This window comes from Mixophyes fleayi, chromosome 6 (assembly GCF_038048845.1).
Source record: "Mixophyes fleayi isolate aMixFle1 chromosome 6, aMixFle1.hap1, whole genome shotgun sequence".
Classification (NCBI taxonomy): Eukaryota; Metazoa; Chordata; class Amphibia; order Anura; family Limnodynastidae; genus Mixophyes; species Mixophyes fleayi.
Genome location: NC_134407.1, coordinates 122192713 through 122264801, shown reverse-complemented (window position 1 = coordinate 122264801; position 72089 = coordinate 122192713). Strand labels below are relative to the sequence as shown.

The window sequence follows — 72089 nt, the reverse complement described above, 5'->3', positions numbered from 1 at the left end:
ATAACAACTTCTTACAAAACTTTATTTCAGACTAATTACCCCCCTTTGCTGTCTACAATAAAACAAGACTTATTGACTTGGAGTTCTCTTTGCATCTCGTGGTTCGGGAGAATCAATACCATTAAAATGAATGTCTTACCCAGACTATTATATTTATTCCAGACCCTTCCGGTCAGAGTCCCTGATTCTTTTGTTAAGTTCTATTCAATCTATTTGTGACAAGTTTGTGTGCCATGGCAAAAGACCCAGGCTTAGTAAACTTTGTTTAGCTAAATCTAAATATAATGGTGGCCTGGGCCTACCCTTATTTGATAAATATTACCACGGACTCATCTCATTTCTTGGCTCTCACCATTAGGACTCAAGAAATGGGTGGATATTGAAGAATTGTTGTCCCCAGATATAGGAGTGTGCTTCTTACCTTGGATCCCTAGGAGTGTCAGACCAACCTCAGCCATTGTTATGCCTTCTATACATTTTACATTGGAGGTATCTGAAAAGTTGAACAAAAAATATGCACTGGCTCCCTACCCTTCACCTCTCACCCAGCTGTGGAGATACCCTCGTTTCCCACAGGGCTGCATTAAGGCTTTTGCTTACCCTTGGAGGAAAGCAGGGTTAGATCGCTTTCTTCACATGATGGGTGAACATGCACCACGTTCCTTCACAGACCTGAGTGAGAGATATGCTCTTCCAAGCAATTTGTATTTTCATTATATGCAAATTAAAAGCTTTATACAAGCCCAGACACAATCACCTAAGTTGAGGCTACCAACACCTTTTGAGAGGCAACCTGGGTCGCCGAGGCTATATTTAGATTCTGTATAGCTCTCTAGTGTCCTCCTCATCTCCTTCTATGGAACCGTTTGAGCAGGCATGGGAACGAGATCTTGGGATAACTCTGGACGAGGAGGGATGGTCGACTATTCGTGAGAGAGTTTCGAGGTCGTCCATTAACACAGCCATTCGCGAAAATTCATATAAGATCTATACCAGATGGTACATGGTCCCTGAGAAACTTCATTATATTTTTCCCCATACTTCAGATCTTTGTTGGCGCAACTGTGGGGCGGTGGGCTCTTTCTTTCATATTTGGTGGGAGTGCCCTCTGGTGTCAAGATTTTGGGATGATGTAATATCACTGGTTCGACAGGTCACCTCAATTAAGGTGCCTAAGAATCCACTTTCGGTGCTTCTATATAAACCTATCAAAGACATCACAAAGGCTTCGGATAAGCTTATCCGGCATATTTACAATGCAGCTAAGTTACTAATAGCTAGTGAGTGGAAGAAGGCCTCACAACCTTCTAGAGAGGGAGTTATGAAAAGAACTTGGCACACTGCATCCATGGAATATGTGACTAGTCTCCTCCATGACACAGTTCCCACGTTCCACAAAGTGTGGGACCCTTGGTATAGCTTTAACAACAGCTCTATGCCAGGCCTCTTGTAAGCCTTAGTTGCTCTTCCCTCCTAATCCCTGTGTGTATATCTCTTCTATTCTTTAAATGTTCCCTATGTCCGCTTCTTCCCCCCCTCTTATTTTTTTTACTATCATACAGATATGTTGGGCTCTCAACTGAGGATGTACACCCAACATGGATTGCTCCTCTCCCCTCCCCCCTATACCCCCAACAAAAAATAAAAAAACTCGGCAGTTTATGTTATTTACTTGTTATGTACAATGGTGCAGGATTTATCTCAGGACTTGGAAAACTTTCCATTTCAATACTTATCCTGCAGACCTTTTAACCTCATCTTAGAATGTACCTTGTCATAAAAAATCGCTCTGTTTTCTGTTGTTTTTCTGCATTTTATATACCCTATTTGCTGGCGTATAAGACTACTTTTTTGCCCTGAAAAACATGCCTCCAAGTGGGGGGGTCGTCTTATACACCGGGTCCAGTATCGCGCGGTATCCAGTGCGGCCGCGGCGGGTCATCAGCAGCGATACAGGGGTGCCAGCCTTTTCGGCGTGACCGGCCCGTTCTGCTGACAGGGAGGGCAGACAGGGAGCAGGGACCAATCCAATCAGGCTTTGTATACAGCCAACAGCCAACCACAGTACTGCACCATTGTACAGTACAATACAGCATAGAAAATGTCCAGCAGTCAAACCCCTATCATGGCACCAGCAAAAAGAAAGAAATATGATGCAAGTTTTAAACTTAAAGTTGTAAACTTTGCCATGGAACATAATAATTGTGCTGCTGCAAGACAATATGGAGTAACAGAAAAGATGGTTCAGGACTGGAAATCAAATGAAAAAGCATTAAAGATTATGCCAAGGGGTAAGTGTGCACTTGCTCTCTCCCTCTATTTGTTATCTTCCTTCTACCATTGACTAGTGAATTACGTTTAATAAACTTGCACTGTTTTATGTTTACTGTACATGTTTGATAACATACAGCCTTGTGACAGTTTTCCTGCATGTCATAGAATATAAATGAACATGTTGAAATCAAATCTGATGTTCTTTTACGTTTTATTTGGTGTGTGGAAGGTGTGCGGAAGAGGGGGTAGTCTTATACGGCGAGCATATAACAAACTCTATATTTTCCGTGGAAATGTTGGGGGTCGTCTTATACGCCCAGTCGTCTTATACGCCGGCAAATACGGTATATATTTTTTTTTATATATATACATGTGTTATTATACTTTGTATTCCTGGTACTTGGATATTGCTTTAAACATGTACTGTTGTACTTTATATACACCTGCTGTTATAAATAAAAAGTTAAAAACAAAATAAAAATAATCAGACTTAGCTTGAACACGACAATAAAGATAACCGAAGAAAGCAGCATAATGACAGCAAGGCATTCTGATTCAAAAACTCACCAGTAGTGCAGCCTGACATCATTGATACTTGTGGGAATAAAAATTTAAAGCGGCAATGTGAGGTTAAGTGTTTAAACACTTAACCTTAGGGGTCCCCCCATTGCCACTTTAAATTTTTATTCCCACACGTCGCGATGATGTCAGGCTGCACTGCCGGTGAATCGGAATGCCTTGCTGTCATTATGCTGCTTTCTTCGGTCATCTTCATTTTTGTGTTCAAATCAAGTCTGATTATTTTCAATTCACTTTTGAATGATTTTGGGGTCTTTTTGTAGCCATTCCCGATGTCGCAGTTATCACTGTAGTTAAAACGTACCCAACCCAAGCAAAGTACTCGTGCTTCCTTCAATGTGCTTTAGGTTGGTTAATAAGTTTAAAAATGAATGGCTATATTGGATTTATTACCACTCTTAATTCCAAGGATTACAAAAATATAAATATTTATTGTATAACCTGAAAATAAATATTAATAGACATAATTATAATATTGCACCACTTAAATATATATCACAATAACAGATCTAAAAGGTCACCAGTAATAACACAATACAGTGATACAAAAAGGACAGTCCTTTATAATGTAGAACAACCTAAAGTTCAATTAAAATCATATAATATCACAACAAATTGAGCTACCGTAAATCATTTATAATTATATATTGTAAATTACAATGGAATACCCACAGCAACATTGATTAATTGGGGGCCCCAATGTACCTTATTAGCAAAGAATTACATAGAATTCAATTAAATAACAATTGGTTCTGTCATTGTGTTAAATTTAGATTTTTGGAAATGTTCATTTTTTTTTCGTTGACTCATGGGTTTGCTAAAACAGAAAATATCCAAATGTTAAGGAATGTAAACTTGAGCACCCCCCAGGGAACCATTCTCCCAAATATCAACAGAATTATGTTATTTACAAACAGCAGACACTTGGCAAAAGACATCAAGATAGTGCATACTTTCATTACCTCACCATTTGTCACCATGGCCCTGTCGACGGCCCTACTATGTAATGCCAATATTCACAACATCACACAGCAGAGGAAGGGGCATGGTCTGATGGCAATAAGCCCCATCTCTGCCATGATCCGAGAGGGTGCCTGCTCTTCCGTGGGCTGGGAACAAAGTAAGGCAGTGCTTAGACTTGACTTTACACTTATATGCACAGAGAGAGCTTGCAGAGGCATTACAATCCTACTTCAGACAGCCAAAATTCTTGAACAAATGAATACTCTTACAGTGAAAATAAACCTTGCCATTGCTAAATAATATAGCATTATTAGACACACTATACGTCACTTTATATGTTTTCATTTGCAGGTGTCAGTGGCAGTAATGAGCAAGAAAGCACAATTATCGAAATGATAAACGATGGTGTGGAAGATTTGAGGCAGAAATACTACATATTCCTCTTCTTGCAAAATGTATGTATAGTAATTTATAATAAATACCTCAGGTCTTTCTATGATCAGCATGCCAGATTATAGACACTTGCCTTATTAGAAATGTTGAAGAGATGGGGAGCAAGAGGGTGTAATATTTTGTGAGCATGAATAAATTGATAACCTTTGCATTATTTTCTATAGCATGTTTAATGGCTAATAAAACCACAATACATCTATACATTTTTCTCATAATGTATAGATGTACTCAGTGCTAAAAACAAATAAATCATCCTCATTTATTTATATAGCGCCACCAATACGTTATTTGAAATGGAGGAAGGTGCTGCATGTGCAGGTCATGTTTACTGCAACCTCTGCACGTCTGAGCAGGAATCCATCACTATGCACTAGCTCCAAGTCCCAGCACTCCCTAATTCTCTCCTGGATGCTGCTATTTTTAGTCCTGGTTCAATAGGCCGTTCCTGTACCTAGTTACCCATTCAGGCCTACTCAAGTTCCAAGCCTGGCAGACAGAGAATCTCTCCATCCAGACCTTCCAGCGGTAATACTAGCTGCATTCATCTACTCAAAGGTCACCAAGGAAAATGGGAATTCCTTTCGGTCTGCAGTGTGAGGAAGCCATCCTTCATCTCTGAAGATCAGTTGGGGTGATTACAGTAGCAGAGGCCTTCTACAGGCTGCTCTTTATCTTGCGGGTGGTGTCCCTCAGAGACGCCCTCAACACCAGTGATGACCAGCTGTTGGAGTGAGGAATGGCAGCCTGCATGTGAACTGCAGAGTGTCTTCCATCTTGGACTTGGACTAATCAAGACCTCAGCTGCGGCCTATACCACCACATCATCTGAAGTCAGACTTTATCAGCAGGGGCCTGTAATCTTCTCCGGGCCATAGTGCCTCCTTTTTCATCTGCCTACCTGCCCCTGCAGTACAGGTAGGCCTCCTCCTGATAGGTGCCGCTACTATATAATCTCATGCCTCTACTGACCAGTCCTCCATCTGGCCCCAGGACAGGCCATGGCCACCTCGTAGCAGTGGGCAGTGAATCCAGCACTCGGGTGTGTCCTGAAGGGGAGAACCCATGTCCTTCTGAAGGACCTCTTCATCATCATCATTTATTTATATAGTGCCACTAATTCCGCATATCTTCGCATAGGCACCTTCTAGGCCTCTGCACCACCTTGGCCACTGAATCATGTAGGCCTCATATACTTTTAGGTCTCGCCATCATCTAGTCCTCAACACCATCCTGCATTTTGTATTACTCAACCTACACAATCTGCACCTTCTAGGCCCCTCACCATCATGACCTCAGCCCCAACCAGACTTCTTCATCACCTGTACCTTCCAGGATTCTATACAAACTAGGCCTCTGCACCATCTTGGCCCCATTTGGAGCCCTGCACTATGCTGTCCTCAGCATTTTCCAGACCATCGCACCATAGTGGATCCCAGTTAGCCTTTTGTCCCATTTTCTCTTATTGTCTCTCATTTACACCTATCCCGCCTTTAATCCTCTACCCTATGTATCATGTCTGCCCACTTTCCGTCTCCATCCTTATCACTCTCATGTCTCTTATACTTAATTTTCTTTGTACGCCATGCAAATTGTTCTGTTAATGACATCTATGCATTTATTATTCTGCTTATCTGAACCCATGTACCGGTTAGTGTTGCTGTCATGTATTATGATGAAATGATTCTGTAGGCCATGCAAATTGTTCTGTTAATTGCATCCATGCATTATTATTATTCTTAGCTGTACCTATCTACACATTGCTTACTGTTCTCATGTATGTCTTATCTATATGACTATGTCAGGCGGTACAGAATCCATATAAATAAAATTGAGGATAGTCATTATCTAAACACAAGTTGAAAACCATAAAATTACAAGTAAATTTATAGACAAAGAAAATATCATTAACATCATAATCCTCAACATTAATTTATATAGTGCCAGCAAATTCCACAGCGCTTAACAATTGGGAACAAACACAATAATATACAATACTGGGTAATACAGAAAAAGAGGTAAAAAGGCCCTGCTCGCAAGCTTACAATCTAAGGGAATATATAAAGGATGTAACGGTCATAGCCAAACATAAACAGCATTAAAGGTGCAATTTTGATTCCAGGAAAGATTCACAGTGTGTGCTGTTAGATAGTTATTATACAGAGAAAATCCACAGTTGCAGACATATTTCTTATATTTTTTTGCTTTGCCCAATATACCATAAATGTTACTTGCAATACCACCATTTGGTGCTCAGAATCTCTTGGTGATGGTGAAAATCCTTGAAAGTAAAGGCTTTATTATTAAAGAAAGCATTTATTTCAATGTGTAATGGTTTTAATTTTATTTTTATTAAAATATATATTTTTTACGTTTTTTGTATTAGTTTTTTTAATTAGATTTGGGCTTTCATTTCCCTGTACATGCACGAGCTGGCCACCCAGCTCATACATGTGCATATCCCCAGATACTGGCCCAGTGAAGGCATAAGGTTACCCAGTACTACTCTAGGCCAGTTTTCTTAATAAATTGCATTTTTTTAAATCCAAAATAAGCATTATTATCAAAATTAATCTTATCGCCACATTTGGATAAATAGGCCCCTTAGTGTAAACCTCTTTTCTGAACAGAGCAGGAATCGGAATAAACGTGGGGAATGGAGTGCCGGCTCTGTGCATAAGACAGTGATAGCTAATCAATGGTTTTCTGGCTGGTCTAGATATACATCAGCTAAGCTCAGACTTGCCAACTCTCCCGGAATGACCGGGGGACTCCCGCATTTTGCGAGAGTCTCCCGGACTCCCCGGGCGAGTGTGGAAATCTCCCAAATTCTGCCCACTTCCTAGTGAAGTGGGCAGAATTAGATCCCAAACGCCGCGATTCCCGGTGAATTGCGGCATTTAGCCCCGTCCCCCACTGTCAAATGACGCGATTTGCGTCATTACATCGCGGGGGCGGGGCCAAAATGACGCGATTTCAGGCGCCCCGCCCCCCGCACGCCCACCTACTACCGAGAGTCTCCCGGACACCAACTTAAAAAAGTTGGTAAGTATGCCTAAGCTCTCACGCCAGGGTGCTCAGAAAATGTGATTTATATGTCATTTTGTTGCATGGCTGTGATGGAGTTGAAGGTATTATAAAAAAAAACAAAAGTAATACATACATGGGGCTAGATTTACTAAGCTGAGGGTTTGAAAAAGTGGGGATGTTGCCTATAGCAACCTATCAGATTCTAGCTTTCATTTATTTAGTACATTCTACAAAATGACAGCTAGAATCTGGTTGCTATAGGCAACATCTCCACTTTTTCAAACCTGCAGCTTAGTAAATCTAGCCCATAGACTTTTTATTAAAAGAACAATCAGAAAAAATGCTTACTTTAGCATTGCCCACAGAACAATCCCCTCATTTTTTGTGGTGAAGAGGACAAAATTGCATATGGCTTGTTATTTCTTTTTAGCTTCTGAGCAAAATGAAAGTTGTTTAAAAAGCGGTTATGTAATAAACTGATTTTCCAGCAAGTATTTTTATGTGTATAGCTGGTACAACCACCTTTCATGTGTTGCAGGAGGAAAACAAGGAGAAGTACCTGCAGGATCTAAATACTCAGCTAGGTTACTTTGAAAGAATTCTTTCCAAGAATTCCAATGGATCTAAATTCCTGGTGGGAGATAAGGTAAATATAATCAAACTGCGATACATTTGCAGATTGGCAATGGTAGAGTAGATGAAACTCTTATTGTTTCCTACAGGTCTCATATGCTGACTATAATCTCCTGGACATTCTACAATGCCATCTAGACCTTGCACCAACATGTTTGTCTAGTCACCTGCTTCTATCTGGCTATGTTGAAAGGATACTTAACCGACCTAAACTGGGAGCTTATTTGAAATCTGATGGCCGTAAGAGACGCCCAATCACCACTAAGCACAAGTAAACAAGAAATTCCCTCAAGCCCTATATGAGCTGTTGTGTAGCATTTCAAAATAAACTACATTTTTCAAGCCTACTTGACTTTGTTTATGTAATTGATATTTGTTTTAATCAAAAAGCAAAATCTTTTTCGATTGATTATAAATAAGGGTTAACTTCCTCTCCTATGGTCAAAACATAACATTTACTTTTCCTAGATTTATTCAAATGTTGCAACTATACCCTAAGAAGAATCCTGAGGACATTTTAGGAGTTTGTGGGGCTGTACTAAAAACTGTACCTGTCTTCTTTACTCAACACCAGACCACATGGAGGTTTACAATGGGGGTGGGGAAGTAGGTGGCACAGCACAAAAACCTCTCTTGTATGTTAGGAATACAACTAAGCAGTGCTCAGACATGACTTTACATGTGACCACACACAGGAAGAGCTAATAATGAGACTGTGCATATCTAGAGACCAAAATGTGTCTACATTAAGCTCAGGCAACTAAGGACAAATTTATACACATGGGGGATGGTGAGTTGGATGTATATTTCTTAAAAATAGTTTTTTTTACAAAATACGCATATAATGTATTTATGCGTATATAGTCAGTCCGGCGTATCTAAAGATGTGTACAGCTCAGTAGCATGTGTGCCAATGTTTACTTCAGATGTACATCAACTCAATCAAATTTCTGCATTGCGAATGTTCTGCAACTCCCATTTGCAAACAATTTTTGTTGTTACCCGAAAACGTCCTCCTTGTTCTTTTCTGTCCTGCCTCTCCATGTCATAAGGTGTCACAATTGTAAGATGGGTATACATCTGTATACAGATGTAGGCGTACATTTTTTTTTTTTGTGGCCATGTGCAGTATAAATTTGCGCATACCCACAAAAAAAAAATTCTGCCTACTTTTAGATTTAGATTCTACTGCAAATAAAGTTGTGCCACTAGTCTTTTAAATATAGAACATAGGACCCCCCTGTGTTAAGTGCCCAGGGAGCCCCAGTATCTTACTCAAGCTCTGCTAGTTCCTCTAGTTATCCATTCCTCGATGAGCTCCTAGATCTCTTCCTTATTCCCTCTTTCTAATTATCTCTCCCTTCTTTTTGTCTTCTCCACTGCAAAATAGGTCCAGTTTTATGTTGCCTATAAGTTGTATAACTACTAAAACTTAGAAAGTCACTCGTTAAAAATGTGTTATTTGGAGTATTTATCTGAAACTGTTCCTTTCAGTTTTAGACTTTTGCATTTGAATGTTTGTAATGAAGAGTTTTCTACAAAAAATAAAACCCACTGTATTTATTAATATGTAAGCTACAATGTATTTAGGACCCAACTTGCCCAGAGGATGCCACAATCTGACAGACTTGGTGAAAAGGCAGAAAGCAAGAACATATCTCTGATTTTAAGTTAAGGAAATGCTTTTGCTGTCAAATAGCAATACACTTAAATTGAGGGATGGAGTTTGACAAGGAAGAGTAGACCTTAGGCTGGATACACACTAACGGGCCAAACCCCCATAAACCGACTGTTTGCCCCGATATCGCAGACTGTGTACACTTACACTATGACCAAAAGTCGTTCCAAACATTGGTTCATTTGGTGGGTCAGTAAAATTAATAAATGTGTTCCAATCGCTATCTGATCCTGCAGTGTGTATGCACTCACGATCACAATCTCCATCTCCACAGAGTTTACTGAGTCATGATCTTTATATCTGTTGCCAGCAATAAATATGTCCCAGTGAATAAATGTAGAGAGTGCTGTAGATGGAATAATTAATCCGTTCGTTCCGAGACTGAATATTTAATTTCAGAGTTACTGAAGCTAACAAAATTTGTATTGACATGTGGATAGCTATAACAAGGTGGTTAATCAGTGTGACAGGAATATATAAATAAATAATGGGCTGTCATTCTCTAAACGAGTACAGGACCAGATGAAGAGCACAGCTCTGAAGGTAAGTAATGTATAGTGTGTACGGATGTAGCGGCAGACTGGTTGGAACTTCAGTCGTTTGTAAAATTGTTAGTGATAATATATTGGTCGAAAGTTTTTGTAGTGTGTGTCCAACCTTACTCTACACCAAATTAATATATCAAACAGTATATTTGACTTCAAGGACATCAAAAGTATGTGAGATAAATGAAAAACACAGCAGGAGAATTATGGGAAAATTCCATCTAGAATACATACTCCGATCCGTTGGCTTGAAAATACGAAAAGTAACTTCTCAAGTATTTTTCCGAAGATTGACTGGTATGTTTGGTTTGTGCACTGGTTTGAGGATGACATGTTAAGCAGAAAGATAAATCAGGCTCCAAATTTGAACAAAATCTGAATAAACACCACCCCCTCCCCCCTCATCCGAAATGTGGCTGCCAATCAGTCATGTGACTGCACTTCGATATATGCAGGAACTTGTAGTTGTGCAAGTGCCAACATACCCAAACAGTTTGCTATGGCCTACACCAGTTAAAAAGTATTTTTACTAATTTTTAACTAATACCCCATACACACTACACCAGGGGTACGGGATGAGTCCAACAGTTTTTAGCATGGAACTGTTTTCTTCTAGTGAGAGGGTCTGAAATTTTTTTGTTGAGCACGATTCTCCTATAGCATTCAACCCCATACTGAAAGGGCTAGGGCTGGTTGACATTATGGCAGGGAGGATCCCACTGCAAGTTTCCCTGCTATAGTGTTACCACACCAGCCTGACGTAGCCTAGTGCTATTAACTATGTTTTTGAGGGGGGGGGGGGGGGCATACGCTGTTTGTCCCATCTGATTTTATTCCTACAATACTAGGTTAGGAGTGCTATGCTGGTACCACTTTTTTAGGGGGAAGTGGGCACCCAGGGCTATAACTTGGGCTGTGCAAGGGGGGCAACCACTCAGGGTGCAAAGCTGAAGGTGACATAGGAATATGAATATTTTAGATCACAGATGATGGTTTGGGGGCGTAAATGTTCTTTCTTGACCAAGGCTCAAAATTGTTTATTTACAGTTGCTCTGAGTGCATGTATTTTTTAAATTTATTTAACTTTTTTTTTAACATACTGGCACGGTCCGTGTTGATGATCATCATCATGAGCACAGATCTTACGCTGGGGGGTCCACCAGCTGCAGTAGGTATGCATTCTGACAGGTGTATCTGTGGCTGTGTCCACCTACATACTGTGTAAATTAAGTAAAACAGTCTTACTGTACTTGACCTACTACTGCCCATTACTTCCCTCCCCCATTCCATGTCTCTATGGGTCTGAGTCATTGAGGAACATAAACAGCGATTTTGTGTGTACAATCCGCAAAATCACTCTGCGCATGCTCAGGACTGGATAATACGCCACATAACAAAGTCACATTCAAGTCATTGAGCGCAAATGACACTTACTACAGTACACGATTTCATGGAGTGAACGGGGTGGGGAAGGGGCATTTGCTTGTCAATGTACAGTAAAGATGTGCCAATCTCAAGCGCAGGCAGCAGTGTCTGATTCAAGCTCTGGGCATCTCTCAGGTACTTGTTTTTCAGTCGTATATCTTGCTTCAGTTACAGGGACAGTCTAAGTGCCTCTTACTAGTGATGACGACTGTATATGTATGCCAGAACATGTGTACGCAATCAATAGGAACTGTAAAAATGTATTTTATGTACAGTAGACATTCATAACATACTAATGTATTTCATGGAAAACATTTTTAAATGTTCTAATGTTTTATCATTAATGTTGATATTATTAAAATGTGAGTTAGTGATTTTTTTTTTTCATATCTGTTCTTTTGGTATTTTATATTAATCATATATGTATTGGACGTATCCTGTAGTGTCTGGTCTAGTAGAGCAGACCTACACCTGTATTCAGCACCACACGTATCTTCACATCTGCTCCTTGTTGACTTTGGGCGTATGTATACCCGATTTATGTGCGTTATAAAACAAATGTACATTGCACTCAGTATGTGTGCCTTAATAAATCAGGCCTTAAGTGTACAGAGTAGTAAGTGAAAGATGTGTCACACTCTAGAGACTTAGACGTTTATGCATTTTTTAAGCACATGTGCAGTACGGAAATTTGCATTTTATGCAAAAAAAAATAGCACTTACATCCAACTCTACATGAGGTCATGAGAAAGCAGGTTCTGCCCCTCCAGGTTATGGTGAAAGTGCACCGATGGGCTTTGTCTTTAATAAAAGTGCTATTTTAAAAAAAATGATTCAAAGCGCCGGGAATCGAACTGCCACATAGTAAATATACCCCATGGTCGGTATGGTGACAGGGTCACTTTAATGCTTGGACAAATCATAAGGATCTCCAAGCCCTTAACTGTGTACCACCTAAGGTACTGCAGAAAAACACTGCTTTAATGTTTCATAATTATAACCTCAGCATTGAACAAATGCAGTAAAATAGTGTACGCATGTTTACGTGTAGTCAGACATTTATTTCATTGTGGCTTGACTTGCTCTTTAAGAACACAATACAATGTTTCATAGAGCTCACATAACAGGTGAATATATGATTGCTACAACATTCATCACATCCTCAACCCATCATTTGGATAATTGGTTTGCAGCTCAACAAACTGTGGGAATATATTGGGCTTTATTTTTTATGTAAGAATAACTACAAAGATGTAGGTGGGAAATGTATGTGGGTGCAAAATGGTACAGAAAATCAGAAAGGTCTATGAATCATGGTGTGTAGTACTGGCACATAGATATTCCTATTATTTATATAGCGCCAACAAATTACAAAACAATTTTACAGAGAATATTTAATCATGTACATCATTCTGCTGGTTTATTGTCATTTTAGTCAGATTAAAATATCACTAAAATGGCACAAAAATCAGTCGGCCAACATTTCTAGAATTTGGCAAAGCCCACCTATCTAGAGTACAACTTTCAAAACTTAGGAAATAAGAGTACATATTATGAAATCATCCACAGTCAGGTCTATAACTTACAATCATAAAAGGAAAGAGTGATTAACAGGTTAAATAAAAGGCAGATATTCTAGCAGGCATAATTGTGCAGATCGGATTACTGATCGGGTTTCTGAAGCACTGTAGCTTCCAACTGGCAAACAAAGCAGATCAGTTTACTATTACAGTTTTTGTCAGGGATATGCAGCATTTAAACAACTCTTTCCATACACCTGCCTATAGATCTCTGGCTACCTGGCATTGTGGAATATTACCAAATACACATTCGGAAGTCATCATCATCATTTATTTATGTAGCAACAACAAATTGGGGACAAACACAATAATATACAATACTGGGTAATACAAAGAAAGAGGCAAGAAGGCTCTGCTCTCAAGCTTACAATCTAAGGGTAAGTGCTTATTAAAGGGTTTCAAATCATAAAATATAGGTCAGGCAATGTAAAGGAATGTTTATTAAAATTCACAAATACAACACTGAAAAATAGCATTTAAACTCATGTACATGAGAGCTATCAATTATGGGTGTTAGAGTATATATTTGATTTCAACCTATGGTAATAACAACACATATCTATATAATTTATATAAACACAAATGAAAATATATGGTGAATTTACCCCCCCCCCCCCCTGTAAATTATAATATTAGAGGAGTTCCATGGTAAATTAATCTGGATGCTTTGATAATTGGCTTAATTTCAAAACTCAAATTCTGAGTGATGACATTTCTGTTAATAAATAACACCCACTGGAGAATTGAGCAGTCTTGTCCCAGTTTAGTAAGCAGAGGTCAGCGATCTTCTATCAAAAACAATGTGCTACACCCCCCAGATGCTACCAGCTCCTCTTAGAAAAGCGCTGAGGCTCTTCCCAGACCCCTGGGCTCGGGGGGAAGGTTACTGTAATAATCAAAATTGGGACCACTGGTTTGGCATATTTGACACACCAGTGTTCATAGTGTAATGGGCTGTAGTATTTGCCTATTATAAGAAAAAAGTGAAAGAATACCCAGACACACAGACTTCCAAGCTTTTGTTCACCACTTTATTATAAGAATGATTTTCTGCAATATATTCCACAATAGCATCCCTTGGAAATATTATAAATAATTTACCCACAAGTTTAATCAGGCTCACAGGTCTAACATTTCCTGGTTCTGATTGTATTTCCTTACCCCATCTATTTGCTTCAATCCTGTGGTACTGACCCAGTTATTATAGACAATTATTTATATAGCACATACATATTATCCAGCATTTTACCATACTTGCTACGTTTGAAAAATAATTTCAGAGAGACTGGACAAATAACACCAGGCATTGTACATATCTTGTGTCACCCAGGGCCCTATGCAGCACCAAAAGGTAGTACTCTATGCAGCATTTCCAATGCTGCTTCCAAACTACTCTCTCTAACCTCCTCACTTGACCTCTCCCAGTGGATTGAATCCGCTACTCACCAGGATGGCCACTGTCTTGATCTTGTTTTCTTTAGACTATGCTCAGTTTCTCATTTCCTGAACACTCCTTTCCCCCTCTCGGATCATCACCTTATTAGCTACTCGCTCACCCCCAGTTCTTTACTCTCAAACTCTTCCAAACCTCCTCGCAACCGCAGGAATTTCAACTCTATTGATTTTCAACAGTTTTCCACCTCTCTCCAACACCTTCTCTCCCCAATTTCTCCATTCTTCTCCCCTGATCGGGCAGTACCCCATTTTCATCAAACCCTAGCAACTGCCCTGGATCAAGTGGCTCCAGCGACACTGCATACTTTGCGTAGAATTCGTTGCCAACAGTGGCACACTACAGTAACATGAACGCTATAAAAACTCTCGTAAAGCAGAACGTCACTGGCGTAAATCTTGTGCCTCTAATGATTTCATCACATATACTGATATCTACCACTCCTATAGAAATGCTCTGGAAACTGCTAAACAAGCATACTTCCAATCTCTCATCTATGCTCAGGGTTCTAACCCCAAACGCCTCTTTAACACATTTAACTCTCTTCTGAATCCTCCTGCCCCAAATCCTCCAACTAACATCAGTGCACAGGATCTTGCTTCCTATTTCAAGGACATAATTGATAAGATCAGGCTTGAAATGGTATCATCTCCCTTGATAAGAAATCGACTCAATTCCTTTGTAGCACCCTCTGACACTCTCTCTTCATTTGATCCCACAAATGAAGAGGAAGTTTCTACTCTCTTCTCATCTTCCTACTCTACCTCCTGTCCTCTTGATCCCATTCCCTCACAAATTGGTATGTCCCTGTCTCCTATGCTCATGCCCCCTCTAACTAAAATCTGTAATCTATCTCTTTCTACTGGTATTTTTCCTTCACTCTTCAAGCATGCAGTGATTACTCCCATTTTAAAAAAAACAGAATTCTGACCCTAACTCTCTCGTAAATTACCGCCCCATCTCTCAGCTCCCATGCCCCTCCAATTGCCTCACACACTTTCTTACAGCAAACAACCTGTTGGATCCTCTTCAGTCAGGCTTTCGCTCTCAACACTCCACAGAGACTGCGCTGACCAAGGCTGTCAATGATTTGATCACAGCAAAAAATAATAACCATTACTCTCTTCCAATTCTCCTGGATCTCTCTGCTGCGTTTGACACTGTTGACCACTCTCTTCTCATACAAACGCTACAATCCCTAGGTCTTGAAGGCACTGTCCTATCCTGGTTCTCATCCTACCTATCTAATCGCTCTTTCAGTGTTTATTTCTCTGGATCCACCTCTGCTCCACTTCCTTTATCAGTTTGAGTACCACAAGCCTCAGTCCTAGGTCCTCTGCTATTCTCTATCTACACCACTTCTCTTGGAAAACTAATAAGCTCCTTTGGATTTCAGTATCATCTCTATGCGGATGATACACAAATTTATCTATCCTCTCCTGATCTTTCACCATCTGTGTTGTCTCGCGTTACTGACTGTCTTTCTGGCATTTCATCTTGGATGTCTTCTCACCAACTCAAACTCAATCTTTCAAAAACTGAATTAATAATATTCCCACCCAAAAACAGAAGCTTCTTGCCTGACATTTCTATTTCTGTTAATAACATGACCATAAATCCCACCCCGCAAGCTCGTTGCTTAGGTGTAATTCTTGATTCACAACTGTCGTTTATTCCCCACATCAACTCTATATCTAAATCATGTTACATACACCTAAAGAACATTTCCAGAATACGCACATATCTGACACAAGACACCGCAAAAACATTAATTCATGCACTCATCATCTCCCGCATCGCCTATTGCAATTCCCTCCCTACTGGTCTTCCCAAAGTCAGACTTGAACCCTTACAATCTATTTTGCACGCAGCGGCTAGATTGATTTTCCTTACTAACCGTTTTTCCTCTGCTGAGCCACTCTGTCAGTCTCTACATTGGCTGCCTGTCTTTCAACGAATCCAATATAAAATTCTTCTACTACCATACAAGGCCATCAACAAAATTGCACTGACATACATTTCCTAAATAGTCTCGAAATATCTCCCTACTCGACACCTCCATTCTGCACAAGATCTACGTCTCTCCTCCACTCTCATCACATCCTCCTATTCTCGGTTACAGGATTTTTTCCGGGCTGCACCCACTTTGTGGAATTCCCTCCCATGCACAATAAGACTTTCTTCTAGTTTTCAAACCTTCAAGCGTTCACTGAAAACCCACCTCTTCAGACAAGGTTATGATATTCCTCAACCACCATCTTAATTACCCTATTACCAGGGCCATCTTAACAACATTATGGGCCCTCGGCAAAGCAGTGCACCGGGGCCCCTACATATATATATATATATATATATATATATATATATACAGATATAAATATAGATATATAGATAGATAGATAGATGTACTTGCTCAGTGACCCTTGAAGGTTTTTTTTGCATGTTTTTTCTCTTGCAGGATTATTTATTCTAACTAAGAGCCCTGCCTATGGGGCTCATTTGCCCGTGGGGCCCCCGGGCACCTGCCCATCGTGCCCAATGGAAAAGATGACCCTGCCTATTACCATCCTCTACACTGCTAACGCAAGACAACAACCCTTTGACCAACATTGCAACACACACAGCCCACTCAATACTTTTACCTCTGCATTCTAGCTGGTCCATTGTGCAATATGATGTAGCACATCCCCTTGTGTTTCTAACTCCTAATGTCCTATAGATTGTAAGCTTGCGAGCAGGGTTCTCTTACCTCTCTGTCTGTATGTATTACCCAGTATTGTCTTATCAATGTTTGTTCCCAATTGTAAAGCGCTACGGAATCTGCTGGCGTTCTATAAATAAATGTTGATGATGATGATGAGCATGACATTAGAGGGGGTTTGTGTATTGGTGGCATGTTGCCTGAGGCTGTACAGTGTAGCAGGACTTAACAGAAGATTCATTTTATTTTACTGTAAATGTTATGGTAACTCCGGCCAAAAACAAACAGCACAGCAGTTAAATTTCTACCGCACTGTTTGATAAATAATAAAGGCTTACATGGAGAAGCATTGTGGTCTAATCATTTGTGATAACGGGGTGAATAGATAAAGTAAAACAAAAAAAATGCCCTATTGCTGCAATAACTGCAATTTGCGTCATCGCCACATCATCAAACCCTGCTCCTCCCACTGCAATAGGGAAGTGGACAGGATCCACGGAGGGGCATGCCCTGCTCTTGTGGGATTCTGTGAGCACTCCCAAAAATTCAAGAACATTCCGAAAGAGACTAGGCAAGTTTGAGACCGACACAAACTCTTATATTCTGTGCTCTTATATTCTTCTTATTGTATTTCTCTTTTAATTAACATTAAACAATGTAAATGCATAAAACAACTGTTAAAATGCCACTATCATTATTTCTGCATACAATTACAATGTAAGATTGCCATCTAGTGGACTTATCATATATGGCAACTGTTTAATATGGTTTTTAACGTGTGTTTGTCTAGGATCAAGCTTTTGTTGTTAATCTTCATTTCCTGCACATTCGCATGTTCACAGTTTTGAAAAGGGTGGGACAAGAATATCTACATGAGGCTCTACAACCCTTCACCTCCTCACCCTTCTTCTGGCTGTATTGTCAGATTTTTTTTTACTATATCTTGTAACACTTTATTATTATTATTATTATTATTATTATTATTATTAGTCTTTATTTATAGGGTGCCAAAAAATTTCTGCAGCGTCATACAGAAAACAGACAGTGGACCATACAGGGTAGTACAATACAGAACAGTGAACAAAAATACCAGTACTTCAAAAGATCCAAACATAGCTAGCATAGTGGAGTTGGAGGAGAAGAAAAAGGTAAAGAGACAGGAGAGAAGAGGGCCCTGCTCATAAGAGCTTACATCCTAAAGATAGGGAGACAGACGGAAGGCACAAAGGGGAGTCAGAGGAAAACGGAGCAAGTAGCGGAACAGGGGATGAGAGGGGAGGAGATCAGGAGTGAGGGTGGTTTAAAAGTCTGCTGATAGATATTTGAAGTCTGCTGTTCATACAGATAGATGTTTCTTGCTTGATTAAATGTATTATTTTAACTTATTACTGAAATTAGCGGTAATATATGGCCCTTTTAAAGGTACAGGGCCGCCCATGGGGCCCCTTATGTGTGTCAGGTTGCCCATCATTCTTGTAAATCAGTAGTGCTCACATTCAGTCCTCAAGATCTACCAACAGGTCATATTTTCAAGATTTCTGTCTGTAGAAACAGGTGGGATAATTACTGACCCAGCCAAATACACGAACTCACCTGTGCATAATTAAAGAAATCCTGAAAACATGCCCTGTTGGTAGCTCTTGATGATTGAGTTTGGGCACCTCAGTGGAAATGCCATTGTTTCTTGTGAGTCTCTCTGTTAACGGTTTGTGTCCTGAGCTTCATATTCACACTGAATACCACAGCTGACAGCTTTAAGGGGGCGGAGGGGTCACACTGGCACTGGAGCCAGATAAGAGGAATTGACACAAGTACACAGGCAGCAGGAAGGGAGGGGTGTCATGCAGGAAGGCACGTCCCCCTTTCACACCTGGGAACTAAGAAAGCCAGTGAGAGACTTACTAGGGAAAACAAGTGGTGGAGGTTAAAATATTGCAGGGACAGGAAGAGAAGGGATAGTATCGAGTGGAGATTGATTGCAACAGCAGCCATTGTCATTGCTGATCAGAAAAATCACAATTACTTGAACTGAAGCAGCAGACATGCCTGCAAATTAACATGGAAAACACTGCAGGCAGCTGTACTACAAGGCAGAGGAACCCACCCAGGCATTTGATCGCGTTGGCTGAGATTCAGGAACCCAGCCAGGCACAAACATTATACAGCAAAGGCTATGGGTCACATGTGAGCAGGAGAAGGAGTGCGGCTACAGGCAGAGCAAAAGGTTAGAGAGCAGCCAAGAAGGAGCAAAACAGCATGGACATCCCGGCTATTTTGTTGGAGGCAAAGGCAGGACAAACCCAGCAAGTAGCAGAAAATATCACAGACCAGCAGCACATGGTGGGTGAACTATCCCCCCTTCCCCAACCTACTGCACAGGGTCAGGGGGCTGAAGATGACGAGGACTCAGGGGAAGAAGGCAGCTTAATGAGGTAACAGCTTGAGTGGGTACATAATACACCCTTATCACATCATTCATCTGAGGCATATAAGGAAGTCCCAGCTAATATGATAGAAGCAGATGAAGGAGAAATCCAGCAAGCAGCAGAAGTGATGCACAGCTGCCTCCTCCCCCCTCACATGGACAAGGGGCAGATAATGCTGAGGAGCTGCAGACCAGATAAGAAATACCCAGCTGATGTGATAGAAGCAGCTGAAGGAGAAACCCAGCAGACAGAAGAAGGGATCACAGCAGCACATGATACCAACATTAAAGAGGGCACAGTCAAGACCACCAAGGGAGCAGGCATGGAAGCCCACAACAGAGAAAGCAGCGACATGGGAATAACAAAGGAGGACAGTCGCCACTTCTCACCTCACTACCAGATCAACAGAGCACGGGCATCATCTAGATGTCAGGAAGATAGATCTCATCAGGCCAACCATCAGCGCACACCGAATCAAGATAAGAGTTTGCACAGGGGGACTCATGGTGCCGCGACCACCACTGCAGCAGGAGAAGAATAACGCTAAGTCCATGCCAGTCCCAGCGCAACTCCAGCAGCTCAAAATTGCTAACCAGGGGCCACATCCAGCCCAGCCAGCGGTACAACAGCAGCAGCAGCTGACATCAGGGCCAGCGCAGAAAAAAGACAAGACATCTGTCACCACTACCAGCGCAGGGACCGGTGAGTATTCTAATGATGATGCTAACATTAATAATATGTATATGGATGAGCACTGTAATGTACATGGAGTACAGGGCAGCTCAGGGTTAGATAGTTCTAGTGAATCTGATGGTGAAGCGGCGTATAAGGCTTTTTAGGAGCAGTGGGGCGTGCTGAGGAGGGAACAAAAGTTGCGTAGGTAAACAGGTCTTGGGGTGGATGCAGCTATAAATCAATTGGGGTAGGCTTCGAAAATAAATAAATAAAAAAATCTACAGCTTTTGAGCAGCCTGAGGTAACCTTAGGCTGCAATCTGGGCGCAATGGCAGCTTATGTGTCAAAACAAACAAGGAAGAGAAAGGCACATTTATAGATATATATTCCTGACAGAAACAGGGCTAAAGGATAAAGGAAAAGTTAGTGAGAGAGGAGTGGTGCAGGATGATGCATATGAAATGGATAATTGGCTAAGTGGGAAGTTTGTCTACACATGATGTTCCTTAGAGGCTTTCCAAGGGATGGCTATGAGGAAGGTAAATTACACAAATGTTATCCACTCAGTCTATAAGATGTTCCATGGGTCCGTCTGGCGGTAATGCGACGAGGCCTTTCGGCTCAAGTCGCAGGGTCAGAAACCAATTAAGTTTGGGTCAAGGGACATAGAGCTCAGGTTAAACGCCCAAGGCAGTGATGCAGGCTTGGCTGGACATGTATCCTAAGCGGTACAAAGCAGAGCTACTTTGTGCAGGATTTAGGGAAGGGTTTAAAATTTTGTTAGCAGTTTCTTGAATGATAGCGAGTAAAAACCTGAAGTCCATCAATGTGCAGACAACAGTGGTTAGAGATAAAATTTCAAAGAGGCTAGGAAGGCCACTCTAAAACAGTTGCAGTCAATGGTGGGGTTGCGGAACTTTCCATTCCGGGGGTTACCAATGGGCCACATATTTTAAGAGGAGGGTAGAGTGAGCTACAACATGATTTGCATTAGCAGGGAGATCATAATGGATCTGTTGGTATGGGATAATTTCCTACACGACTTTAATCGGGTGCGTTTATGGCCGCAACAGAGCCGCTTAACTGTGAGCTGCAGCTGTTCACAGAAGCAGCAGGGGCAATAGGTTTTTTGGAGCATATATGCAGGGAAGATGGGGCGCACAATCGTGACCAGATGAGTGCGTCATTAGCGGTTTCACTAAGAACCTAGCTGCGCTGGAATTGTTTCCAATAGTGGTGGCGTTAGAAATTTGAGGGAAGAGGTTAGAGAACAGGCACATCAGCTTCTGGTGCGACAACCCGGGGGTGGTGCAAGCCATTAACAATCAGTCAGTATCATCCTTCCTCCGCTTAGGTGGTTAGTTGAAAAAGCATATCCAGGACGAGCATAATACCATAGCTGAAGCGCTCCTGCGACAGAAATAGGAGATCTTCAAGGAGGAAATGAGCAGGTTCACATCTGTGGCAGATCGGCAACCCGGTCTAGGCGAACTGGTGGCGAAGTCCTTGGCGCTTGAAATTTGAGAAAAGACTGCGATGATCAGGTGAGTCACTTCTCAGGGACAGCAGGTTATCGACACTGCTGTCCCTGAGAAGTTTTTTAATACATAGCCGTTACTTTTCAATCCTTATCAAGGAGATAAGGATTGAAAAGTATCAAGTCAAAAAAAACGAAGGGTCATAAATAGACCCCTTAGTGAGTTGACAGCACAGTTCAATAAATCACTCAGGTCAGGCCTTTTGTGTAAGAATGTGATAGTGTCCGTTAACGCAATGCTTTGTAAGATCCACAGATGGACCAGTTAAGAAAAGGGAGGTGGGTGCAGATGTGGCACCAGGCGGATTCTGCGATTTGCCCTGTCACCACAGTGAAGCAATATCTCAAGGCCAGAGGGAGGGGAAGTCTTTTGAGTGCACAGGGACGCATTCCCTTTAACAAGGTTCCAGTTCACAGCGGTTTTTAAGAGATGCGGGCAAGTCTTAGGTTGGGAAGTAACGAGATTCGGGAAGAAAAGGGAGGTCAACCTGATGTGGTAGTTTTACACCTCGGGAGTAATGACCTGGGGAAGAAAAAATCTTTAGATTTAGTACAAGGTATCTGGGAGGATTTGGTTTGGATGAAAGACCACTGGGGTGCAGTTACATTAGTATGGTCATATATCATCCCAAGGCTGTCCTGGAGAGATGCGAGGTAGGGAGCGGGCATTGACGGAGCTCGCAAGAGGTTGAATTTGGCCATAAGTAAATTCATTTCCGCGTGTGGCGGCAAAAGCATACGGCATGAAGACATTAGCATGAAATGCATTGGTTTATATAGCAGAGATGAGGTACACCTGTCAGAGGTCGAGCTGGACTGGTTCAATAACGTGATACAGGAAGCATTGGAGGTGTTGGGTGTAATGGATTAAGTGGATTCTGGACTATTCTTGATTAGCGCTGGCTTACCTGAGGTGTGGAGTCTAACGAACTCCCCGGTGTTCACCAAGAACTTCCGCAAGGCTGGATGTGCTTAGCTGCCGGGAGACGCAGGTCGTGGCCTTTAGGCCTTGCCTCAACAAGTAGTGTAGCGGCAGGTGCAGCGGGAGTATGCAGCGAGAAGGTAGTAGAGGCGTCAGACAATCCGGGTCAGGCGTAAAGGCAATCAGAGAAGTCAGCTAGCCGGGTTGGTACACAGGTAAAAGGAGATCCAGAAAGGTCAGCAAGCCGGGACGGTACACAGGAGGTCCAATACACTGGGAGCAGGCACAAGGAGGAACAGGGATCAGGAGCCAGGAACAGGAAGTTGCTCTGACACTTATGACGTGTCAGAGCGATATTTTTATAGCAAGCCCTGTTTGAATTCCCCGCCTAGGTTGACCTGCTGAACCCGGAGGTGCAGCTTCCGGGTCCGACGGAGCGGGGGGGGGGGAACGCGGAAGGGGAAGTATTCGTTACATTGGGCGATTGGTGTCACAGCATGGTGGTGGGGGCTTCAGCCTCATGAATTATTCACAAAGGCCTTGTGTGATGGTGGCAAGCGGCGCGCAAGGTATAGCTGTGGGGGGGAGCCATCATTGGTGCATAATCACGCCAGAAAGGCGGCCATCTGCCCGGCTCCAGCTTCAACAGTTGGACCTCTACGGGGCCGTGCCAAGGGAAAAGAGGGTGTGTGGGCACAAGATGCGGGCTCCAGGGGGCAAGCTTGCGGTGCTCACAGGGTGTGCAGAACACGCACCCCTAAAGGTGGAGGAATTGGTAAAAGGAAAAAGAACCTTGCGCACTGCTTTCCCTGCATTTGTTGTTAATTTTTAAATAAAACTGTTATTTACGCCAAAACCAGCCTGTGCGTTTTTATTTCAGAAAAAGGATTTGTTTCTTCCTGCGGGATGCCAACAGGTAGGCATATCCTCCCATGCCTTTCCTGTCTTGCCCTGCTCTGCAATGCAGTAAGCATTCCTCTCCCTTCCTGCTGCATACTGTTGCTGTCCACCAATTAACATTTTCAGTCTATCTGTGCTGCTCTATCTTCTTGCTTCTGGTCAATGCATTTTAACTTGATTTATGACTGTTTTAAGTTCTCCTTACAATGCTGAGATGCACTGGGATAAATATACCTCACATCTGTGAACAGTCCAGACTTTCTAGGGAACACTGAAACCCAGGGAATATCTTGGATTTTTGTGCAATTGTGAAGGGGGGGGATTTGAGGGCGAAGCGATTATTATTATTATTTTATTTTTTAATATTATTGTTATGGTAGATTTGTAAGACGTTTTGTATTGCTGCACAGTAGGGTATACAAGACATATATAAATCAGGGACATACGAGCTAAACAAAATAAATGGAGACATGAAAACAAAGGGTTGGGAGGGCCCTGCTCATGAGAGCTTACAGAATGTCTGATTGGAAATTCTTTGCAAATAATGGCATCTTGCTAAGCATAATTGAAACAGATGTTGATCCTGCTGGGCAGTGCAGACAACTAATGGATAACTTCCTGAACATCACAAGCATCTACTGGTCATCTTACTTAGCATTACTGACAATTAATTGGCATACTGCTTGGAATTAGTGCTGACTAATGGGCATATCATTGGGCACAACTGGCAACTAATGGGCATCTTATTGTACTCTACTGACTAATGCTATCTGCTACTAATAGGTATCTAAGAGTAGTATTACTTTTACTGAAAATATATATTTTTGTGCATTACTGTTATTGATGGACTACTTACTGAATATTGCTTGTAAAGATTGGTATATATTGGAACATTACTGTTGCTACTGGGCCAGAGGCGGAACTAGTGAGCTGTAGGTCTCAGTGCAGGGACACAAGGAGGGGGGAACCAGCCCCCGACCCTCTGCATCTGCCACGCAGCAGGCCCCATTATCTCCATGGGCCCTGGTGCACAGCATCTGTAACACCAATGGTAGTTCCACCACTGTACTGGGCATATTCTTGGGATTTTTTCTGCTACAGGATTATGGTGTGTGTTCAATATGGACCAAGAGGCAAATATGGACTTGTGTAGATATAACAGTGACTGAACTAACATTGGTGCGGCAGGTGCCATAACCGGGGCCAACGGAGATAATGGGATTTAACTTAATAAATGCACTCTCCACCTGTCAGGCCTGCGTGCTGCTTGGGTAGAGAGCAACCTCTTATATTTCTCTTCTACAATGCCATATAGAATATAAATTATAAAAATATTCCCAGCACACAACACCCTTAAGAGCTTATATAAACCAATACTATTGGAACCATATGTATATTAAACTAGAGATGGGCGGGCTCGGTTCCCCGAGAACCGAACCCACCCGAACTTCACCTATCCGAGAACCGAGCCGAGCAGACTCAGTACTCTGGTGCTAATTCGGAATCAAAATCGAGGCATAACGTCATCGTTACATCATTGGATCTCGGAGCTCGGTTCTCGCGATATTTGAAATCCATAAATACCCGGCTCCACAGCAATCCATCGCCATTTGAAAGAGGGAGAGAGAAGGGTTAGGTCGCAGGCAGCATTAGCGCAGGGACAAAGCAATTATTCTAGCAATTATTCTAGCAATTATTCTTGCAATGCTTCTAGCAATTCTTCCAGCAATTCTTCTAGCAATTGTTATAGCAAGAAGAGAGGAGGATAGAGGAGGCATTTTTGCAAACATTACCAACTCTTTGGGGTGTCATATTCCCTCCTCCAGAAACTATTTTCTGCCTGCAGAAATAGAAATATACCAGAAGTATAAAGTTTAGATTTTGCACTACAAGTGCTTTGGGGTGTCCCATATTCTCCAGTGTGAACAAACAATTTTTCTGGTGCTGAAAGTATTATCTAGCAGCACTATATATTTCATATTTTGCACTACAAGTGCTTTGGGGTGTTCCATATTCCCCAGTGTGAACAAACAATTTTTCTGGTGCTGAAAGTATTATCTAGCAGCACTATATACTTAATATTTTGCACTACAAGTGTTTTGGGTCTCCTTAAAATGGATTCACAGCAGTCCAAATATAAGCAGGATCAACAAACAGCTGCTGGCACCAGTTCTGATGGTAGTCTTCCCTGTATGTCATCTGGTAAAGCCTATGTAAAAGTCTTGTGTACATAGTCCCTTTTGAAGTCAGGGAAAAAAACACAAAAAGAAAATTTAACCGTATTGAAGAGAAAAAGAGCTGTAACTAATTAAAAGTTAACTGGCGAGAAAAAAAAATTGCCAACATGCCATTCTACACATGCAGTGGCAAAGAAAGAATGAGGCCTTCGCCTTTCTCTATTACTGCGAGATCTAAAAATGTTGATGAGCCTTCTTCTTGTAAAGTCACTCCTGAGCAACTAAGACCAAGTAATTCGGAGTCCAAAAGTGGTGCACAAGTACTGTTACGTGTGAAAGCAGAGCTGTAAGAAAACAGTAAGGCATTAGAGGAAAATGTATGTTCAGTATCAAAAATGACACCAATCCCTGAGGAGAGTCCATCCACGAGTGGTATCTGTAATCGTGAGCATTCTGATAGTGTACCCATAAAGAAGGACACTTTCGGCATTCCTGCTCATGTGTGCCTGAGTGTAGCCGGTGATACACGAAGTGAGGATGACACTTTGGAATTAGAAGAGGATGAGGGGGAGATTTGGGTAGCCGATGAGGGCTCTGATGAGGATGCGGTTGATTGTGTAAGTCCTGCACCAATGGCAGCAGTGTGGCACCAGTGGCAGCAGTTCTGGCACGTGAGGTTCTGGCACCAAATTGCACTTTCCAAACACAAGCAGGGATGACGCAGGTGGAAGACCACAACAGTTTGACATCTGGGCTGGTTTGGAAGATTTGATCAAAAAATGTGTGACCTTGCTCATAACTCCAACCAATCCTACTATTAACATGCAAAGGATGGTGGAGGGCCTAGCAGGGATTAAACTGTATTTTTCCTAATTTGCACTAATAAGGTTTGAGTGTAATATACACCCAAAGAAGAGTGCTCAATTGCTAAGAGTCATTGATGAAGAAAGGAAGACAAGCATGCTTGTCTGTAGAATTTGCAGGCAAATTCTACTGCGTTATATAGGTAACACCCAAAGAGAAGATCTCCATTGCTCCATTGCTAATTGTAATTGCTGAAATAGAAATAATAGGTCCGACAGTCTAGGTTTAAATCTGCAGTTCAATTTTATTGTGCCATAGCTCACTCAGAAACAGGAGAGGTGGCAGGGTTCAGTGTTAATCTTCCTCAAGCAATGCTAATTCATCCCACCATCATAGAAGTCTGTGTACTATGATGTAATTGCCAATAATGGCCTTCCAAATGGAATTAGTAGTTCATTTTAGGGCAGAGCTGTCACAATTTTTGGCCAATTCATTTACAGCAAAGCAAATATCAAAATGTTTTGCGGACTCATCTGCATCACCACTGGGTGTCTTGGGAAAGCTACTTTTTTTTCAAACATGCAGTTGCCAGAGAAACTGAAGGAGTAGACGTCATTACAAGATGTTGATAGCTCTTGGATCCTGGCGAAGTAAATAAGTATTTAATCTACAATTAAAATATAGTTAGCACATTTACTTTGTTTTATTTCATCCGTTAAATTTCTGTAGCTCCTTCGCAAAATGTATTATTAAGGCAATCACTTGACTCAAGCTAACCGTGTGTCACAACTTGGAATATTCTGCTTACTGGTTTTGGCACTACTCACCAAAGAGGCGCGGAGTCTAACGTGTCCCAGGTCTTCACCAGGAACCCCTGCAAGGGAGTATGGTCTTAGCTGCAGGAGACACGCAGGTCGCGGTCCTCAGAGGGAGCAACCAGTGAAGCGGTAAGATGGAAGCGGTGTCAGGCAGGCTGGGTCAGAACCGAGAGAATCAGGATATGCCACAGGGAGAATCCAATATCGTAGTCAGGGATAGCCGGGTCAGAACCAAAAGTCAGGATATGCCACAGGGAGAATCCAATATCGTAGTCAAAAATGTTGGGTCTGGGGTCAGAAGCACAGGAGAGAATGGTCAGCAAGCCGGGTTCAATACACAGGGAGAACTGAACAAGAATGGTCAGGAACAATCCGGGTAATTCACAGGAGAAGCAAGGAATGCACAGGAACGCTAGAGCTAGGGTGGACCTAATACTCTGGCACTCTCCTAGTGCCAGAGTGACCCTTAAATACCGGCACTAATCAGCGGCGGTGGTGACGCTGAACACCACCGCCGGAACTACTGGGAAGCGTTCCGCAACAGAACGCGTGACCGCCGACCCTAGCAACCGAGCACTCAGCTGCAGTAGCAGGCGTCCATCCCTGTGCAACGGACACAGCACTGGGACGGCACCTGACACTGTGTCTGCACTCTCTTCACAGGTGACTACTTTGCTGGACTAAAGTACATTCTCCTCAAATGCTAGTCTTCTTGCAGCTGCTGCATTCTTCTACATGCTGTTACAGAATCCAGAAAATTACACTACATTTTTAGGGACACAAACAGCATCTCCTGCATGTCATTTTTAAAAAGTTCTGTAACATCAAGTTGATAGTGTGAGCAAAACAGGAAATGTGATGGAATTCCACCCCGCTCTAATGCTTGATAATATTGTAATATTATAATATTGGTGTCATTATCAGAAATGACATATCCTCAGGAGAGTCCAAGCAGGATTAACCATGTTGCAATGACATCCCTTACCTTTTGGAACAGATTGTCAGCTGTATGCCTCTTAGTGAAGCCGCTGATACACAGAGTAGCCTACTATGTGACGTACTTGGGTACATGCTACTGCTGTCCCTGCTGGTGAAGGCGAATGACCAACCCAGTGGGCTGTAACTGTCATATAATCTTTAGTTTGCCCAGTTCCGCTTGTCCATATATCTATGGTTAAGTGTACAGTGGGTAGAATGGCATTTTGTATCCCAATAATTACATTTTTAGGAACCTTCTGGTACAGGTGAGTAATAGTTTTTCTAGTAAAATGGTATAGTGATGACATTTGGTAGCAGGGACACAAGACCTTAATTAAATGTGTTAAACCAACTGTATTAATAGTGGACATTGGACGCAGATGTAATACTAGCATAGTCCCCATGGCGTCTGTGATCCGCTTTGCGACTGGGTGACAGGTTTCATACTTGTTTCCTCTTGCAAACAATTGTTTAACAGTCAATTGTTGCTTCTGGGGATATTGATGATGAAGGTGTTGGCGGTGTAGATTGCAGGTGCTGGGATGTAGATGAGAGAAGGGAGGTAGATAATTCTGGACTGCTTGTTGTTATTTTTTATAACCTAAGTTTCTGGTTTTCCCAACAGCTTTCCATGAACTCGCTTCAAATGCCGTAACATGGATGAGGATCCTAGATGGTTAAGGTCACTACCTCTACTGAGTGTGGCTTTAAAAACGCTACAAATGGCTAGACAACTGTTGTCAGGATTTGTGTAAAAATAATTCCACACTTAAGAGGTGGATTTTTTGTCTTTTGCCCAGGCATGACAATGGCCTTTTTCTTATCACTGGCAAGAACTGCAGCAATTTTTCTTTTAAAGTGTATGAAAATCATATTGTGACCTATGAGGTGGTCAAAATTGAATGGAATTGACTGGAAATTAGTGTTAGTGAGGTTAATAATAATTTACATAAAAAATAATACCTAAATTAAGTTATTTTAGCCCAAAAAAATATTTTTTTTTAACAAATTGCAAAACAAAACCAAACAAAACCAAAACCAAAACCAGAACACGCAAGGGCGGTTTTGGCAAAACCAAAACCAAAACACGACGGTAATCCAGATCCAAAACCAAAACCAAAACACGGGGGTCAGTGACCATCTCTATAATAAACACATTTTAATAAATATATAACTGACATCAAATGACAAGTGTCAAAAATTAATTAAGAATGTCCAGAAATGATGTTCATGTAGATATTATATCTCGCTTGGTGAGATGGGTCAATCTAAAATAGAAAAATATGTGATATAAATATGTGACTCCACTGTGCAGTTGTAGTTCTCTTAGATAGTGGTAAATCCTGATAACACACCTGGTTAGATATACAGCTAATCCACGCCTCGATATTGAGTTTGAGTGTCTAACTTAGACCTCTGCGTTTAAACCTGCCATTTAAACATATAAAACATATATAATAAGTGCAACAGGGTAATTAAGCATGAACAATAACTAAGTGGATGCTAATTACCTCCAAGTATCTGAGGTCTTGTATTACAGGTAGCCTAAGCAACGGCTAGAGTGTTCTTGAAAGGATCCAACCAATTCAGGTGAATCCAGTTAGGCGTTCCCCGTGTAGAAAGTGGTTGAACGCCCTGTGCAAATGGTCCCGTATTATGAGCTCTGTCGGGGGCAATACACGGTGACCACAATCAATTTCCACCCACCGGTCATGTGATGGTAGTCAATTCACTCATGTCCAATTTCCAAGGGTATACTAATAGTCAAAATCGCTGTGGCCACAGCTTATATATCCACTTGAAAAATAGTGTGGTAATCCTTAATATAGCATCCATGCTGAAAATCACCCCAACGCCTTTTGTCTAGAGATGCTTAATGACCCCCTGGTTTTGGTTTTGGATCTGGATTAGCTTTGTGTTTTGGCTTTGGTTTTGGTTTTGGCAAAACCACCCTTGTGTGTTTTGGTTTTGGTTCTGGATCTGTTTTTTTTAGAAAAATTGCTAAAATCACATAATTTTGCGCTTTTTTTGATCCTACATTATTATTAACCTATAGTAGAGGATATAGGTCCCCTGAGGCGCAGAAAAGATGAGTGGGTAGGTATGTTTACGTAATGTGGTAGGGTGGATGATATTCACCCAAAAGCATAATGTGGTCTTATCACTTAAAGGTATAAATGTGTATACAGTTCGGTAAAAACAGTATTTATTTGCTTATATATTCAGCAAACCGGTGTTCAACATATATAGTACATAGCAGGTACCTTGCTATAACACTAAGCATACATAAAGGTAGTGTTTTGTAAGCAAAATATTCCAACACTTTGATAGAGAAATGCAGTTTCATATATCACAGATTTAGAAGGAATAGATGCTTTTTCCATAGACCACAAATATCATTATTATTAACCTCAATAACACCAATTTCAAGTCATTTGCAGTCAATTTTGACCACCTCACAGGTCACAATATTATTTTCATACAATTTCGGACAAATACTGCAGCGATCTGGCTGGATGGTAAGCGACAGAGCAATGGCTCAAACACATGGCAGTTCCTACCACATCTAGGACACATTGGCACATAGCAGTGACAGAAAAGAAAAGTGGGGCAAGATGGAATTGTCCTTTGATCATGAAACCAGTTATGGTTCATTTGATTGCTCCACCTGTTTCTTGGATAAGTGAGGTAATTCTACAGCTAATACATGGCAACGAGCGCTGACCTCCCGGGATGTGTACTTTTATCAGACCCACACCAATCCAGGGTGCCAGACAAAAAGCCAGTTCATCAGTGAGCTTTGAATCAGCCCCAATTCCCACAAAATTATAATCTAGTTAGTTACCGTTGATGCAAAGTGCAGATTACAAACACTTGATGAAACAGCAACAAAGTGGAAGGTAATACACGTCTATTTAGATATCCATGCTTACATTTCTTCTGCAAGCAAAGTTGTTCTTTGTTAATAAAACTGTTGTCTTTATACGGTTCAAAAAAATTACAAATAATCCTCCACCATCTTTGGATGTTGATAGTTGATAGTAGGATCAGGTGGAATTACAGCAGAGGTGTCAATTCTGTTATTTTTTTAGCATAACTTTCCCTTTGCCTTGAACTCGCTTCAATTGGCGTAACATAGATGAGGCTCCTAGATGGTTAAGGTCCCTCCCTCGACTGACTGTTGCTTGACATACACTACGAATGGCTATACAATTGTTGTCTGGATTTGGGTAGAAATAATTCCACACATAAGAAGTGTATTTTTTGGTCTTATGCCCAGGCATGACAATGGCCTTCTTCTTATCACATGCCAGAACTGCTTCCACCGGTGCAGGACTTACACAAACAACATCATCCTCATCAACATCCTCATTAGCGCCCTCGTCGGCTACACAAATATCCCCCTTATCCTGTTGCAATTCCAAAGTGGCATCCTCAATTGGTGTACCTCAGATCAGCTACCCTCGGGCTGTTCAGGAACACATTAACAGAAATGGGTACACTATCAGAATGGTCAAGATTACACATAGCACTCATGGATGGATTTCCTGAGGAATTGGTGTCATTTCTGAATCTGAACATACATTTTCCTCTAATGCCTTACTGTTTTCTTCCAGCTCGGCTTTTACATGTAAAAGTATTTGGGCACCACTTTTGGAGTCCGAATGACAAGGCCTTGCTTGGTCACGACTGACCTTACAAGAAGATGCCTCGGTAACAGTTTCAGATCTCACACTCATAGAGAAATGTGAAGGCCTCATTCTTTCTTTTCCACTGCGTGTGTATAATGGCACGTTGTTGGCAATTTCATTTTTTTCTGCAGTTAACTTTGCCTGTATTACAGCTCTTTTTTTCTTGACCAAGGTTAAAGGTGTTTTTTTACATTTTGTTTGCCTGACTTAAATACACTATGACTTTTACATAGGCTTTACCAGATGACGTACTGGGATTACTATCATCATGACTGGTGGCAGCAGCTGCTTGGTGCTCCTGCTCTTCTGTGTACTGCTGTGAATCCATTTTTATAACACCGTACACTTTGACTGCAAATTTAGAAGAAAAGCCTGCAAGGACTAGTATTTGTATTTCAGCAATGACAATTAGCAATGGAGCTCTTCTCTTTGGGTGTATATTAGAGATGGGCGGGCTTGGTTTCCTTGAAACCGAACCCACTTGAACTTTGGGGTTCCGAGTACTGAGCCAAGTCAAAGTGTTTGGAGTCTCATATAACCCCTTATAAAAAAAGCTGTATTTTCTAAGTGCTGAAATCCTAATAGCACTGTATTTTTTCTGAATTTGCACTACAAAGTGTTTGGGGTCTCATATACCCCCTTATAAAAAAGCTGTATTTTCTGAGTGCTGAAATCCTAATATAGCACTGCATTTTTCTGAATTTGCACTGATAAGTGTAGGGTCTAATATACACCCAAAGACGAGTGCTCCATTGCTAAGAGTCAATGATGAAGAGGAAGACAAGCAGACTTGTCTGTAGAATTTGCAGGCAAATTCAACAGTTTTGCATTGAATAAACAGACACATAGGGGGAGAAGAAGAGGGAGACAGAAAATTAATCATCTTCCTCTTGCTCAGGACTGTCAATGGTGTTATAGTCTCTTAGTAGGCTGTGGATCAGCCTGCGACAGTCCTGGAGAGTCATCTTCTCCCTTTTCAAGATGACGCGATTCCTGGCAAGCCAAATAGCATTCTTAAAGCAGTTCATTAGGCTCCGGCCCTCCTGGATTGCCCCAATGATGTGGGTCTCAGGAAATAATCCATAAAATACAGAATTGTATGAACAGGGCCGCCTTCAGAAATCATGGGGCCCAGTACGGGTCCCCCGTGTCGCCCGGGCCCCGCCCCGATGAGCGCCCTCCAATGAGCAACAGCGCAAGACATACTTACCTGCGTGCCCGCTGTCTGTCCGCTGGTCTCCGCTACTCTGTCTTCAGCCTGGCTGTCACTGTCACCGTCACCCGGGCACCAGGATGCAATCGCAGGGGTGGAGGAATCATTCCCCCTGCGATCCTGTAATCTGGCTGTCAGCAATGGAGCAATGGAGCTCTTCTCTTTGGGTGTATATTAGAGATGGGCGGGCTTGGTTTCCTTGAAGCCGAACCCACCTGAACTTTGGGGTTCCGAGTACCGAGCCAAGTCAAAGTGTTTGGAGTCTCATATAACCCCTTATAAAAAAGCTGTATTTTCTAAGTGCGGAAATCCTAATAGCACTGTATTTTTTCTGAATTTGCACTACAAAGTGTTTGGGGTCTCATATACCCCCTTATAAAAAAGCTGTATTTTCTGAGTGCTGAAATCCTAATATAGCACTGTATTCTTCTGAATTTGCACTACAAAGTGTTTGGGGTCTCATATACCCCCTTCTAAAAGAGCTTAATTTCTGAATGCTGAAATCCTAACATAGCACTGCGTTTTTTATGAATTTGCACTGATAAGTGTAGGGTCTAATATACACCCAAAGACGAGTGCTCCATTGCTAAGAGTCAATGATGAAGAGGAAAACAAGCAGACTTGTCTGTAGAATTTGCAGGCAAATTCAACAGTTTTGCATTGAATAAACAGATACATAGGGGGAGAAGAAGAGGGAGACAGAAAATTAATCATCTTCCTCTTACTCAGGACTGTCAATGGTGTTATAGTCTCTTAGTAGGCTGTGGATCAGCCTGTGACAGTCCTGGAGGGTCATCTTCTCCCTTTTCAAGATGACGCGATACCTGGAAAGCCAAATAGCATTCTTAAAGCAGTTCATTAGGCTCCAGCCCTCCTGGATTGCCCCAATAATGTGGGTCTCAGGAAATAATCCATAAAATACAGAATGGTATGAACAGGGCCGCCTTCAGAAATCATGGGGCCCAGTACGGGTCCCCCGTGTCCCCCGGGCCCCGTCCCGATGAGCGTTCCCCAATGAGCAACAGCGCAAGACATACTTACCTGTGTCCGCTGGTCTCCACTACTCTGTCTTCAGCCTGGCTGTCACCGTCACCTGACATTCGGGCACCAGGATGCGATCGCAGGGGTGGAGGAATCATTCCCCCTGCGATCCTGTGATCTGGCTGTCACAGGCAGAGCAAATGATCGCAGGGGGAATGATTCCTTCACCCCTGCGATCGCATCCTGGTGCCTGGCTGTCACTGTGACAGCCAGGCTGAAGACAGAGTAGCGGAGACCAGCGGACAGACAGCGGGCCCCCAGGTAAGTATGTCTTGCGCTGTTGTACCGGGCCCCCTGGTAAGCCCGGGCCTGGTACAACAGTACCCCCCGTACCACCCTGATGGCGGCCCTGGGTATGAAAGGCAAGTTCTGGGCACACTGTCCTTATGTTCATGTTCCAAGGCATCCAACAGTGCCTGTGCAGTGGGGCAGTCCCAAAAAATATGTTGTGCTGTTTCCCTTCTGGAGATGCAGAAGGAGCAGTGGACATATCGGCACGGGTTCCGGGAGTGCATGAATGTCCTGAGAGGCAGACATCTCTGGATAGCCATCCATGCAATGTTTTTGTGTCTATTAGTCAGCCTCTTAGAGGCCACATTCTCCCACACGTGTTTTGTTGTGTTTGTAATCAGCACTTTACATGAGAGGTACCTAACTATATTATAATTTTGTGGGAATTGGGCTGATTCGAAGCTTACTGATGAACTGACTGTTTGCTGTGCATTTCAATGGCTCTTTTGAGTGCATTGTCTGGCACCCTGTATTGGTGTCTGTCTGATAAAAGCACGCATCCCGGGGGGGTCAGCGCTCGTTGCCATGTATTAGCTGTAGAATTACCTCACTTATCCAAGAAACAGGTGGAGCGATCGTTGCCATGTATTAGCTGTAGAATTACCTCACTTATCCAAGAAACAGGTGGAGCGATCAAATGAACCATAACTGGTTTCATGATCCAAGCACAATTCCATCTTGCACCACTTTCTGTTCTGCCACTGCTGTGTGCCAATGTGTCCTATATGTGCTAGGAACTGCCGTGTGTTTGAGTCATTGCTCTGTCGCTTTCCATCCAGCCAGATTGCTGCAGTATTTGGCTGAAAGTGTATGAAAAGCATATTGTGACCAGTGAGATGGTAAAAATTGAATGGAAATCACTGGAATTTAGTGTTAGTGAGGTTAATAATAATGTAGGTACAAAATAATACCTAAATTATGTGATTTTAGCCCCAAAAAATTGAATTTTTTAAAATATGGCTAAATAAAACCAAAACACGCAAGGATGGTTTTGGCAACACCAAAACCAAAACTCTAAGGTAATCCGGTTACAAAACCAAAACACGGGGGTCAGTGAGCATCTCTAGTGTATATAACACCATACACTTTTTTGTGCAAATTTAGAAAAAAAGCCTGCAAGAACTAGCAGTTGTATTTCAGCAATGACAATTAGCAATGGAGCAATGGAGCTCTTCTCTTTAGGTGTATATAACACCGAACACTTTTTTGTGCAAATTTAGAAGAAAAGCTTGTATTTGTATTTCAGCAATGACAATTAGCAATGGAGAAATGGAGCTCTTCTCTTTGGGTGTATATAACACCATACACTTTTTTGTCCAAATTCAGAAGAATAGCCTGCAAGGACTAGTATTTATATTTTTCTGCAATGAGAATTACCAATGCAGCTCTCCTTTTTCTGTGTTACCTATATAACACAGTAGAATTTGACTGCAGAATTACACCAACCCTGACAGCCCTAGTATATGTATTTTTTTGCAATGAGAATTACCAATGGAGCTCTCCTGAATGTCACTGTAGACTGTCTTGAACACTGCTATCCCCTCCACTTTTAATTCTATCTACTTGGCTGACCAACTGCTCTACACAGTGTGCTACCCCTACTGTGTATCTCTTTCAAATGGTGCTAGATCGCTGTGGAGGACGGTATTTATAGATTCCAATACTCGCGAGATCCAACGACGTCGCAATGACTTTTTGCCTCGTTTTGGAATCTGAAAAAGCGTGAAAGTACAGAGCCGACCGACTCGGCTCGGTACTCAGATCCCCTAAGTTCGGGTGTGGTTGGTTCCCGAGGAACCGAGCCTGAGCATCTCTAGTTTCGTCTCATAAAAGGGACTTTCTCAAGGAGATGAAGTATGGTATGTATCTGTTTTTTTATATATACTTGCCATAGTCGGTGTTCCGCTGTTAGTCCCCGCCTCTGTTCATTAACTACTAATGCACTCCACTACATTTACCGGCGTGTTAATAGTTCATCTCATGTTTTGCTGAAACTGGTGCTTGTTTCTTCATTCATGTCTAACCCAGATTGATCCAATGCACATCTCATCTCATATTTGGTTAGTGGCTATAATTCTTGGTCACATGTATGTTTTCTGATCTAACTTTTTTTTGATATTCAAGCCAATCTACATCACCCTATATACATAAATAGCTCCTACCATGGATGTAGTAACTCTATATCTACTCTTATATACTGTATGTCCATAGTAGAGATGCTCACTGACCCCCGTGAAGTGGTTTTGGTTTGGGACTTGGATTAGCTTCGTGTTTTGGTTTTGGCAAAACCGTCGTTGTGTGTTTTGGTGTTGGATCTGTATTTTTTAGAAACATTGCTAAAATATGCTAAAATCACATAATCTTTGATCCTACATTATTATTAACCTCAATAACACTAATTTCAAGTTATTTGCAGTCAATTTTGACCACCTCACAGGTCACAATATTATTTTCATACACTTTCAAACAAAGACTGCAACAGTTCTTGCCAGTGATGAGAATAAGGCCATTGTCATGCCTGGGCATAAGACCAAAAAATCCACCTCTTATGTGTGGAATTATTTTTACCCAAATCATGACAACAGTTGGCTAGCCATTTGTAGCATTGTAAAGCCACAGTCAGTAGAGGTAGGGACCTTAACCATCTAGGAACCTCATCCATGTTGCGCCATTTGAAGCAAGTTCATGGAAAGCTTGGGAAAATCAGAAACTTATGCGAAAAAAGTAACAACAAGCAGTCCAGCATCATCTACCTCCCTTCTCTCATCTAGATCCCAGCACCTGCAATCTACACCTCCAACACCTTCATCATCAATATCCTCAAAAGTGATCAGAGTTAGTCCTGCATCCAAGTTGCTAATGCGAGATGACTCTTCCCCTATCCAGGACTCCTCAGAAGAATCCTTGTGCGTTAGGCCCACTGCTGCTGCTCCTGCTGATAGGGGTGGATCTTCAACCCAGAAGCAGACCAAGAAGAAGACTACTAGTAGTTTACAACAATTGACTGTTAAACAATCCTCAGCAAGATTGAAAGCTGTCACCCAGTCGCAAAGGGGATCACAGACGCCATGGCGACTATGCTATTATTAAATCTGCGTCCAATATCCACTATTAATGCAGCTGGTTTTAGACAATTACTTGAGGTCTTGTGTCCCCGTTACCAAATTCCATCACAACACCATTTTACTAGAAAGCTATTCCTCACCTGTACCAGAAGGTTCGTAAAAATGTAATTATGGGGCTACAAAATTCCATTCTACCCACTGTACACTTAACCACAGATATGTGGACAAACGGAACTGGGCAAACTAAAGATTATATGGCTGTGACAGCCTACTGGGTTAGTCATTCACCTTCAACAGCAGGAACAGCAGCAGCACGTACCCAAGTACGTCACATTTTTCTGAAGCAGGCTACTCTGTGTATCATCTGCTTCACTAAGAGACATATTATTATTATTATCGTAGATTTGTAAGGCACCACAGTGCTCCACAGCGCCGCACAGTAGGGAAGGCAAGGACATACATAAAACAAGACATACGTAAAACAAGCACAGACAAGGCAGACAAAATTTATAGAGACATGCAAACAAAGGGTATGGAGGACCCTGCTCATTAGAGAGCTTACATTCTAAAGGGAAGAGGGCACAGCTGAAACAAGAGGAGCGAGTGTGGTTTAGAGTGGATATTTTAATAGTTGTGATGGTGCAACCCATCTCTAAAAAAGAGATGGGTTTTCAAACAGCATCTAAAGATTTGAAGGCTGTGGGAAATTCTGATTGAGCGTGGTAGGGAATTCCATAAGTTGGGAGCAGCACGAGAGAAGTCTTGAAAGCGGGAGTGAGAGGTGGTTAGCAGAGACGAGACTAGGCGCAGGTCAGAGGTAATACTGCTGACAACCTGTTTGAAAAACTAAGGGATGTCATTGCAACATGGCTTATTCTGCTTGGACTCTCCTGAGGATATGTGATTTCTGATAACGCAACCAATATTGTTAGAGCATTACAGTGGTGGGAATTCCATCACATTCCCTGTTTTGCTCATACAATTAACTTGGTGGTACAGAACTTTTTAAAAAATGACAATGAAATGCAGGAGATGCTGCCTGTGTCCCAAAATATTTAGGGTCATTTTTTGGGATTGTGCAGCTGCAAAAAGAATACCACTACAATGACGGAAGAATTCAAAAATTTTATTACTGACTCCATCATGTTCATTTTGAATAATAACTATTTCCGTTTTAAGGAGGATTATTATCTCCAATGTAAAGGGACTGCAATGGGTACCAGGTTTACCCCCAGTTATGCAAACCTCTTCATGGCCTTTTGGGAGGAGGAGTGGGTCAGGGGATCGCGTGACTTTGTCGTGAACCTGGTACTCTGGAATTGTTTTATTGACAATATCTTTTTTATATGGGATGGACCACATTATGAATTGATCAAATTTTGTGAATATCTCAATTCTAACTTATCATATGTTGAATTGACATTTGATTGTAGTGCTAGTACTGTAAATTTCTTGGATATCACGGTTTACATCAAGGATAATATTATACATACCAAGACATACAGGAAGCCCACTGATAGGGCGAGTTATGTATACTTTGATAGTCATCATCATATAAATTGGCCTTCTTATATACCTTTGGGACAGATGAAGCATTTAAAAAGGAATTGTACAGAAAGTGGAATAATGGAAAAACAATTGAGTGACCTGAAAAGGAACTTTATCACTAGAGGTTACAATTAAGAGGTAACAATACTGGTGGTATTACCTGGAGCCCAATAGCCGAGTAGATATCCAGAGAGTAGTCAGACGTTTTGCCGGGTTGGTACACAAGCAGGTAGTCACAGATGCAAGGTAGAGGAGCAGGTAGCAAGAGCTAAGCAAGCAGAATACTCAAGCATATGTCTGAACCATGAAGTGCCATTTATAGGCCCAAACAGGAAACAGGATCCAAGATGGTTTCTCTTTGATTCCAACCTGGCCATCTTGGATAAGGGCAAATCTAAGGGCAAGTTTGAAAATACAGAGACCTCTAGTGGTCGGAGGTGCAAATGTCAAAGTAATTCCTTACAAAAGAATTGTTAAATAGAGCTGAAGAAATCGTTAACAGATATGAAAGAAAGGATTTAGTTCTTCAAGGGAATAAAACACAATCAGTCAATTTGGGTAAACATGAATGGGCCTGAAGCTCTCCTCTTTGTCTGTAACCTGTATAACACTGTACACTTTGACTGCAAATTCAGAAGATAAGCCTGCTAGCCCTAGTATTTGTATTTCAGCAATGAGAATTAGCAATGGAGCTATGGAGCTTTCCTCTTTGTGTGTTACCTATATAACACAGTAGCATGTGACTGCAGAATTACACCAAGCCTGCCAGCCCTAGTATTTGTATTTCAGCAATGAGAAATAGCAATGGGGCAATGGAGATCTCCTCTTTGTGTGTTACCTATATAACACAGTAGAATGTGACTGCAGAATTACACCATGCCTGCCAGCACTAGAATTTGTATTTCAGCAATGACAATTGGCAATGGAGCTCTCCTGAATGTCACTGTAGACTTTGTTGAACACTGCTACCCCCTCCTCTTTCTATTCTATCTATGTTGCTGCCCAACTGCTCTACAGACTGTGCTACCCCTTCTGTGTCCCTCTGTGAAATGGCACTAGATCGCAGTGGAGGGCAGTACTTATAGCTTTCAAAACTTGCGAGATCCGGGTGGCGTGGCCTGGCTATCAAGATGGCCGGTTGAGTTTTCTGAGTGCTCTGCATCTAGACAACTTTTACCAACTTGAATCTTGATTTTTGTTGAATAAGTGTGTTCCTACACTACACCATTGGAAAGAGGTAACATCACTGCCTATATAGCTGAATCCATTTTTGAGCTTACTACCCTTGGAGACCTGTGTTTTGTCCCTCTGTGTTGTCCTGCTGTTTTAGCAAGGGTGGCTCCTGTCAGCTGTTGGTGTACTATTCCTGATTGGGACTGTTAATTGCACCGCTATTCCCTTCCCTTAGTTTGTTTACATCTGGCTTAATCTACAGACACGGACATTAGTGTACAGAACTGATAGTTATTTGCGGACTCCCTGCTTGCCTTATTTAGAGTGAAGGAGATGTATGTACTGTTGGCAGTTGGAACCGTTACCTGCGCCGCCATTCCCCTCACAGCACCAGTTTGTGTCTGGCTCAGTATACAGAAGCTGATATCGTAGTGCTCATACGCTATAATCTTTCACCCTAAGACTACTGCTTTATTCAGGGAAAATCTAGGGAAAAAAGGAAGATTATAGAGGGGCAGAAAATTTGAATCGGGTCCTGTACCCGCGCCACCATTTCTCCTACAGCAGCTGTCTCTGCCAATCTGAATATTTGGCTATTACCATCAGGCCATAAAAACAATACTCACCTTCAAGTTTGTACTCGCTTCATCTATTAGAAGTGAGATCGCGATTCCCCGCAGCACATTACAAATCTTTTGTATAGATGGCTCACCTCGCATCATTGCCAACAGCTGGACTCTATAATTCTCAGAAACCCTGTGCCTCGTTTCTGGTATATATAACACACCTCTTAAATAGCCTGCTGTGCAACGAGGATTCGGCAAAGATAGAGACCGGTGTCACTCTATTACTGCACATGGAGACCACATAGGTGCTGCTGAGGTGGGTTGCCCTGGAGGATCTGGTTGCAGCTCATCAAACTACCTTGAACATATGATCTCTAAATAACATCAACTTGTATGTGGAGTCCCGGTAAGTTGTAAAGTCGGGGAGTTAATGGTGTTGTCTGATCCCTGTATCTGTGATGGTCCCATGAGGTGCCTACTGCCGGCTAGATTCCCTCAACGCTTCTTAGCTACCATTGCTGAGATTCCCGAGTGAGATACAGTTCTGCTGCCTATCATCTAGACGCCGCACCCGTTGCTCCCCTGCCAGTCGGATACCACAACTTTATTTACCGGTGTGGTGGATAGCCTGTCGGATTGCGGAGGTCTCACCTCACAATATCTTGCCTCTGTATGGCTCCTGTCTATTTGAATCGCATATTCATTCCCCCTTCGTACTGCACTGTAAGAGGAGGCTCTAGTTATCACTTATACACTACCAGTTGATACATGATTTCCCTCTGGTGCTGCACACCTGACTTTTTTGTGGATCTGGAATACAGTGAATAACCTGCTATTTATTCAGAACTTTTGTAGAAGTTGTCAATTTGTTTGAATAGACAAAATCGCTTATAGCATTCTTTGCTCGGGACTTTGCTGCCACCTTGTGGTCGACTTCTGAAATTGCCTCTTTTTAATATCTTTCCTACTGCTTCAAGTCCTATAAATTTATAATACACAAAAACAACAAAAAAACAACAAAGCAGCAACAATATATATATATATATATATATATATATATATATATATATATATATAATTTCAATTCACATACTTCAAAAAATAGGTTCCTAATCAAGAGGATCTAAAGGTCACTAGTTATGTGGCTATTCCTCTAACCTAAACCTAAACTACAGAGACTCTTAACTAACCAACTCTGATTGTCAGTTGTCCCTCAAACTACTCCTATAGTCTCCTTGTTGGCTGTTACCACTTTATACAGATACACCATAAGTTTGTTTGTTGGAACCTCTAAAGATCACGTCTTCCTCCAGAGCTGCACACCTCTCCTATAAACAAGATACATACCATATATAATCTTGTTTATTCAGATCTTGTAAGAGTTATCATTTTGATTGAATAGACCAAATTGCTTATAACATCTTTTAATTGGATCTCTGTTGCCACCATTTGGCCAACTTCTAAAATAACACCCTTTTGATATATTTTCTATTGCTCCTAGTCCTATAATCTCAAAGAAGACAGGTACATTTAAATCTTCCTATCTTATTTATCTTTAGCTATTTGACAAATCATGATGTGATACCTTTTTTGGGGTGGTGCGTGGACCAATTTCTACTGGAACATCTTCTATTTGCCTATCTGGTTGTGTATATTCCTGATCTCTTTTTAATTTTTATGAGAATGCCCAAAAATAAAAAAACAACCTCTCAATCAATTGTGAAATATATCACCCCAAGTCATAGCGATTCACCTAGACAAATGTCCTCATCATCTCTACCTGGTAGTGATTCTGAAATGGACTCTTTAGGTGAAGACCCTTCAGCTCATTCCACTAAAGCGGATATTGCTGCCCTTCTCTTCAAAATGAGAAATATTAAAAAAGTTTTTAAAGATCAAGTGACTAAAGCAATGTCCAACCTCTCTTCTGAGGTCGCTGAAATTGGCAATAGGGTTGATGCCTTGGAACGATCTCACGATGAAACTATAAAATACCAAAAATCCTCGGAACAAGAATTTGCTTCTATTCGAGACAGTCTTCAGATCCTTGCTAAAAAACAAGAGGACGCCGAAAACAGAAGTAGACAAAATAATATTAGAATTCGTAATATTCCAGAGTCCGTGGAGGCGTCTCAACTAGAGGACTATCTTCTCCGATTATTTCGTATATATTGGTCCCCTCTATCTCTGACGACTTATTCCTGCTTGATAGAGCCCATATGGTGCTTCGTCCTCGTTCACAAGATACTGACTCTCCAGAGAGATGTTATTCTTTGATTACACTATTACAAAGCAAAAGAACAGATCCTTAGAAGTGCTAGAGGACACCAGGAGTTTCTCATGGATGGAGTTAAAATTATACTGTTCCAAGATCTAGCCCCCCCTACATTGATCAAACGGAGAGAGATGAAAGATGTGACTCAATCTCTTAGAGACCACAACATAAAATATAGATGGGGCTTTCTGTTTGCTCTCATAGTCAAGAGAGAGGGTAGAATACTATCCGCTAAATCTATGGAAGTAGCTATATCTTTAATTAAGAAAGGAAACCTTCCTGTACCAGGTCAGTCCTCTATACACCACACCGTTTCCTCTAAGAAAACTGACCCTCCAATCACCTGAATGCTTATCATCTATCAAAATTGAGTTCTACAAATTCCTAATTGGATTTCCTGTTCCTGTTAATTCTCGACAATTGTTCTGAGTACACATGGATCCAGGACTGATTTGTTTATACCTGTTATATTTGCTTGTTTGTCCTTTCCTTGTCCTATTCTTTTTATTTCAGGTTTAGCAATCATCTTGGATTTATACAATTCTTCATCAAGCTTACCTACTACATCACTCTCTATTTTGGACCTTGAATTCTTCAGGACTTCCTTTCAAATGCCGTTTTCTCACATTCATCTATAGATAAGTCTAATATTTTAGTATATTTTCTAACACCATGCACTATATTCATATAGTTAAGTACGATTGTTTTTGGTATTTTTACAAATTACATTATTGTTCCACTATGTTATTGCAGTACTATTCTGTCTACTTTATGATTTGGTCCTTCCACGCACCTTGGACCTGTAAGGTTTTAACACTTCTGTAACCCATCTGGCATATGCCAGAGCCACATTACACCCCTCTGGTCATTAGGACCAGTCTCGGATACTTTTGGCTATTATGCCATCTCTTTTCCAGTGTCCATCCTCTCAGGCTATTCATTTTTATGACACTAGCCTTCATTTCCTTACCTTTTTCTTTCCTTTCCCTACCCTGTTTCGCCCCTTCTCTTGAGGTCGGTACTCTGGATTCCCGGTGGCTTAAACACCATTTATTTTTATTTTTGAGCTTTAATAGTTTATTTCTACACTTATGGTTATCAAAATTATAACGCTTAATGTTAAGGGTCTGAACTGTCCAAAGAAGAGATCTACTCTATTCCATTCTATCAAACAACTAAAGGGCGACACAGTGTTTTTACAAGAAACCCACTTTTCTGGCCCCCATCACCCTGAACTCAAATCTAGATTCTAACCTTATTCTATTCATGCTTGCGATCCTGCTAAAAAGAAAAAGGGAGTTGCTATTCTTATAGCTAAACATCTCACATTCACAGTATCTAAAGAAATGAAGGATCCAGAGGGGGTTATATTATCCTAACAGTTAACCTTAATAACATCCCATACACATTATTAAATGTTTATGCTCCTAACATGAACCAAGCTCAATTTTTCAATTCTATAAATGACCTCCTCTCACTGCACCGGGTGGGTAAGGTAAATCTGGCGGGGGACTTTAACACTACTCTGGACAGCCATTTGGACAGATCCACACCTCCCCCTCAGTCAATTCGCCATACCATTGATACTAACTCTAAGACCTTAAGATCTCTTTTGTCCCAACATTTTTTATTTGATGCATGGAGAGTTAGGGAACCCACTGCAAAAAATTTTACTTTCATTTCGCCGGTTCATGGCGTATATACATGCCTTGACATGATCTTCCTATGCGCAGATTTAACTAAAAATATACTTAACGTGAATATTCTCCCTAGCAAGTGGTCGGACTAGGGCCCGGATGACAGTGTATGGGTCCTCAGATGGGACAAAAACAATTTCTATGGCGCCTTAATGAGAGGGTTTTACTTAACCCCATTCTTAAATTGCAAATAGATACAGAAATCCACCAATATTATGAGACAAATATTGATTTCTCTATATTCCCCATGCTCCTCTGGGATACCCATAAGGCTGTAATTCAGGATAGTTTGATTAGAGCAGCTGTATATGCCAAAAAAATAAGAACCCAGAAATTTCTAGAGGTTACCAGACGGGTCAACAGCCTTCATAGAATCCATAAAAACTCGGTCCTATCAGAGGATTATACTAAACTTGTAGCTAAACTGTCGAATTTGTATAATTGGATAAACGAAAGTATATATTACACGTGGCATACTGCGATCGCATGGTAAAATACGCATTACAACATTTAGTTATTTATATAATTCATATTCATATTGGTTCCATTATACAGTAATTTATGAGCAGATAGTATTTAGTTTATTATTAGTTTATATATTATGATTATATGTACACTTCAGTGTTATTTAAGGTTCAGATTATAGGAAAAGTGTCATGTCTGATATCATTCTAATCCCCTATTCATCAGCAGCTGTCCAGTTCATTCGCCGAAGAGATCGCATATTGCATACTCTAGTTATTGATGTTAGGCAATAAATGGTGAGATTGATATCAAACTGTAAAATGCTAATGGACTAGTTGTAACTAGTTTCTGGGAGGGAGAATCATCTGGAATGTTGACCTCAGCCTTTGAGGGGGTTGTTTGAACTAGCCTATGACCTGTTTACCCTGGACCCACCCGAAGTCTGGACCTATAGAAGCAATCCACGTCATCTGCATTGTTCTCTCTGTAACACTGAATGTATATAATCATAGCTGCGCTCCCACTAGCTTCAGTCTTCTCTGACCACAGTATTCAAGGGTGAAATACTGTGCACTGGTACCCGTGGGAGCGCAGCGAAGCGCATGCAAGCGCAGCTGTATGTATGTATCTTTTGGTATTGGCTGTACTGTACTGTATTATATTATAATCATGTATTGAACTGTTAAACTTTTTACATATGCTAAAATAAATCACTTTGTGCGTTGGAAACACAATATAATCGCCTATGCAATGCTTATTTGAAAACTATAGAATTACTTTAATAAAACCATCTGCTTTCCACCAAAGCAGAGAATTCTCTTAAATGTTTAAATCAATCCTTTTATGAAAAACGTGATAAAGCAGATATATTATTGGCTTCTAGGCTTAGATCTAAACTTTCCCAAAATAATGTATCCCATATTAAAACTCATTCAGGGGATAGTACTCAAGATCCAAATCCACTTATTATGGATCAGGACTGCTGTGTAGTTGGCAGAGCATTGACGCTGAGTTCAGCACAGGACAGCCGGGGAACGATTAGAGTGTAAGCTCTTATATGTTGGTAACAGGATACAGCAGGTAATAGGCATCAGGCTGAATCTTCAAACAGTGATGTTTATTGCTCAAGTGTCCTGACAAAGACCTTTACACAATAGTTAGAGGTACTAGTGATCTCCAGAAGTTCAGTTGATATAATACAGTTGAAATGCAAAATACAGCTTTTATATACTGTCTCTGACACACATGTTGGCATTGGGTAACCAAGCCCCCTTCCCTACCTGGCACCACAAAGTCTGAGATATTGCATTCAATGTTTTAGCACCAGGATTTAATATATTCTCTAAACATGGATTTAATCCAATTTCAACAAATGTCCTCCAACATGGCATATTATTTCATAAATCAATACATAAATAATAACAATCAAATTAATATATTTACACTCCCAGCGCCGAGACTTATCCCTTTTTAGTGTTGCCTGCTGGCGCCCATACATTAAACACATTCAATACATTATTATTTTTTTTGTATACCTTTTTAAATAACTATTGTACACACGCAGTGCCTAGCGCCGGTGAATTATCCCTCCCAGCTCCAGAATACATTTAAAGATGGGTGCCACATACGTGTGCCAGACAGAACACTGGACCTGGCCACAACTACTTTTTATACACATTTTTGAAACCCATTAATACAGTAGCCACATATATTGTAAGCTGATGTGGATCATTAAAACAAATAATGTAAAGCACTTCATAATAGGTTGCAGCAAATAAAGTGCAATTGGAAGGTGCAAAATGTGTCCCATTAAAAATACAAGATGAGATGAGATCTATGGCTGCTCTAAGTTGTCTTGTGGAGCGGAAATAACTGTGCTCCCTTCCACATAGTAAGAAAAGCCTCTAAAATACACCCCTTCCAATCCTTTACCTCATTTCAGTAATCTTGACCCACAGAATGAAATTTAATTTTTACATTGCACAGCAAAACTAAGAGCACTGTTGCGCCTACTCCGTACTTAGCAAGGCATGTATTCTCTCTGCAAAATTCTGCTCCTCTGCAAATATCACCTATTTGTTCTGAAAACCCCTGCACTCAAGCAGAAATCACAGCCAGGGAGACTTCTGTGTTGAATATCTGCTTCATAAATTAACTTCATAATGTGAAAGCTTGGCCAACCATTTTATATACGGTTGCAAGTTATTCCTCTTGCCCTGGAATGTGACCCCTGCTCTGAGCAAAGGCTCTAATGTGTATTGTGTCTTCCCAGCCAATGTCTCATACCTCCAGTTTCCTTTATGCAATCTCTGATTTCTGACCTACATCACTGTGACTCAGCAGAAATGTTCTTACATATAAATCATTGCTTGAGGCAGGAGCTGCATTCTGCGCTGACACAGGCATAGCAGGAAATCTTCATCATACAAGTAACGACATCTTCACTACACTCCAAGAATTTTTGTACTATTGCAAAGTAATAGTATAATTGACTGTCTTGTTTTTTAATCCTGTTTAGAAAAAAATGGCTCTTATCCAACAATCTCTTATTCAGATTTTAAATTTCTTACATCATGTATTTGTCTCTTCTCTGACAGCTGAGTAGTAGTAGTAGTAGTAGTAGTAGTGTTTTTGGCATTTTTGCGATGGCCCCCTTAACACTGGAGCTCCTTGCATGAGGCTTTTATAGTGCACAGGACATAGTTAGGCTGGGTATACCCTACAGAAATTTTCTTCCAATGCGATATCGTTAACGATTTAACCAATGACAGAATGTCCTAGTCAGCATGTCGATTCATGCGTACACGTTTTACAAGATTTACCTTCAGATCTGTGATCTTAATCTGTCATAACTATCGGCTGAAAAGTTTGTTACTCTGTTTACTCTATGGACATCTGAATACACTGCTGGTCGTGAGAGCATACACACTGCAGAATTGGAATAACATTGTTCCATCATTTACAGAGATATTTAGTCCATTTATAAAAACAATCAAATCTAATAATACGATGTGCTTTGGAAGGATGCAACATGATCGTTGCAGCGTACACACTAATGTGATATCAGACTGAATGGTCGTTCATCGTGTTATTGGCCCGATAATCGGGTGAAAAACCTGTTGTGTGTACCCAGCCTTAGTTTTTGTTTTGTCATTGTGGGATTTTAGCCTAGAAGCATGTCTCTCATGTTTCCCGTGGCCACATTTCAATGTCTAACTACAAAGTGTCACTTCTGCTGTCTTTCTCATGAAGCTTGCTATTTCCGGCCCAGGACATTACCTTTTGTAGTCAAATAACTTTTGTATATTTATGAGACACTACATATTATTTTCTTTTTATTGTTATGCAGTATATTGTCTTGGCATATTATGCTGCAACTTTTCTGTCTGCACTGATTTTTTTAAACAACATATGTGTTTGTGCCCTGAAGGTCCTTCTCATATGCTGGATTCTGAGTCATTCAAATACAATGAGATTTATTTCCGTCAAAATAATAATATGCATATATTTTTATCTATGTATTGTATTCTATTCATATCTGGGGTGTGGAGAGTCAGATCATTTCAAATGTTTTACGTTCTTCTTAACTGTCATTTTATAGAGGTCAATGTTTGTCTCTTTCTGACTGTTATTATGTATCATTCTTGCAGTGGCTGCATATGCATTGACATACTTCCCCGTCAGAGGTAAATATGTCCATATTTGTCCAGTAGCGCTTCTCCATTCATGGCAGGATAGACCTTGGATAGAAGAGAAATAGCTCTGACTTGTACTAAAACAGAATAAAGGATATATTTACTAAAGTGTGAGTGTGAAAAGTGGAGATGTTGCCTATAGCAACCAATCAGATTGCAGCTATCATTTATTTAGTTCACTCTACAAAATGACAGCTAGAATCTGATTGGTTGCTATAGGCAGCATCTCCACTTTTTCATACCTGCAGTTTATTAAATATACCCCTAAAACTTAACAGAATTCTGATATTCTTTAATACTGCTACTGCTGTTTACTAGTACATGAGCTATAGCTTCCATTGGAGTTTATGGAGACACAGTCCTAAGACAATAGGGGGCACACAAAGCATTCCTTTATGTGTTAACTTTTTTTTTCTCTTTTTTTTTGATAGTTGGTCCCATTTATGAGTTGCATGTTTTTTATTCCAATATCTGTGCTGCTTTTTTCCAGGGAGAGCTGAGCCAGTACGTCTGCTTCTGTCAGACCAGGGTATCTGTTGGACAGAGGACGAGGTGCAAAAGGAGGACTGGGTCGCAGGAAAAGGAGACCAGAAGAAGAATGCGGTGAGAAAACCCATCAGTGATTTTAGGCTGTTTACATTGTCTGAAATCTCAGCTAAGTAAAAATATATTGGTTTTGAATGTAGATACTTAAAGGGCAACACCAGTCTCCCCGCAAAAAATCATCCAACTAGGAGAACCCCGCCCCCCTGAAATGTAGGTGAAGAAATATAATCTTACAGCTTTTGTTTCATTTGCTAAGCTGACAACCCCCCATTAAAATTCTATCTTTGTCCGTGCATGCATGCATACCTGTGATTAATTACAATTTGGAATATTATTATAATTATAATATTTTAATTATAAAGCACCACAAGGCTTCCACAGAACTATACATGGGGGTAATAAATAGAGATGGTCACTGACCCCCGTGTTTTGGTTTTGGATTCGGGGTTTGGATCTGGATTACCGTCGTGTTTTGGTTTTGGTTTTGGTTTTGCAAAACCGCCATTGCGTGTTTTGGTTTTGGTTTTGGTTTTGTTTGGTTTTGTTTTGCTATTTTGTTGGAAAATACATGTTTTTGTGCCTAAAATAACCCAATTTAGTGCTCCAACTGTTTTAGAGATAAGTAATCTAATTGTTGAGGTAATAAATCATCCAAAAAAACTGTTTAATTCTTCGTTGGTAGGCCTTCATTTATTCTACACACAAAACAGATTGTCTTCCTCTCCATCTATGCATATTGGCAATGCAGCCATCGTCTTTGAATCTATATTACACCCTACACTTATAGTTAAATATGTAAAGAAATGGAAAAAGACAGTTTGCTTTCTGTCTCTATAGGCCCCCTCCACTTTTTTAAAAAAACAAAAAATTCAGCCATTATAGACTGTACAATATTAATTGACATGGAGAAAGCCAGTTTGGTTTCTGTCTCTCTAGGCCCCCCTCCACTTGTATAAAATACTAATAAATTCAGCCGTTATATACTGTACAATATAAATTGAAATGGACAAAGGCAGTTTGGTATCTGTCTGCATCAGATCCTCTCTCCACTAGGAGTAAAATAGAAAACTATTCAGCCGTTATATAATCTAGAATATAAATAGAAATTGAGAAAGGCAATTTGGTATCTGTCTGCATCATAATCATCAACATCATCATTAGCGCCCTCGTCGCCTACACAAATTTCCCCCTCATCCTCTTCTAATTCCAAAGTGGCATCCTCAATTTGGGTATCACCGGCTACACTCGGGCTATTAAGGCACACATCAGCAGAATGCTCACTATTAGACATCCCACTGTTGGATGGACTCTCCACAGGGATTGTTGTCATTTGTGAATCAGAGCAAATATTCTCCTGTAATGCCTCACTGTTATCTTGCAGCTCGGCTTTGACGCGTAACAGTAGTTGTGCACCAATTGTAGGCTGGGTAACTTTTTGGGATCTGCCACTAATAGCCAAAGGTGAAGGCCTCATTCTCTCTTTGCCGCTGCGTGTGTAGAATGGCATGCTTGCAATTTTTTTTTTATCGTCACTTAACTTTTGCTCAGTTACACTTCTTTTTCGCTTCAATACAGTAAATTTTTTTGGGGGTTTTGTTTTTTGCACTAATTTGAAAACACTCTGTTGTTTGACATCGCCTTGGCCAGATGACGTACTGGGAACACTAACATCAGGACTGGTGACAGAACCTGGTTGCTCATTCAGATCATATGTGGACTGCTTTGAATCCATTCTGAGCGCAAACCACTGGGGAGTGCTAAAAATTATTTAGTAGATACTGCTGACAGATATGACTTTTGACAGCCAGAAATATTAATGCACAATTAGGGAGGACACCCCAAAAGCACTGAGGAGTGCTAAAAATTATTTAGTAGATACTGCTGACAGTTATGACTTTTGACAGCCAGAAATATTAATGCACAATTAGGTAGGACACCCCAAAAGCACTGAGGAGTGCTAAAAATTATTTAGTAGATACTGCTGACAGATATGACTTTTGACAGCCAGAAATATTAATGCACAATTAGGGAGGACACCCCAAAAGCACTGAGGTGTGCTAAAAATTATTTAGTAGATACTGCTGACAGAAATGACTTTTGACAGCCAGAAATATTAATGCACAATTAGGAGGACACCCCAAAAGCACTGATGAGTGCTAAAAATTATTTAGTAGATACTGCTGACAGATATGACTTTTGACAGCCAGAAATATTAATGCACAATTAGGGAGGACACCCCAAAAGCACTGAGGAGTGCTAAAAATTATTTAGTAGATACTGCTGACAGATATGACTTTTGACAGCCAGAAATATTTATGCACAATTATGGGGGACACCCCAAAAGCGCTGGGGAGTGCCAAATATGAAGAAAAAATAATAAACCTCTATCCTCCTCTCTGCACTAGCGATTTTGGTTAGAGCAATTGCAAGAACAATATTGTATTCTCTGTCCCTGCTCTAATTAGCCTATGACTACACCCTGCTCTCTCCCTCTGTCAAATGGCGATGGATTGCTGTGGAGGCGTGTATTTATAAAGTTGAAGTATCGCGAGAACCGAGCCCCGAGATTCGACGACGTCACAATGACGTTCGGCCTCGATTTGGATTCGGAATGGGCGGGAGAGTACCGAGCTGCTCAGCTCGGTACTCGGATACCCAAAGTTCGGGTGGGTTCGGTTCTCGGAGAACCGGACCCGCCCATCTCTAGTAATAAATGAATCATCTGCACATGGCAGAAGGTGTATTTATTTGATTTTTGTTATTGAAGCAACTTCAGTAATGTGCTGAATGAGCCTTCTAATGATCACTCTTACGAACACTACCGTCTACCTATAATACATATACAATGTGTAACTTTATATATTAAACAAGCTTAAAAAGATAAAGTGCTCCCTTCTCTGTGGACACTTTAGGAGAAGGAATGTTTTGGTATTGGCAGCCTAATCCACTGTTTATTTTCTCATAACACCCAACCATCCCGATTTAGAACAGTAGAGAACGGGTTCCACACACAATGCTGAGAACGGCAATGGAGGTGTTTGGAAAGAAGGGGAGGAGAGTACGAGGCAACCTGGAACTTCACACGTGCTAGACATGCCCCTGGAGTGTGGTCACGCCCCCTGTCCAAATGCCGGATCTTGTAGTCTACGGAAGGTGCCCTGTAGCACTGTCATTACTCACACATGCCCCTGTGCCCAGCAGTTTTACTCACACATGCCCCCTGTGCAGGGCTGCCAAGAGCCCTGCACAGGAATTCAGAGCCCCGGTACAACAAATTCATGGGGCCCCCCCTATAGTCGAGTATGCTAAAAAAAATTGCGCCCCCTTGAAGTGGCGCAAGATTTTTCGGAGGTGTGGTCATGCATTTGGGGGCATGGCAAATGCGCCATTGGGGCATGGCTAACGCATCAAAATCACTAGGCTCTCAATTCGCCGGAGCGTCACATATGTCCAAGCACTCCTGACTTTCAGGACATCTAGCACCACGGTGTAGTATAGAAAGAATGCAATGTGTACAGAAATAGTTCAGTCTTGGCCTGCACCTTAGATTGGACACAACACTCACCAAAAATTGACATTGTCCTTACTAGAATCACTACATTTCACATACTGTCCTGCTCTCTCCTACCTGTTCTTCTCACTTTCACCACCTGTGGCTGCATGTTTCTTTAGTTGCGGCTTTTCTGGATCCTGGAATGCTGGGGGCCCTGTTTGGAAAAAAATGGATACATTTAGATAATTCCAAACAACCCTGGCGTTAAATCAATACCACCCACCATGAATAAATAGGCCTTCCTCCAGCTCCAATTTTACAATAATTTGTGCCCCTTTATCATCGCCATGCCTTATGATCACACTGCGCCCTCCATGCTGCCTTTGCCTATTTTAACCTGGCTCCCCTTCATCACACTATACTATGCTGCTCCCCCCCTTTTTCAATCCCACTGTGCCATGTCGCCCCCCGTTTTTTAACCCCACTGTGCCATGCCGCCCCCCTGTTTTTTAACCCCACTGTGCCATGCCGCCCCCCTGTTTTTTAACCCCACTGTGCCATGCTGCCCCCCTGTTTTTTAACCCCACTGTGCCATGCACCCCCTGTTTTTTAACCCCACTGTGCCATGCACCCCCTGTTTTTGAACCCCACTGTGACATGCACCCCCCTGTTTTTTAACCCCACTGTGACATGCACCCCCCTGTTTTTTAACCCCTCTGTGCCCCCCTTGTTTTTTAACCCCTCTGTGCCCCCTCCCCCGTTTTCCACCCTTCACTTATCTTTTCTTTTCTCTTCTTTCTTGGTCTTCTCTGCTCCTCTGTGCTCCATTGCTGCAGACTGACTGAATGCTGGGCGTGACATGATAACATCACACCCGGCATTCAGACAGTCTGAATGGAGCACAGAGCAGCAGAGATGAGGGACACCAGCGCCGCGATCACGTGAGTATTTTTTATTTCTTTTAACTACCCTGCTCCCCCTACCAACGACCGAGCCCCCTCCGCCGCAAAAAAAAGAAAAAAATGTAGTTTTGAAAAAAACAAAACCCAGATGGCGCAAGGGCCCGGGCTGGGCCCCCTGACATGCCCGGGCCCTGTGTATTAGTACCCGCCTCCCCCCCTTTCGGCCCCTGTGCCCCTCCATACCAGCTAGGTATGCTTATGTCATTCAGCCACCGGTAACATTAGGGCACATAGATAACAAGGTGATAGCAAACATGATTAATACTGGGGATTGCCCGCATATGAAATTTTCATTCAAGGAAAGACAATTCTTAGTTTTGCCATATAACAAAAATGGTGTTTTATTGTGTTATTGTGTTATTTTTAGAAATATGGGTTCGTGAATTTCAGAATGTGAAATAGGTAGGAATCACTGAAAGGAAATAAGCCCAAGGGCTAGATTTACTAAACTGCGGGTTTGAAGAAGTGGAGATGTTGCCTATAGCAACCAATCAGATTCTAACTTTCATTTTGTAGAATGCACTAAATAAATGACAGCTAGAATCTGATTGGTTGCTATAGGCAACATCTCCACTTTTTCAAACCCGCCGTTTAGTAAATATACCCCCAACTCTTAATATATTGCAAATTTTCCATTTAGTATTTAACCTCATCTACGGTACCATATTAAGTATTTACCTATTATTTGGGATTTGCTATACTATGATTCAGGCAACGCTTTAAACGTTAATATTAGTGCATAACACACATAGAGCAGCATTCTTAGAGATGCATTATAGCACTCCAGCGGTTATCAACTCTTTCTTGTCATTTTTTTTAAAACGGCAATTTTATTAATGACAAAACCCATCGGATGCCATTTTAAAAGAATGACAGGAATGTGCAGAGAATTGACGGTTCATTGAAACCGCATTTTAGTAAATATACCCCCAAATTATCAAAAAAGGGTACTTGTATATCACATAAGGTAGTGATGTACAATCTGATATTATTTAATGTGCATACCTCTAAATGTCAAAAGGGCTTTACATTACCCTTCATTTTAGTAACGAAAAACAAATGTCCCCACATTTTTTGTACTGTCATTGTTCACAGGTATTTGGTCAGCTGCCTCGCTTTCAAGATGGAGACTTTGTGGTTTATCAGAGCAACACCATCCTGCGATATTTGGGACGCAAACATGGTGAGTCTTCTGTCATACATTGTAGATTCTTCTGCTCTCCAACAATGACACTCCACAATTCACAACATATTATAATCCCTTTCAGGGACAGGTTGTTGCTGAGAAGGTATATCTAAAGCTGGGTACACACTACACTGTTTTCGTCCAATAATCGGCTCAAACAGCCGACATACGACCGCTCGTTCAAAAGTCGGGTCAGTGTGTGCAGTGACACGATGGTCGAAAGTCTGCCCAAATGGACGATTATCGCCTCATTTGGTTGGTCGTACCGTTTAATATTTTCGTTGAAATCTCGTTTCCGCTGTGTAGTGTGTATAAACTTCCAACCGATCCACAACAGTGAGTACGAAATTACAGTCATTGCTCACGACAACATGGCTGTAAAAAGTCGCTAAAGGCTCTTCCGTTTATCGTCCTAAACAAGGCTAGTGTGTATGCAGTCCATGGACCGAGCGATCGGAACATCGATCGCATGTAAAAATCACTCTGCATAAAAAGTTGGTAGAAATTTCTGTAGTGTGTACCCAGCTTAAGCACTTCACTGCATTCAGTCTAGGTCAGTGGTTCCCAAACTATTGCCATTCGCGGCACCCTTAGAGTCTCCATAATTTTTTTCAAGGCACCCCTCTAATTAACGAGCAGTCCCTTTTTATAAGTAGTTGGGTCAAAAAAACGTAATAAGTATTTGTCAGGACAGAAATACTTATTTAGTTGTATGCCAAAATAATACACATAAATCCAAGGGAAAAGAATATTTTTATATATTTTTTTCAATTGTATTTCTGTCAAAGAATAATTTACAGCTAACACACTGTGCCCCCTTCATCCGCACACTGTGCCCCCTTCATCCGCACACTGTGCCCCCTTCATCCGCACACTGTGCCCCCTTCATTCGCACACTGTGCCCCCTTCATTCGCACACTGTGCCCCCTTCATCCCCACCTCTCACTCTATTTACCACAATGAAGATGATCGAAGAAAGCAGCATAATGACAGCAAGGCATTCCGATTCAAGAACTCACCAGTAGTGCAGCCTGACATCATTGCGATGTGTGTGAATAAAAATTTAAAGCAGCAATGTGAGGTTAAGTGTTTAAACACTTAACCTTAGGGGTCCCCACATTGCCACTATAAATTTTTATTCACACACATCGCGATGATGTCAGGCTGCACTGCCGGTGAATCGGAATGCCTTGCTGTCATTATGCTGCTTTCTTCGATCATCTTCATTGTCGTGTTCAAGCTAAGTCTAATTATTTTCAATTCGCTTTTGAATGATTTCGGGTTTTTTTGTAGCCATTCCCGGTGTCGCACTTATCACTGTAGTTATAACATACACAACCCGAGCAAAGTACTCGTGCTTCCTTCAGTGTGCTTTGGGTTGGTTAATGAGTTTAAAAATGAATGGCTATATTGGATTTATTACCACTCTTAATTCCGAGGATTACAAAAATACAAATAAACATTTATTGAATATCCTGAAAATAAATATTAATAGACATAATTATATTGCATCACTTAAATATAACACAATAACAGATCTGAAAGGTAACCAGCAATACAATACAGTGATACAAAAAGGACAGTCCTTTATAATATAGAACAACCTAAAGTTCAATTAAAATCATAATATCACAACAAATTGAGCACTGGTAAATCATTTATAATTATATATTGCAAATTACAATGAAATACCCACAGCAACATTAATTAATTGGGGGCCCAAATGTAGCTTATGATTTTAATTGAATTTTATGTAATTCTTTGCTAATAATAATTGGTTCTGTCATTGTGTTAAATTTAGGCTGAGCATTCTTGTAAAAATTTTGGGAAATGTTAATTTTTTGCTGACTCGTGGGTTTGCTAAAACAGAAAATATTCAGATGTTAAGGAATGTAAACTTGAGCACCCCCCAGGGAACCATTCTCCCAAATATCAACAGAATTATGTTATTTACAAACAGCAGACACATAGCAAAAGACATCAAGATAGTGCATACTTTCCAACTTTTATTACCTCACCATTTGTCACCATGGCCCGTCAACGGCCCTACTATGTATTGCCAATATTCACAACATCACACAGCAGAGGAAGGGGCATGGTCTGATGGCAATAAGCCCCATCTCTGCCATGATCCGAGAGGGTGCCTGCTCTTCTGTGGGCTGGGAACAAAGTAAGGCAGTGCTTAGACTTGACTTTACACTTATATGCACAGAGAGAGCTTGCAGAGACTTTAAAATCCTACTTCAGACAGCCAAAATTCCTGAACAAATGAATACTCTTACAGTGAAAATAAACCTTGCCATTGCTAAATAATATAACATTATTAGACACGCTATACGTCACTTTATATGTTTTCTTTTGCAGGTCTCAGTGGCAGTAATGAGCAAGAAAGCACAATTATCGAAATGATAAATGATGGTGTGGAAGATTTGAGGCAGAAATACTACATATTCCTCTTCTTGCAAAATGTATGTATAGTAATTTATAATAAATATCTCAGGTCTTTCTTCGATCAGCATGCCAGATTATAGACACTTGCCTTATTAGAAATGTTGAAGAGATGGGGAGCAAGAGGGTGTAATATTTTGTGAGCATGAATAAATTGATAACCTTTGCATTATTTTCTATAGCATGTTTAATAGCTAATAAAACCACTATACATCTATACATTTTTCTCATAATGTATAGATGTACTCAGTGCTAAAAATCATAAATCATCCTCATTTATTTATATAGCGCCACCAATACATTATTTGAAATGGAGGAAGGTGCTGCATGTGCAGGTCATGTTTACTGCAACCTCTGCACGTCTGAGCAGGAATCCATCACTATCCACTAGCTCCCTGTCCCAGCACTCCCTAGTTCTCTCCTGGATGCTGCTGGTTTTAGTTCTGGTTCAATAGGCCATTCCTGTACCTAGTTACCCATTCAGGCCTACTCAAGTTCCAAGCCTGGCAGACAGAGAATCTCTCCATCCAGACCTTCCAGTGGTGATACTAGCTGCATTCATCTACTCAAAGGTCACCAAGGAAAATGTGAATTCCTTTCGGTCTGCAGTGAGGAAGCCATCAATCAACTGTGAAGATCATTTGGGGTGATTAAAGTAACAGAGGCCTTCTACAGGCTGCTCTTTATCTTGCAGTTGGTTTCCCTCAGAGACACCCTCAACACCGGTGATAACCAGCTGCTGGAGTGAGGAATGGCAGCCTGCATGTAAACTGCAGAGTGTCTTCCATCTTGGACTTGGACTAATCAAGACCTCAGCTGCAGCCTATACCACCACATCATCTGAAGTCAGACTTTATCAGCAGGGGCCTGTAATCTTCTCTGGGTCATAGTGCCCCCTGCTTCATCTGCCTACCTGCCCCTGCAGGACAGGTAGGCCTCCTCCTGAAAGGTGCCGCTACCATATAATCTCGTGCCTCTAATGACCAGTCCTCCATCTGGCCCCAGGACATGCCAAGTCCTCCTTGCAGCAGTGGGCAGTGAATCCAGCACTTCGGAGTGTCCTGAAGGGGAGAACCCATGTCCTTCTGAAGGACCTTTTGGCATAGGCACCATCTAGGCCTCTGCACCACCTTGGCCACTGCATCATCTAGGCCTCATCTACTTCTAGGTCTCACCATCATCTAGGCCTCAAAACCATTCTGCCTTCTGCATTACTAGAGATGAGCGGGCTCGGATATCTGAAATCCGAGCCCACCCGAACGTTGCTGATCCGAGCCGGATCCGAGACAGATCCGGGTATTCCCGCCAATTGCAAAACTGAAACAGAGGCTCTGAGTCATAATCCCGCTGTCGGATCTCGCAATACTCGTATTCTATAAATTCCCCGCTAGCCGCCGCCATCTTCACTCGGGCATTGATCAGGGTAGAGGGAGGTTGTGTTAGGTGGTCCTCTGTCCTGCTATATCTCGTGCTGTGCTGTGCTGTTCAGTGCTGTGCTGTGCTGTGCTGTGTTCTGCTCAGTCCAGTGGTGCTGTGTCCTGTGCTCTGTCCTTCTGAGTTCAGTGGTGCTACTGGGTCCTGTGCTGTGTCCTGTTCAGTCCAGTGGTGCTGTGTCCTGTGCTCTGTCCTTCTAAGGGCATTGTTATTTCCCCATTATTCCCAAGTTATAAAAAATTTAACAAAAAGTTAAAAAAAAAAAAAAATATATAAAAAAAAGCAATTAAAAAAAAATATCCAAAAACAATCCTGCAGTATAAGTCCATTGGTACTGCAATATTACAAAGTTCACTGATTCTGCAGTATAAGTCCATTGGTACTGCTATATTACAAAGTTCACTGATTCAGCAGTATAAGTCCATTGGTACTGCAATATTAAAAAGTTCACTGATTCAGCAGTATAAGTCCAATGGTACTCTCCTGTGCCGCATATAATTTTTAAAGGCTTTGCCGAGTGTGTGTGGCTTAGGGGTATGCTCTCTTGTGCTACATATAATGGAAAACAAAAATTTGGAGGATAAAGTAGGGAAAGATCAAGACCCACTTCCTCCAAATGCTGAAGCTGCTGCCACTAGTCATGACATAGACGATGAAATGCCATCAACGTCGTCTGGCAAGCCCGATGCCCAATCTCCTAGTACAGGGCATGTAAAATCCAAAAAGCCCAAGTTCTCAAAAAGTAGCAAAAAGAGAAACTTAAAATCATCTGAGGAGAAACGTAAAGTTGGCAATATGCCATTTACGACACGTAGTGGCAAGGAACGGCTTAGGCCCTGGCCCGTGTTCATGACTAGTGGTCCAGCTTCACCCAAGGATCTAAGCCCTCCTCCTCCCCCCCTAAAAAAAATTTAAGAGAGTTATGCTGTCAGCAACAACAACAAAACAGCAAATAACTCTGCCTTCTAAACAGATGACATCACAAATCCCCAAGGCGAGTCCAAGGGTGTTGGTGGTTGCGAAGCCTGACCTTCCCATCACTGTACGGGAAGAGGTGACTCCATCCAGCATTTGCAGCACATCCTCTGCATATGTTGGAAGGATCACCCACAGTGTAGATCCAGATTTGGATAATCAAGGTGTCAATGTTGTACACCGGGAGGAGGCTATTGATGTAGCTGGCGCTGGGGAGGAACTTGATGACGAGGATGGTGATGTGGTTCTTGTAAATGAGGCACCAGGGGGGGAAACAGCTGATGTCCATGGGTTGAAAAAGACCAAAAAATGCACCTCTTCGGTCTGGAGTTATTTTTATCCAAATCCGGACAACCAATGTATGGCCATATGTAGCTTATGTAAAGCTCAAATAAGCAGGGGTAAGGATCTTGCCCACCTAGGGACATCCTCCCTTATACGTCACCTGAATAACCTTCATAGTTCAGTGGTTAGTTCAGGAACTGGGCCTAGGGCCGTCATCAGTACAGGGACACCTAAATCCCTTGGTCCTGTTGGATACACACCACCAACACCCTCCTCGTCAGCTTCCTCCACGATCTCCTTCAGATTTAGTACTGCAGGCCATGTCACCAGCCAGACTGAGTCCTCTTCTATACGGGATTCATCCAAGGAATCCTGCAGCGGTACGCCTACTACTGCCACTGCTGCTGTTGCTGCTGTTAGTCGGTCATCTTCCCAGAGGGGAAGTCGTAAGACCGCTACGTCTTTCACAAAACAATTGACCGTCCAACAGTCGTTTGCCATGACCACAAAATACGATAGTAGTCACCCTATTGACAATTTTTGGGTTAACAAAGTCAACAAATAACACTTCGACGCTGTCTGTCTTTCACATACTTGATGGGATCTCAATGATGAATGCTCTGTACCATGGTCGTCTAAAAAAAAGAGTTATTGACGTGCTATAACTATTGTAGTTTTTATAAATTATAAACACTACACTTGAAAGTTGGAGGAGGTATTGTGGCCCCGGTACCAAATTGGGTACCGGGGCCACTCCACTATGCACTCCAGATAGAGGCGTATCAGATATTAAACAATGTTGACTGTTGCTGCCAAATCATAAATTAATGAAAATGACCTGTCATCGTCAAAAACAAGAGGTATTGACACGCTCGAACTACACCCTGTATATGCTGCAGAGGATGTAGGAGCAGGCAGCTGTGCAGTGGAATTCAGACCATTTGAAGGCGGAGGTATTGTGGCCCCGGTACCAAATTGTGTACCGGGACCACTGCACTATGCAGTCCAGAAAGCTACCTCGGTGAAACGTTTTGGACTAAAAACAATATTGTGAGGTGTGAGGTGTTCAGAATAGACTGGGAATTAGTGGAAATGATTGTTATTGAGGTTAATAATAGCGTAGGAGTGAAAATAAACCCAAAAACTTGATTTTACCACTTTTTATGTTTTTTTCAAAATAAATCCGAATCCAAAACCTTAAATCCGAACCAAAACCTTTCGTCAGTTGTTTTGCGAAACAAATCCGAACCCAAAACCTCAAGCAAATCCGAATCCAAAACACAAAACACGAGAAACCAAAAGTGGCTGGTGCACATCCCTATCCATTACCTCAACCTACATAATCAGCACCTTCTAGACCCCTCACCATCATGACCTCAGCCCCAACCAGACTTCTTCATCACCTGCACCTTCCAGGATTCTATACAAACTGGGCCTCTGCACCATCTTGGCCCCATGTAGACCCCTGCACTATGCTGGCCTCAGCATTTTCCAGACCACCACACCATAGTGGATCCCACTTAGCCTATTGTCCCATTTTCTCATATTGTCTCTCATTAACGCCTCTCTCTTTAGAATGTAAACTATCACAGGCAAGCTTTCATGCCCTACCCTATGTCTCATGTCTGCCCACTTTCTGTCTCCATCCTTATCACTCTCATGTCTTGTGCTTAATTTTCTTTTGTACGCCATGCAAATTGTTCTGTTAATGACATCTATGCATTTATTATTCTGCTTATCTGAACCCATGTACCGGTTAGTGTCCCTGTCATGTATTATGATGAATTGATTCTGTAGGCCATGCAAATTGTTCTGTTAATTGCATCCATGCATTATTATTATTCTTAGCTGTACCCATCTACACATTGCTTACTGTTCTCATGTATGTCTTATCTATATGACTATGTCAGGCGGTACAGAATCCATATAAATAAAAATGAGGATAGTCATTATCTAAACACAAGTTGAAAACCATAAAATTACAAGTAAATTTATAGACAAAGAAAATATCATTAACATAATCATCAACATTAATTTATATAGCGCCAGCAAATTCCACAGTGCTTTACAATTGGAAACAAACACAATAATATACAATACTGGGTAATACAGAAAATAAGAGAAAAAAGCCCTGCTCGCAAGCTTACAATCTAAGGGAATATATGAAGGATGTAACAGTCATTCCAGGAAAGATTCACAGTGTGTGCTGTTAGATAGTTATTATACAGAGAAAATCCACAGTTGCAGGCATATTTCTTATATTTTTTTGCTTTGCCCAATATGCCATAAATGTTACTTGCAATACCACCATTTGGCGGTCAGAATCTTTTGGTGATGGTGATAACAGGTGTAAATCCTTGAAAGTAAAGGCTTTATTATTAAAGAAAGCATTTATTTCAATGTGTAATGGTTTTTTTTTGGTTTTTTTTTAAATACATATTTTTTTACATTTGTTTTATTTATTTATTTTTTTAATTAGATTTGGGCTTTCATTTCCCTATATATGCATGAGCTGGCCACCCAGCACATACATGTGTATATCCCAAGATACTGGCCCAGTGAAGGCATAAGATAACCCAGTACTACTCTAGGCCAGATTTCTTAATAAATTGCATTGGTAATCATTTTTTTAAAGACAAAATAAGCATTATTATCAAAATTAATCTTATCGCCACTTTTGATAAACAGGCCCCTTAGTGTAAATCTCTTTAGCATTCATAAAGTAAAAAATGAAATGCCTCAATAGTCAGGATCTACAGATTGTGATTTAAAAGTCAAGGAAAACCATGTCATTCACAAGATGAGTACTTATGTTACCACGTAGCTAACCCAGGAGCAACATATTTCCCCTTGTGGTCTCAAGGTAAATACAGGGCTGTATATACCATATAGGACAACTAGACAGCAATGTTCAATGGGCAACATATAAATAATTTTATGCTAAGAGCATTATCAGGTCCGCCAGAACGTGTTCAGCCTAGTAAGAGCGGCACCCACCAGCCTGACTTTTTTTTTCTGGTGTAGGCATCAGGTTCCAGTAAGAGCCGAGTCCCCGCTCTGAACAGAGCAGGAATTGGGATAAACGTGGGGAATGGAGTGCCGGCCCTGTGCATAAGTGATAGCTAATCAATAAATTTATATGTCATTTTGCTGCATGGTTGTGATGGAGTTGAAGGTATTAGAAAAAAACAAAAGTAATACATACATAGGGCCTGATTCATTAAGGAATTTAAATTAAGAAGTTTCTTATCTAATTCTCCTGGACAAAACCATGCTACAATGCAAGGGGAGCAAATTGGTTTTCTGTTTTGCACATAAATTAAATACTGACTGTTTTTTCATGTAGCATACAAATATCAACTTTAAATTTCAGTGTTCAAATAAGCTATTAAGTATTTGTGTGCTACATGAAAAAACAGTCAGTATTTAACTTGTGTGCAAAACAGAAAACTACCGTAATTCCCCATGTATAAGGCGCTCCCATGTGTAAAATGCACCTTAACTTCAGCCCCGAAATGTGAAAAAAAAAATTATTACGGTAGCTGTCAAAAAAGGCAGGGAGAGTGTAATGGCCGGCTGCTCTGATTCTGATCACAGCAGCCAGGCAGCCCACTCTCCCTGCAATCGCCCCCCCCCCTCCCCCGCTGCCACTGTGCCTCTGTCCCCCTCCTACTGGATCCCCCCGCTGCCACTGTAGTGCTGCCCCCCTCCCGATCCCCCCTGCTGCCACTGTGACGCTGCCCCACTCCCCCCCAACCCCGCCCCCCCGCTTCCACTGTAACACTGCCCCACCACCCTGCATCCCCGCTACCCCTGTATAAAACGCACCCAAGTTTTAGACCCAAAATGTTTGGGAAAAAGGTGCGTCTTATACATGGGGAAATACGGTAATTTGCACCCCTTGCATGGTTTTGTCCAGGAGACTTAAATAAGAAACTTCTTAATTTAAGTTCCTTAACGAATCAGGCCCGTAGACTTTTTATTGAAGAACAATTAGAAAAAATGCTTACTTTAGCATTGCCCACAGAACAATCCCCTCATTTTTTTGTGGTGAAGAGGACAAAATTGCATATGGCTTGTTATTTCTTTTTAGCTTATGAGCAAAATGAAAGTTATTTAAAAAGGGGTTATGTAATAAACTAATTTTCCAGCAAGTATTTTTATGTGTATAGCTGGTACAACCACCTTTCATGTGTTGCAGGAGGAAAACAAGGAGAAGTACCTGCAGGATCTAAATACTCAGCTAGGTTACTTTGAAAGAATTCTTTCCAAGAATTCCAATGGATCTAAATTCCTGGTGGGAGATAAGGTAAATATAATCAAACTGCGATAAAATTTGCAGATTGGCAATGGTAGAGTAGATGAAACTCTTATTGTTTCCTACAGGTCTCATATGCTGACTATAATCTCCTGGACACTCTACAATGCCATCTAGACCTTGCACCAACATGTTTGTCTAGTCACCTGCTTCTATCTGGCTATGTTGAACGGATACTTAACCGACCTAAAGTTGACGCCTATTTGAAATCTGATGGCCGTAAGAGACGCCCAATCACCCCTAAGCACAAGTAAACAAGAAATTCCCTCAAGCCCTATAAGAGCTGTTGTGTAGCATTTCAAAATAAACTACATTTTTCAAGCCTACTTGACTTTGTTTATGTAATGGATATTTGTTTTATTCAAAATGCAAAATCTTTTTTGAATGATTATAAATAAGGGTTAACTTCCTCTCCTATGGTCAAAGAATAACATTTACTTTTTCTAGATTTATTCAAATGTTCCAGCCAGGGCCGGACTGGCCACCTGGCACTTCTGACATTTGCCAGAAGGGCCGATGGTCAGTTGGGCCGTTCCGGTCCCCTGCGCAGCGATCATGTGAGTGTTTGTATACTCACATGATCGCGTCCATAGCAGTCAGTTTAGTGCAGCCTGTCACTGACAGGCTTCCTGGTGGCTGGCTCCTCCCCAGGAACCAGCCACCAGCTGAAATGTGCCACTCGCAGCGCTGCACATGTCCTGGCCGGCCCTGCAAGCTGTCTGAGGAGCGGACAAGAGAAGAAAGCAGAAAAGGCAGAAGACAACGGAAACGAGTAGAGACATGAAGGTGAGTACACTAAAGGGGGGGGAGGAGGATTGAACATAGAAAATGGACAGAGGAGGGAGGATGTCACATAGAAAATGGGGAGAGGGGGGAGGATGTCACATAGAAGATGGGGAGAAGTGAAAGGATGCTACTCATGGGGGGGGGAATAAGGGACAGTATGCCACTCAGGGGATGGGGGGGTATAAGAGATAGTATGCCACTCAGGGGATGGGGGATATAAGACAGGATGCCACTCAGGGGATGGGGGAGTATAAGAGACAGTATGCCACTCAGGAGATTGGGGGTATAAGAGACAGTATGCCACTCAGGGGATGGGGGGGGTATAAGACAGGATGCCACTCAGGGGATGGGGGGGGTATAAGAGACAGTATGCCACTCAAGGAATGGGGGGGTATAAGACAGGATGCCACTCAGGGGATGGGGGGGTATAAGAGACCGTATGCCACTCAGGGGATGGGGGGTATAAGAGACAGTATGCCACTCAGGGGATGGGGGGGAATAAGAGACAGTATGCCACTCAGGGGATGGGGGGTATAAGAGACAGTATGCCACTCAGGGAATAGGGGGGGAAAGAGACAGGATGCCACTCAGGTTATGGGGGGGGGGATAAGAGACAGGATGCCACTCAGGGGATGGGGGGGTATAAGAGACAGTATGCCACTCAGGGGATGGGGGGTATAATAGACAGGATGCCACCCAGGAGACAGGATGCCATGCCAGGAGGATGCCACTCAGAGGGGAAGGGGGGGGGAGAAGATCCAGGATGCCACACGGGAGGAAGAGAAAGTATGTCACACAGAAAACAGGGGGGGGGATGCTGTATAGTCCATAATTATTCCTAATGAATATATAAACACAGTGTATACGAATATAATTTAGTGGTGTTAATATGTGGCATAATATGATTGGGGGGCACTATTGTATTGCATTATGTGATTTGGGGGCACTACTGTATGTCATAATATGATTTGGGGGCACTACTGTATGGCATAATATCAACTGGGGGCAGTATTGTGGTATAATATCATTTGGGCGTACTATTGTACGAACTGGGGCACTGTTGTGGCATAATATGATTTGGGGGCTATTGAAAGTGGGGCTGTTTGGGAAAAAAATAACGTCTATTTATTAAATGTGAATAGGAATTATTTAATGGCAGTGATGGTTGCGGGAAATAGGTATATTTCTTAAACGTAAATGCAATTTAATTTATTGTTGGGGCTGTTTGGAGGGAGGTATATAGGTTTATTAAACATGAATACTAGTATTTTAATGTTTAGACTGGAGAGAGGCCGAATTATAAAACATGGGTTGCATTGATTAAACACCAGGGCTGGTTGGAGGTTTCTAAATTACATGTACCCATTTTTTTTAAAAAAAATAGGGCCTCCAGCATTCGAGGATCCAGACAAGCAGCTACTAAAGACACCAGCAGCCACAGGTGGTGAAAGTGACAAGAACACTGGTGTGGAATACCCGAATTTTGGTGACTGTCTCGTTTAGTGAGGTTTGATCTGACTACAAGGACATTCGGGAGGTAAGTACCACTTCACACTGTACTGCTTGTGAAGGCAGAGCTGCGTGGAACTAACAGTATTGCACACAGTATTGCCTGTGTATTTGTCTAACATTTTGTCTAATATGATAACCATGTTACATAATAGGGGGCCCCCTGTCTTAAATTCCCCGTGTTCCCCAGACATTAATCCAGCTCTGGTTAGGAGGAGGGAGTGGATAGCTGCTCCCAGTCCCTGGATAGGACACAGCCTGCAGAGCAAGCCGAGGATTTTTCATAAGGTATAGCTGCAACCAGGGCCGTACTGGGACTAAAAATCAGCCCTGGCATCTAAATTACACAGGCCCACCTGAGGCCCAGTAGGAAAGAAATTGTGCCGACACATAGCGGTGGCGCCGAAAAGGGTGTGGCCACATTGTGTTGTGGGTGTGGCCAACATGGGGCATTGATACATACATTATAATAAAACATTACATTTATCACGCCCTCCCATCCACATAACGCCACCCCCCCAGGCACATTATGACACCCCCAGCCCACTGTACTTATCTATGCTTCTGGTGCTGCTGACATCCATCAGGGTGGGAACTTCCTATAGAGTCAGCAGGGAAGCTCTTAGTCTCACGAGATTACCACATCTTGTGAGACTTACTATAAACTGTACCTGTCTTCTTTATTCAACACCAGACCACATTGAGGTTTACAATGGGGGTGGAGAAGTAGGTGGCACAGCACAAAAGCCTCTCTTGTATGTTAGGAATACAGCTAAGCAATGCTCAGACATGACTTTACATGTGAGTACACACAGGGAGAGCTAATAATGAGAACATGCATAACTAGGGAGCAAAATGTGGCTTCAAACCTTCCTTGAAACTGAACACGCCCGAACTTCCAGAATTCTAGTCCGGTACTCTCGCGCCTATTCGGATTCCAAAACGAGGCAAAACGTCATTGTGACATCGTCGGATCTCGGATGTCGCGAGTTTTAGAATGAATAAATAGCCGCCTCCACGGCGATCCAGCGCCATTTGAGAGAGGGACAGAGAAGGGTTAGATCGCAGGAATAGAGCAGTAATAGAGCAGTAATAAAGCAGGCAGAGAGCAGGAAGAGAGGAGTATAGAGGAGGCATTTTTCCTAATTTACACTACAAAGTGTTTGGGGTGTCATATTTCCCCCTTGGAAAAAAACTATTTGCTGACTTGTGAAATAGTAAAATATCCTCAAAATATATATCTGAATTTGCACTACAAAGTGTTTGGGTGTCATATTCCCCCCTTGTAAAAAAAACTATTATCTTGACTGCTGAAATTCTAATATACCAGCACTCTATATATCTGAATTTGCACTACAAAGCGTTTGGGGTCTCATTAAAATGGATTCACAGCAGTACACATATGAGCAGGAGCAGCAAACAGCTGCTGCCACCAGTCCTGATTGTAGTCTTCCCTGTACGTCATCTGGTAAAGCCTATAAAAAAGTACATAGTCTTTTGAAGTCAGGGAAAAAAACACACAAAAAAACACCTTTTACCATGTTGAAGAGAAAAAGAGCTGTAAAGAGGAAGACTTAACTGCCGATAAAAGAAAATTGCCAACATGCCATTCTACACACGCAGTGGTAAAGAAAGAATGAGGCCTTCGCCTTTCTCTATTAGTGCAAGATCTAAAAATGTTACTGAGGATTTTTCTTGTAAGGTCACTAGTGACCAAGCAAGACCAAGTAATTCAGAGTCCAAAAGTGGTGCACAACTACTGTAACGTGTGGAAGCCAAGCTGCAAGAAAACAGTAAGGCATTAGAGGAAAATGTATGCTCACAATCAGAAATGACACCAATCCCTGAGGAGAGTCCATCCACGAGTGGTATGTGTAATCGTGACCATTCTGATAGTGTACCCATAAAGAAGGGTCCTGCAAGTATTTCTGCTAATGTGTGCCTGAACAGCCCGAGTGTAGCCGGTGATACACCAATAGAGGATGAAACTTTGGAATTGGAAGAGGATGAGGGGGATAATTGTGTAGCCGATGAGGGCGCTAATGAAGATGTTGATGAGGTTGAGGTTGTTTGTGTAAGTCCTGCACCAGTGAAAGCAGTTCTGGCATGTGACAAGAAGAAGGCCATTGTCATGTCTGGGTATAAGTCCAAAAGAGCCACTTCTTATGTGTGGAATTTTTGCTATCCAAATCCTAACAACAGTTGTATAGCCATTTGTAATGTATGTATGTAAAGCCACAGTCAGACTAGGGAGGGACCTTAACCATCTTGGAACCTCATCCATGTTACGACATTTGACGAGAGTTCATGGCAAGGTGTTGGGAAAAGCTGAAAGTTATGGCAAAAAAATAACAACAAGCACTCCATCATCAGCTAGGACCTTTCTCTCTCACCTACATGCCGACGGCTGCAATCTACTCCCACAACACCGGTCTCATCATGTTCCTCAGTAGCGATCGGAGTTGGCCCTGCATCCCACTTGGTAAGGCTCAATGACTCCTGCACTATAATTGATTCCTCTGAAGAATTCTTGAGCGTTAGTCACACTGCTGCTGCTGGGGGTGAATCTTCCTCCCATAAGAAGCCCAAGAAGAAAAGCACTAGTACTTTACAACAATTAACTGTGAAACAATCTTTTCCTAGAGGAAGCAAATATGACAGCCGCCACCCAGTCGCAAAGAGGAATATAGACGCCATGGCGACTATGCTAGTGTTAGATCTGCATACAATATCCACTATAAACGCAGCAGGTTTTTCAGTTAATTGATGTTTTGTGTCCAAGTTACAAAATTCCACCGCAACACCATTTTTCACGAAAAGCTCTTCCGCAAATGTACCAAAACATTCATAAAAATGTACTGATTGGGCTCAAAAATGCCATTCTACCCACTGTACATTTAACCACAGATATGTGGACAAGTGGAAGTGGCCAAACCAAAGATTATATGACTGTGACAGCCCACTGGGTTGGTCATTCACCTTCACAAGCAGGAACAGCATCAGCATGTACACCACTATGTAACATTTCTCACAGGCAGGTTACTCTTTGTATCACCGGCTTCACTAACAGGCATACAGCTGATAATTTGTTACGAAAACTAAGGGATGTCATTGATATATGGCTTAAACAACTTGGACTCTCCCCAGGATATGTTATTCTTATAACACCAACAATATTGTGCAAGCATTACAGCTGGGAGAATTCCATCACATTCCCTGTTTTGCTCACACAATAAACTTGGTGGTGTAGAGCTTCTTGAAAAATAACTGTGAGGTGCAGGAGATGCTTTCGGCGGCCAATAAAGTTCGGGACATTTCTGACATTCTGCCACAGCATGTAGGAGATTGCAGCAGCTCCAAGAACAATTTAACTTGCCCTGCCACCAACTTAAGCAAGAGGTGTTAACAAGGTGGAATTCCACCCTGTACATGCTTCAGAGGATGGAGGAACAGCGCAAAGCGATACAAGCGTATTGCACAAGCCATGACATTGGGAAAGGAGGGGGAATGTATTCCAGTCTTGCACAGTGGAGAATCCTTTCTGTGCTGTGCAAGGTGCTGAAACCATTTGAAGTTGTGACATGTGAAGTTAGTTCAGACTCTGCGTGCTTGAGCCAAGTCATTCCTGTAATTCGACTTTTGGAAAAGCAGCTTGACAAACTGAAGAAGGAGATGAAAGAAAGCAATTCTGCAAAGTATGTTGGCCTTGTAGATCAAATACTTAATTTGCTTCGCAATGATCCAAGAGTCATCAAGATCACTATGTTTTGGCGACTGTGCTTGATCCGAGGTTTAAGAACTACATTGATTCTATGCTTCAAAATGACCAAGATCAAAACAGTTGCAAGGAGCTATTGGTCAGCAAGTTGTCCGCTGAACTGGGCCTTGGCTTGACGACGTCTCTTCCTTCAGTTTCTCAGGCAGCTGCTGCTCGGAAAAAATTGTACTTTCCAAAGACAAGCAGAATGACCCAAGTGGCAGACCACAACAGTTTGACATCTGGGCTGGTTTGAAAGATTTTACCAAAAAAAGTGTGACCTCGGCCATAACTCCATCCAATCCTACTATTAACATGCAAAGGAGGGTGGAGGATTATTTTTAAGAGGTAATTGATATGGAAATGTCAGACAGTCCCTTTCCATACTGGGAGGAAAAATACGCCATTTGGAAACCTATGTACAAACTTGCTTTGCAATACCTAAGCTGCCCACCCTCCAGTGTGTATTCAGAAAGAGTATTCAGCACAGACGGGAACCTTGTCATTGATCGACGTAGGAGGTTACTTCCTAAAAATGTGGAAAGATGATGTTCATCAAAATGAACTACATCTTCCACTAGGGAGGCCTTTACCAGCAAATACATACAAGTACTGACACTTCTCTAATGGCGGATTCCCGCGGAGATGAATTAATAGTCTGTGATGATGAGGGTGAGGAGGATGCTGATGATGACGACATCATCTTGACAGTGTAGAATTCACTTCACATCACTGTTGGTCTAACATGCCTTTAGGCCATTGATAGCTTGTTTAAGGAGGGCCTGGCAGGGATTAAACTGTATTTTTCATAATTTGCACTAATAAGTGTAGGGTGTAATATACACCCAAAGAGAAAAGGTGCTTTGGGCATTTTGTTTTATCGTACAGTCTTTGCAGGCTGCTTTTTTTGTAACTTTCACTATAAGTGTAGGGTGTAATAAACACCCAACTGGCTTTTTACTTTGGATTTCAATAGCTCTTTTTAGTGCGTTGTCTGGCACCCTGAATTGGTGTGTGTCTGATAAAAACACCCATCCCCGGGGGGTCAGCGCTCGTTGATGTTTATTAGCTGTAGAATTACCTCACTTCTCCAAGAAACAGTTGAAGCACTCGTGGTCGTA

At 41.6% G+C, this 72089-nt stretch overlaps 2 protein-coding genes across 6 annotated transcripts in view; both read left to right on the top strand.

The window, feature by feature from the left end:
* Window positions 1-8276, top strand: part of LOC142161532 (glutathione S-transferase P 1-like) — a 14296-nt gene extending 6020 nt beyond the window's left edge. The window contains exons 5-7 of the mRNA XM_075217231.1: window positions 4168-4271; window positions 7835-7942; window positions 8019-8276. Of these exons, the coding sequence (XP_075073332.1) occupies window positions 4168-4271; window positions 7835-7942; window positions 8019-8204 (398 nt within the window). The 3' untranslated portion in view covers window positions 8205-8276. The remainder of the gene's footprint in view (window positions 1-4167; window positions 4272-7834; window positions 7943-8018) is intronic.
* Window positions 8277-19287: 11011 nt separating this feature from the next.
* On the top strand, window positions 19288-65201 carry LOC142161531 (glutathione S-transferase P 1-like). 5 transcript variants are annotated; one of them, XM_075217227.1, is made up of 7 exons: window positions 40929-41543; window positions 49225-49260; window positions 49760-49872; window positions 55366-55453; window positions 57821-57924; window positions 64800-64907; window positions 64985-65198. In XM_075217227.1, the coding sequence occupies exons 1-7, from the start codon at window positions 41531-41533 to the stop codon at window positions 65168-65170; spliced, it is 648 nt and encodes a 215-aa protein (XP_075073328.1). In that variant the 5' UTR covers window positions 40929-41530; the 3' UTR covers window positions 65171-65198. The 5 variants fall into 5 exon arrangements, with proteins under 5 accessions (XP_075073327.1, XP_075073328.1, XP_075073331.1 ...); XM_075217229.1 differs by lacking the exon at window positions 40929-41543 and adding an exon at window positions 47980-48003; XM_075217228.1 differs by lacking the exon at window positions 40929-41543 and adding an exon at window positions 47990-48050.
* The last annotated feature ends 6888 nt before the right edge of the window (window positions 65202-72089 follow it).

Excerpts from the sequence above, each read along its gene's own strand:
- LOC142161531 (XM_075217226.1), top strand. The coding sequence starts at position 20,241 with ATGGTGCCGCGACCACCACTGCAGCAGGAGAAGAATAACGCTAAGTCC. Across the intron at positions 55,454-57,820 it reads ATATTTGGGACGCAAACATG|GTCTCAGTGGCAGTAATGAG; the intron begins GTGAGTCTTCTG and ends TTTCTTTTGCAG. Across the intron at positions 57,925-64,799 it reads TATTCCTCTTCTTGCAAAAT|GAGGAAAACAAGGAGAAGTA; the intron begins GTATGTATAGTA and ends CATGTGTTGCAG.